This window comes from Thermobia domestica, chromosome 8 (assembly GCF_964235325.1).
Source record: "Thermobia domestica chromosome 8, izTheDome1.hap1.1, whole genome shotgun sequence".
In the NCBI taxonomy this organism is placed as follows: Eukaryota; Metazoa; Arthropoda; class Insecta; order Zygentoma; family Lepismatidae; genus Thermobia; species Thermobia domestica.
In genome coordinates, this window is record NC_137461.1 from 239,264,820 (window position 1) to 239,336,908 (window position 72,089).

Consider the following 72,089-nt stretch of genomic DNA (forward strand, 5'->3'; position numbering starts at 1 on the left):
ATGTATCTATTTTATGTTGGGGTTGGATTTCCAGTCGCGGAGCAGGACAGCTTCATAGAATTGAAGGACATCTGGACAATGCTCAGTACTTAGACATTATCAGTAATATCAAGGTGCCATCTGTTTCAGCCTGATGGTGTAATTCAGTTCCAGCAATACCAGTCGCCAATACATAATTCCCGTGTGGTTCAGGAATGGTTCGCAGGGCACCCTGAGATTGATTTAATCGACTGGCCGCCTCGTGGAGCAGACCTCAATCTCATGGAAAATATGTGAGCAGAAGTGAAGCGTACTCTAAGGGAAAGTTGGCCTGAGGCAGATCCACCAAGAACTCAGGATGACCTGTGGCATCTTGTTTCCGAAGCATGGCTGGAGGTAGGGGAAGGAGATAGATTTGTCACCCATGTAATAGATTCCATGCCCAGAAGAATGGAGCGTGTAATAAATTCAGAAGGGTCTTGGACACAATATTAATGACCCCGCCTTAACTCCCGAAAACAGCCCTTTTCAGGGCTACCTAAACGCTTCTGAAAATATTTCTAGAAGTAAACCACTCCTTGTATCCGATTTCTGTGCAATCCTACTAACAAAAGAATGATAATTAGCTGTAGGCTTTGAACTCAAGACCTCTTCAGTGGCAAGTCCGTACTCTACCAGTGAGCTAACATGAACACGCAAACCTAACCTGAAGAAATACGACTTTCAATTTCTGGTATTCGATGACAATGATGCTCATATACTTTGCAAATGTTGTATTCAACTTGGGATATTCTGCAACACACACACACACATAAACAAAGCGAAAGAGAGAGAGAGAGAGAGAGAGAGAGAGAGAGAGAGAGAGAGAGAGAGAGAGAGAGAGAGAGAGAGATGAATACACAAAAGCATATTCAACGTATTCGAATGAGACTCTAAGTAACGACATTCCGTTCTAAAGAGAATTTGTGTTTCTTCCCGTGACGTTAAGGGGATCGGGAAAAGCTATGTGTCTTGAAGCAGGATACGACTTTGGATACTCTGTTTATACACTTTCTATATCCGTAGGAATATACTGTATTTCACGAATATAAATAACATACTGTAATGAGAATATTGAGAAGTTAAATCTGTATGACAAATAGCTGCAAATAAATACACTACATAACTTATTTATTGCTATTAAACGATTTTCCTAACGTGTATTTAACATTCTCATATATAATAACGACCTACTGTGAAAATTATCTCAGATGTTATATTTTAAACATAATAATTACTATGTTCTGCAATTATTATGTTATATATAAACAACTTATGTATTTTAATATAATTATTTTATATAATTTTTCATGCATTGCGGAAAATATAATTTTAAAAAAGTATTGATCCAGATGGGATTCGAACTCACAACCTTATAATTTGAAATCCAACAGCTTACCAATGAGCTAACACAAGGACTTCTAGAACTAAGCTTCTAGCGATGTATAACGGATCTCAAGATAATTATGACATTCATATCCATGACAAACGCTGTTTCTGTTCTACTTTGACTTTTATTTTAGTACTCAGGCGATAATTATGTTCTATTTCTTAACTTTGAGCATTCTTTTACATATGGAAAGATTCTTTAACGTATTTAAATGCTCCATTACGTATAGAGAGCTAAATGACAAACAAGCATGTGCAAGGTTTCGAAATATTGTATCATTAAGTATTTCAATCAATGTTGCTTTTTTAAACACTTGGTAACAAGTCTTATTATATTTAAAAGAAGAAAAACACATCTGCAAACTTTTTCCCGATTGCAAAGGCTGGCTTGGAGGTTCGAACCTGGCTTACTTTTTCCCGAAGATACCCGAAGCTGGACTTAGAAAATTTTTGCCTCAAAACACCAATAAAGAATGCGCTCAACCTTTTTGAGACAAGGTGTACATTCGCGAAGTGTCCCCTCGGGATTCATGTAAAACTGATTTAAATGCAAAGTTCTCCATGGCCTAATGTGTACTGTACTAATTTTAGCAGCCCATATGGGTAATTTGCATATTTATGAGCCTTCATATACCCGGAATTCAATCACACCTACTATAACGCTCGGTCACAAAATTGCTTTTAGTTTCTTTAGATGTAACTGAACATGAATGTGGGCATATGGAAAACAAATAGGATCAAGTACTGCTTCTCTGGCACGTGTTATTCACACCGGCCGCCATCTTGGATCCGCAATATTGAGTTCAACGTTCGGTTTTTCAAATGGGAATAGGTGCATGTGATACATCAAATTCATATAAAATTTTCTCGGAAATTCATTGTTGTAGTGAGTTTTACGGTAGCTTGTACCATTTGCGAGATATTACATGTTAAATCCCTCTAGGCACTTCGCAAATAGACATTACAGAGTAATGTGAGTTACGCTTCCGTTTTTGATGTTGACAAATCAAAACAATTTCTAACTGGAAAATACTGTAGGTATAAACAAACTCTCTACAACATTGGTGTCATAATCTTACAACATTTCTGTGAGTGATTGTTATTACTTCCATGTTATTCTACGAACAAGGAAGTATTGTATTACGAACATAATGCCTAATGTAAATCTAGATACGACCAGATTTTGGTGAAGATCTACATATCCTATTTACGTCTGTGTGTCTGTATGTATGTGCGTTCAGAAGACGTTTTGTCAACAATGAATTACGTAAAAGATCACATATTTATACGAGGTCCTGCACAACATTTTAATGGTTGAATTTCTGAAGTGCCTCACACTTAACATGCAATATCTTGCAAGTGGTACAAGCTACCGTAAATCTCACTACAACAATGAATTTCCGAGAAACTTTTGTATGAATTTAGTGTATCACATGCACCTATTCCCATTTGAAAAACCGAACGTTGAACTCGATATTGCGGATCCAAGATGGCGGCCGGTGTGGATAAAACCTGTCAGAGAATCAGTACTTGATCCAATTTGTTTTGCATATGCCCACATTCATATTCAGTTAATTCTAAAGAAACTAAAAGCAATTTTGCGACCAAGCGTTATAGTAGTGTATGAATTCCAGATATATAAAGGTCCATAAATATGCAAATTACCCGTATGGGCAGCTAAAATTTGTACAATACTCTTTGGGCCGCGGAAAACTTTGCATTTAAATCAATTTTAGACGAATTCCGAGAGGACACATGGCGAATGTACCTTGTCAATATTAGGTAAGATGTGCATGTGAATGGAATTGTTAAATATGCTGCTTTCTTGCAAAAATACAGAAAAAACAACCCTCCCCCCCGAGGAGTTGACATCCCCCCCCCGGGTGAAAATGTATGAATTCAACACTGACTAAGAAGACGACAAGTTGTACCTATCTATAGAGTGTAACAAAATTGTGTCAGAATATTTTGGGAAGAATTTATTTGGAGAGTTCACGTACTACTTTCTCAGTAATGCCATGACCCGACTACGGTTGTTTTTTTTTTTTTTTTTTTTTTTTTTTTTTTTTTTTTTTTACTATTTCGACCCCTATAACTACGCCACTATACACTTCTGATCAAAGGTCCACATGAACATTTCATCTTATTTGATGTGGAGTTATATATTCCCACAATGTTGTGACAAATTCTACTAACACCCTGCATAATGCCGGTAATGGTCCATTTTGACCTCTTATTCATTCATTTATAGTTGTTACACTGTGATTGTTTCTTTACTGTCTTAGTTTTTGAATAATAATAATAATAATAATACGAAGAAGAAGAAGAAGACGAAGAAGAAGGGGGCCGCGGTGGCTCAGTGGTAGAGCGTTCACCTCTGCTGCTTGGGGTCCCGAGTTTGATCGCAGACCCCGCCAAGTGAACTTTGTGGTGGACAACCACCGTGGGCGTGGGTTTTCTCGGAGTTCTCCCGTTTCCTTCCACTTTCTTCATTCCACCGTCATTCATTACTCATTATCACCGTCTCCTTTAGCCTAACCGGCATACACGTGGGACGTAAAACTCAAAGATTTAATTTCAAAACTCAAAGAAGAAGAAGAACAAGAAGAAGAAGAAGAAATGAAATTAAGATAAAAAAAAAAACAGCGTATGAATTGAAAATTATATTACTTTTAAACTGATATTACTTTTAAACTAACATAGCAACACTTACATACTTTTCTTTTTAATTATTGATTTCTTTACCTTTAGCATTTTGTTTTAATGCTTATAATACCTTAAATACCCAGCTCTTTTCTTTTATGGAAGAAAAAAATAGCTAAATCTAAACTCTCGCAGCGGCTTTTAAATATAAACAAGAATAATAATTTCCAAATAACACAACCCGAACATGAAAACAAAATTTCATTAACAAAATGCATAATGTTTGCAGTTTACAATTGAGGGGGTGAGAGCAACAATTGTCTTACCAACATTTTTTAAAAAAATGAGAAAAATGAAGTTAAAGTGAAACACATGTGACCAAAATCAACCACAAGTGGTTGAATGTATGATACATAGTACACATATATATATATATTGTAAAAAGAACCACATGTGTTTAAGTTTAAATTATTTTTCTCAATTTTTAAAAACGTTGCACTTAGCACTGTGGCGCTGAGCCCCCTCATTTATTTGCTTGTAATATTAAAGGGGTGCACCGACATTGCGCAAATTTTCCCACGCTTATCTGTTGACACAGATAAAGCCTTAATGAGCAGGCAACAAAATTGGAAATTGCGAAAAAAATCTTGTGCAACGTTGCCATCATTACCATAAGTATATCGACTAATAAAAACAGTCACCAAAATGCAAGTCGTTTTAACAAAAAAAAAAAAAAAATACAAAGTAATGGATAACAATAGCATTTTCAGTCATCTATATTATATGTGTGCAATGGCGTCGTTAGAGAGGGTGACTGGGGAATGTGTCCCAGTCATTCATTTTCCGTATCATATCTAACTGTAAGATTAAAACTGTAAGAATATAGTTATTGAAAGCAAATAGTTTTGAAATACTGTAAGGAAAACAAACATATATAAAATAAACAATATATATAAATATTTCTAGAAGTTCTCTTGAAATATCGTGAACAGACGTTCGACCAATCAGAAATAAAGATTTGTCTATATCTTCCAGTTTTGGCCAATCAGAAACAAGCACTTGTATACATATTTCAGGTGTGTCTACCACATATCTTAATAACTATCCTTTCACCTTTCTATAAATGATACTTAGATTTGCATTTGCGTCTTAGTTGTTCTTAGGTGCTGTGAGAAACATTTGTTATATATTACCTAGGTATTATCGTATAAATTGTTACAAGAATGAGTGGTCAGTGTATTAGAGATAAATAGGGCCCCTTGGCAAGAAAGCTCGCCCCCTTGAGTGATGCAGCAACTTATATCTACGTGTACCTCCTACATGCAGTTAGAATTCTAAAGCAGCATGTCGAATGTTGTGTCTCGCCGCGGTTTTCAACGAACTTAAAGAGTTCTGGTTTGGCCAATGGCCACCAATTAATATTGCTACCAAAGTGTTTACCATCCTCTTAGGTATTGATTAAGACCAATATCGTCTCTCTATGAATTACCGTTCCCATGATATTGGCCAAAAATGGCCGATTTCCAGAGATTTAAGGAGCATTATTTGAGGAACCGTAAGTCATAGAGAGGTCATATTGGTGTTGGTCAATATCTAAAAGGGTGGTAAATATTTTGGTAGCAAATAGTAACCGGTGGCCACTGTGCAACTGGCCATCAATTAATATCAGTACGAAAATGTTTAATGTTCTATTAGGGATTAACACTGATATCATCTCTCTATGACTTACCGTTCCCGTGATACTGACTAAAAAAGTTCGAATTTCTAGATATTTAAGCAGTCATATCTCGAGAACTATAAGTCATAAAGAGATGATATTTTGTTAATTTTTGCGAGAAAGAGAAGAGGGTGCGGATAAAAAGATTTACCTTTACATCTAGGAACAATTACAGCTATCCTTCCCGCTAGATCTCTCCATTCTTTTAAAGTTCGTTCTGGCAATGCTCTTAGAGCATTCTCAACTGTTTTATCCTGAAGATATTTACCGGACAGTGTACATTAGAAAGGTTTTGGACCTGAAATTGGTTTGTGGGCCTGAAAAGGGCCTCAGTTCTTTAATTACTGTGTATTTGCTTCACTCCCAGAGAGATAACAAAGCGTTTCCGTTAGCCGACTGTCGGCAAAGCGTGTTCAACGTATATGGCCAGAGCAAATGTTGAAAACATTCTCAAGATGGGTGCTGGTCCCTCCTTTGTTTGGACACGAATGAGGTTCGTGAACTGTACGTTTTGCTGTTTTAATGCATCTCTGATGTTATCTATGTTGGTTGTGGTTGGAACACCTTCTTCAGGAAAGCAATGCATCTCAGCAATTCTTCTCTGCAAAGCTTATTCTTCTCCGTTGTGCACTCTCCCAAATGTCACCAGCAACTGTATGTCAGACCTCCTCAGGTTCTGTTAAAACCCCGAACGAATTGCGGATATAATAAACCAATAATAGAACAAGCCAATGAGGAACGAGAATCACAACGAGCCAATCAGGATCGAGAATTAATCGCAAGTTTTAGTGAGGAGGGTAATATAAACAGGAAGCAATAAACTGGAGAAACATAAGTGAAACTTTCAGAATGGAGTTTACATTGACGAAAACAGAAAAAGGTGTACCTTGTGTATTAATGGGAGGCTTTAAGTATCGTTTCTTTCGCCAAGGAAAAAAAGGCTCAAATTGGAGGTAAGTTAATGTAGTACATAATTTTTGCATGTATATAAGCCTATAGCTTGCTAAGTTATGCAAAGCCTACATTAGTATTTTCAGTAGTCAGCTTGACCTATATTTTAGTAAGTTCTGTAAGCCTATATTAGTATTTATGCTAGTCAATAGGATCCATATATACTTTGTTAAAAGATGTAACACACTATTAGTATTAATGTCGGGAAGTTGGACCTATATTTTGTTAAGTGATGTAACCTATATTAATATTTATGCCATTCAGTTGCTTCTATACTTTGTTAAGTAATGGAAAGTTACATTAATATCCATGTCAGTCAGTTGGGTCTATATTTTGTTAAAATATGTGTCTAGTCCCTATTTTAATATTTATGCCAGGCAATTTGTCCTATACTTTCGTAAGTGAATAAGTAAGCCTGCATTAGTATTTATGTCAGTCAATTGGACCTATACTTTGTTAAAAGGTGATGGAAGATATAACATTTTTGCCAGTGAAATAGTGAATACATTTTTCTTTAAATAGTAAGTTTAGAACACGTGATACGATTTAATTATTATTTCCTTTCTTTCAGATGTACTAAGAAAAGCTGTAATGCTAGTATAACAATGGATGAAAATACAAGTGAAGTTTTAGAAAGGAAAGATATTCATAATCATTGTGAAGATGAAGATGGTGTTCAACGGCATTTTCTTAGAGAGAATTGTAAGCGACGAGTCACTGAACAATTGAACGAGAAGCCAAATAAAATTATAAGGCAGGAAGTTTCAAAATTGGAACATCATGACACACTTGATCATAAAGAAATTAAAAGATGCCGAGACGTTATTTATAAAAATCGAAGAAAGGTGACTCCTCGTCTACCCAGAAACACCGTAGAGGCTATACAGCAAATGGTTCAGAAGCAGGATGATATAGCAATTGACGGAGAAAGATTCATCTTTGTTGATGATGAAGCTAATATAATTCTTTTCACGTGTAAGAAAAATATCGAGTAAGTATAATTTCATTTATAACCATTAACTTTGAAATGAGTTTCATTTACAGCATCAAGAAGTAGAATAGGAAGTAGTTGCTTGAACAGAAAAGTTCCTTTTTCCGTCTTATTTCCAAATTATAGTAAAATAGTTTTTTTTTTTTTTTTTGATTCTCACAAAATATATCGTAACATAGCATTTCACCTAACGATATGACACTACAGTCTTGTTTACTATTTTCTTTTCTGACACTAATCTTATTTTCTTTTCAGTTTTCTGTGTGAGTTCAGCGGGTTAGAAGTATTTGCAGATGGAACTTTCACTTATGCTCCTAAGCATTTCACACAGTTATATACAATACATGCATATAAAAATGGATATTATCTACCTCTATGTTTTGCATTTTTGCCGAAGAAAGACAAGAATACGTATGTGGCCATGTGGAAGATGATAAGAAACTTAGACAGTAGATTCGACTTGAAAATCATTTACGTTGATTTTGAAACAGCTGCTCACGAAGCCATCAAGAATGTGTTTCCAAATTGTGACATTCGTGGCTGCAGATTCCATTTGGGACAAACATGGTGGCGGAGGATTCAAGCCGACAATGATCTGCGACAAGCATATATGGATCCAAAATCTGAACTAGGTATTATTGATATTATTATGGTCTATTATTCTTTATTATTAATTTAATAATACCATGTGGACTTTGTTTTGTTATATATTAATACAGAATACAGTTGAAAATAGAATCTTATTCTGTTTGACTGAAGAATCTTAATTCAGTCACCATTCTTAAAAGCAAATAAACTGCTGTTCTAATAATGTACGAAATGAAGAAATTATAAAGCCAACAGTAAGATCCATCTCATAAAGGAATAGCTTTATACATTTCATTTCGATGCAAAATTTCACACAATTCCTTAAATCCTGTTGTTGGCAACGTCGCGGCGGAAATTTGCGCAATTTCAGCACTTTCTGCTCCTCGTTAATAAGACATAAATTACTTAGATTATCAACGATCTAATCTTTAGAAAAATTTGCGCAATGTCGTTGCACCGTATTAAAGCACACAGCATTTTTGTTTCCGCACACAAGAAACTGCATTGAACATTTTTTACAAGTAAATATTTTTTGAGTAATTGCAAAATGGTGACAATTTGTTACTATACTTTGCTGTAATCTGGTGGTTTCTTTTATTTTGTTTTGTTTTGTTTCGTTTTACAAAGAAACTTTACTTTTAGGTTTGAGGGATATTACAATGATTTATCATCACGTATTGTATTTATAATTTCATATCGTTAGTCCAGTGTTAACTTTTCTGCTAATGCACTTTTCTTGCCTTTAATTATCATATAGAAAATGCAAGATTGTTTGCCTTCCAGATTTAATATATTATGAAAACGTGAATTCATCACTTTCTGGTTTCTGCAAGGCCATGCACGCAGTTGTAAAAGCATTTCTGGTTGTCGTGTGAGTGTGTGTGTGTGCTTTTCTTTTCATATGTATTTGAGCATGAGCATGGAGGGAGCTAGAAATCAATAGACTTATATTTTTCTTCCACTGATACTGTAAGCTTATTGACACATTGATTTTGATATACCGTAGTTTCCAGAATCATCACTGTGTTCTGAAGTTCAACTATGATTTCTTCACTGCATTAAACTTAGGAATAATTTTGCTATAGGTTATCAACTTCACACTCGTTTCATGATAATTAGAAAATATACAACGACAGCTCACTGAATGTAGTAAAAGGCACTACCATAAATGTTTCTGGTTTACTTAAATGTATTAGTGAAATTGTTACAGAAAGATGAAAAGCAGGAAAGAAAAACTACCGAAAATTTATGTCATCGAGAATTTAGAGCAATTTTGTAAGCAAAATGTTTATTTTAAAAAACAAATCTATTTACTATGTTTTATACTGTCATCTATAATAGAACAGATAAATTTAACTGATCAATTTTTCGAGTCTGTCATGCTGAGCTAAGAACTCGCGGAGGTAAGAAGTAATATGTATCTAATACCAGGACATATGGAGAAATGTCTTTCAGAAGGATTCGAAACGTTTGATCGAAATTAAAGGAAAGATTATCACTTATATAATTTGTAAAATCACAAATAAAAAGTACTAAAGTTACCGAAAAGTTTTAATTTCAGTGGGGGTCGGGCCACAGAACCCAACTATTATATACGCCTCTCCTTAATGTGACTATATATAATATATTGCCATTTTTAGTGTTGCAGCAAAGACACAAGTTTAGTCTCTCTTGTCTCGAAAATCTGGTATTAAGGTAACAAAGGAAATTGCGACACAAATGGCATAGTATTTCCAGTAGAAAATAAGGGATGGGTCAATTTCACCCACCCCCTCTTAAAGGGGCAGACTACTAAATATATATATATATATATATATATATATATATATATATATATATATATATATATATATATATTTTAAAGCTAACAAATTTCTTTTGTCCGTTCTTCGTAAGTGAAAAGAGATATTGAAGTGTAGCTTGCCCCAATAGTAGATAATGTTATTCTACACCCCAAAATGCGAATCGGTAGAATTTTTCGGTGTTTCCATCCATAGAAATTACTATATAAACAGAATTTGAATTACCCAAGAATCTAAGTTAAGGACTAGAAAAATGAACTCAACGGTAATTGATGACTTATAATGCTGTCTTTGTTTTTTGTTAACTACTTTTTAAATAATATTTGCATTTATTTTGTAATAATTTATGTAAGTTATTGTAAGTTGTTATAACGCGGTGGCTCAGTGGTAGGGCGTTCATCTCCGGTGCTTGGGGTCCCTGGTTTGATTCCAGCTCACGCCGTGTGGACTTTGTGGTGGACAAACACCGTGCTCGTGGGTTTTCTCGGTGTTCTCCCGTTCCCTCCTATTTCCTTCATTCCACCATTTCATTCATTTCTTATAATCACCGTCTCCATTAGCCTAACCGGCATAATCGCGGGAGGTAAAACTTAAGATTTCATTTCATTTCATTTTATATTAAATTAAACTATAATTGTATACTAAACTTGGGTCTATAACTAATGACAGAACTATTATTCAATCAATTACTAACGATGAAATAATTGCTGAGTCGATAACTAATATGGAATCAATAACTAATGACGCAATAATCACTGGGTCAATAACTAATGACGCTATTGTTGAATCAATTACTGATGAAGCAATACTTTTTGAATCAATAACTTATTGGTATTGACTCAATATTTTCATTGATTAACACCAATATCATGTCTCTAGGACTATCCCTTCCCGACATATGTTGAAACTGGAACTTTTGTAGCCAATATCTCAGGAACAGTAAGATTGACGCGAAAAATTCCATCACTACTTGCAGATAGTTTTTGATGCTCCATCAAATGGAGGATTCAAAATTGAAAAACTCACACATAACACACTTACAAAAAGAGGATGAGAGTGAGAGAGAAAGAAAGAAAGAGAGAGAGAGAGAGAGAGAGAGGGAGAGAGAGAATTCAGTAACGAACTTAAAAGTTCGTTGAAAATGGGAACTGGTTTCGATGTACACTAAGTTTTGTTTCCCATTGATAAAGTACTCAATGATTAAAACAAGTTGTTAGTATGCTGTGCAGTAGTATACAAAAAGCAAGTATTAGTTTGATAATAACACATTGACTGCCATATGAGTTTAATTTAGCTAAAACTAAATTTAAACCCTTTGCTTCATGAGTCAAATATAACTGAAATGTATACCTTGGAAGCCGCGTGGCGCGTAGAAGATCCATTAGGACAGGCGAAATGCTGCCATGGCGTTACATTTATGTAATCTAATGGGTGATCTTAAAGGCGAAATCCTGCAATTGGGTAAGTCATAGACATACACCAGTAAAGGAACTCTTTATTTTATCTAGTAGAGAGGTTGTTTTATGCTATTTTTGTACTAATACACACTGATCCGTAGGATTTGTGTTTCCTACTGAATCAATCAATGTAAAAATGTAAGAATTCATCTTTGTATTAACGTAAAAATTCGTCTTTATTTGATTTGAATATTAATGACATTCTTTCTGAAATTTGAATATTAATGCCGAAATCATTCATGCATTTATTGTTACATATTCTAGAGGAGTTTAAATTTTCAGTTCATTGAAGCTTCAATCTAATATTTAGATTTTTAACTTTTAGCATTGACATTCAACAACGTGAAAAAACATACTCAGTGGCGTATTAAAGTTGGACTTCCGGGCTTAACCCCCCCACGAAATGCAATAACCTATTTTAAAGTTAATGAAATATCTTGCAGAATTTTCACATTTCCAAGAGTAAAGTTAACAAAGCCCAAACCCCCAAATAAAATCGCAAATACGCAATTGAACACACTCATTGACAACCTATTGATGAGTAATAGGTTTCCCGCTCCTGTCATGTTTATGTGATATTATTGGGGGAAAGAGGTATTCGGAGGGGTAATGGAGACCTGCAGTGATGATGAAGGGTGGAGATACACTTGCTTCCCTCTGGATTTTCGAAATATATCAAGAGAAAATAACTTGCCTACTCGCATATTATGTACTTCATATATTTATATTAATTACTATAGTAGAAAAATTGGTTTACTGTATTTAGTAAGGATATATGAGTAAATCTTTGTTTTATGATGTATAATGTGTACGCGAGAATTAATTAGGTATGTACATTCCCGACTGCGCTTGTGTGTAGGTAGTTTACCCTCCTTACAAAAAATAAAAAAAAAATGACGTATACTTGGGAGGGAAAATATGAGTGATTTTCTATGAAGTTTTTCCCAATGACTAGAATATAAGAGCAATTATTAGACATTTTCATATGTTTTCTGTATATTATTGGTGATATCATTTGATGATGAAAACAGAAACGCCAACAAGATGAGAATGCTAAGTAAAATAAAAATGAAGGGAAATCCTTCAGTTTTACGTCCCACACTTATGCCGGCAAGGTTAAAGGAGACGGTGATGATGAGAAATTAATGTATTGGTGCAATGAATAGACAACGAAGGACAACTGGAAGACCCCGAGAAGACCCACGCACACGGTGTTTGTTACCATAAAGTCCACTTGGCGCAAGCTGGGGTCGAACCAGGACCAAGCCTCACAAGAGGTGAACGCTATACCACTGGCCCATACGACCACAACATACAAAATAATTATATTTGATACTAGAAGATCAATTCTGGGGTTAAAATTTTGTATAGAAAACATTGCATTGTAGAGTCATTTTTTAAATATTCTTTTTAAGTAATTGTTAAATGTTTAAAGTGTCTTTTTAAATATAAAGCAGTTAAATTAGCAATCATCTGGTAGCTTAATTGTTGCTTAGGTAGATTAGTTTACATATGAAATACGAAACTACTTAAAGTATGCACAAGACAGCTCTTACACGAATGAATTCAACTTCAACCTATAGTATTTGTTTTCATGAAAAAACTCCACATCAAAAAAATTATGTAAAAACAGTATCTCTAACAACACCTGTCTGGGCTACCCGGACAGCTTTGACGTAAGTTGCAAAAAAAATCGCAATCTTATAATCTGCAAAATATTTCAAATGAATGAGGCTTTTCCTTTTTGACGTAAGACAAAAAAGAAAAAAAAAGAAATTAAAGAAAAGGAAAAATATAGTAATTGTTAATAAATAAAAGATACTAGCATAAAAAAAGTAAAAAATAGAATAGCGTATTTCCCCACAAGAACATTTAATAAATGGATGGGCAAGCCCTCACCAAAAACAGGTTTTAAAAAATGTTGCTCCAAAGACCTTGAAACATCATGGGTTTCTTTCTAATTTTCCATTCGTACACTGTCTTGTCTTTTTTTTTTGTGTGTGTGTGTGTGTATGATTACTCTAATCAACCCCTCCTATCTGTACTGCACACATACATGTAAAAACACACATGATTATAAAAGTGACCACCTTTGCTTCAAACTAGTCAAAACATTTTTTCCTAGTGATAGAAGAGAATCTACGAACGTTGTAAAGATGCAATTGTTTTGGTTCATTTTCACTACAACATGTTTCACCATTCAATTGACAAATTCACAGCACATCCGTAAGTAACTAGTTTATAGTTTATCCTACATTGTTATGCCTTAAAACATTATGCGTGTTAGTTTGATATAATTTCGTTTATGAAATTTCCTTTATCTAAAACAGAGCAAAAACTTGATTATGCTAATTGTTGAGTTTAACGTCCAGTTCAGCACCGAGGCTATACAAATCGTGGATTTACTGATTAATGTGGAATGCGAACCACATGAATTGTCACCGGGATTTGAACCCGGGTCTCCCAACAGCCAAAGGTGCATACGTAAACCGCTTAGCCATGAAAGAGATTTTGATCATGGAAAATATCACACTAAGAAGTTCATTTTTCATCTTCAGGAAACCATTTTTTAAACAAACTAAGCTTAGAATGTTGATGTTCAGACTATAATACGATCCGTATTTAAACACATAAATCAGTCAAGGTTAAGCAAATAAATGAAAAGATAAATAAACGAAATTAATTTCCATATTAGCGATCCAATTTTATGCGCAGGGGTTAAGTTGTAATAATAAATGAAATGGTAAAATGAAGAAAGTGGGCGGAAACGAAAGAGCTCGAGAAACCCACGCATGTTATGTTTGTTCTCAAAAAACGACAGGTAGTGCGAGCTGGAACTGAACCGGGGATCCCACTGACTACAGCTGGACAATCTGACATTAAGCCAACCACTGTCCCAATAATAATAATAATAATAATAATAATAATAATAATAATAATAATAATAATAATAATAATAATAATAATAATAATAATAATAATAATAATAATAATAACAATACTACTAATAATAATTGTACATTTAGAATTTGTCTGCAAATTGTTTCCGAAATTAATTAAGATAATTTTGAGATATTTTGAAAAACGTCGATTAATGTTGCATGGAAGGACGGAAAGTAAAATATAAGGAAAAACAAAGAAGAAATGAGAGGGAGAGAAAGAAATTGGAGATTGCATTTCTTTGCATTTTCCATATGAAATTGAAAACACCTAACAGTGTTTCCGAAACTCCTTTACCCAAAGCTTTATTTTATTCACCATATTTAATATGCCATTAAAAAAATAAATGATGCCATACTTCATAAGGAAAAGTGGACATTTCCACGAAAGTACCATAATCACTTATAATGAATAAGATAAGGTGTTGTTTTAGATGCGTCTCTAGTTGAAAGGTGAAAATAACTTACCATGAAAAATAGATATTGTGTATTATAGTCCAAAATCTATTATCTTCTTGTTACCTGATGATAATATCAACATCACTATAACTGTTTGGGGAAAAATTGAGTTGAGTTGAATTTAAGTTTAGCGTCCCTTTCAGCAGCGAGGCTATATGAGACGTGGACCTACTGATTAACGTGGAATCCGAACCACATGAGCTCCCGCCGGGAATCGAACCCGGGTGTCCCGCGCCAAAGGCGCGTACGCTAACCGCTTAGCCACGGAGGAGCTCAGGGGAAAAATTGAAATACTTGTCCGGACTCGAAATAAAACTTCCAATGTAACCCAACCAATTATGGATTTTAAATGTGAAGTGTTATATTGTATGTCAGTATATGGACACACATGAATATGTTTATTAGCTTTCCTTCTTTGTTATTTGTGTTGTGTTGGAGTTGAGCGTCCTTTCTAAGACCAGGAACACATGGGACATGAACTTTGAATCTAAAGGCGATTCCACTAAGAATTTAACTCGAGAGCTAAAGGTAAGTGCGCTATCAACTAGCAAGGGAGAAGGATATTATTTTCTTTCATATTATCTTAGAAGTTAATATTGAATCTGTTCTGCATTTCTTCTTAAATCTCACATAATTGGAAATAATGAAAGTCGTTATGTTTTTGACCCCATACCTCTTGAACCAGCAAACCGATTTCGATCAAGTTTTCAATATACACGAGGTTTTTGCCTGTGTTGATTTTTATCATTTCACTTTGTATTTACAATGTGGGAAGGGAGAGGCGGAAATGTTTAAAAATGATTGAGAATAACTGATATTAGTGTCGAATCCATAGTTTTCTGGGTTACTGAGATGAACAGTGACACTTCCGATCGTGTATAAATCCAAATTCAGACCCAAACTTGAGAGAGGAATATATATATGATCGAAAGTGAGAGATATTAGAGTCAAATCCACAGTTTTCGGGACGCTGAGACGAACAGCGATAATTTCGAGGCAGTTTAAATCTAAATCCAGCTCTTTATTTCCAAAATGAAACGTATTTTCCACGTGTGAAGAAAGCATTCTGCTAGTTATTTATATTAGTTATGTATACATTTTAGTGGTATATTAACCCTAGGAATACCAAAGTATTTTTGGATTACATGGAACACCAACGAGGGGGCCTCAGAGGCCTACAGCCTAAAGGTCATTATTTCTCACGAAAAATAATTTATCTTGTCTGATATGAACTTAAGATGTCAAAGACATCATATATATTTTTTCATTCTGTATTATTACTAGGTTTCTAAGTACAGTGTTGCCAACTATATGTGTGTAATTGCTAAAGTCATCATTTTTATTTCTGTCAGTAACTATGGCCTACTTATTTTATCCTTCTGTGTAGAAAAACTATCTAACAAATCAATAGCAAATTAGTACAGTGTATTATGTGTATAAAAGCTGCTTATAAAAGCATTTTGGTAGTGGTGCAGCAAAATTGGGTAGAGTGGGGAAGAGTGGGGTATACTTCAGTATTCCAATGATTTCAGGATTAAACTTTTATACTTCCATCCGGACTATTCTTGGAATGGCGAAATTCTTTCAATTTTTGTTTCCTAGAAAAAGCAGACAGTGTGAGGGACACTCATAGGACACTATAGGGAATGCCACGAGAGAGGCAGTGTTGCCAACACACCATAGGTTACAATTTTTTTAGTAGCACAATATCAGTTTTTTCCACTACGGGATGAACATCTAAAAAGTAAGCAAACAAGCTACGACTTGTCTCTCAGTTTTCTAAATTAATTCAACTACAACATCATGAATATTACAAGGGATTCATTGCAAGAAACGTCCCACTGCTTCCATTTGTTTCATTTGCATTATCAAATAAAATGTTCAAAGCACTGTCTTTTGCATCAAAATGAGACAGGGTTATTTCCACCTTGCTATTTTCGGGCTAACTACCTTTCATGTCAGATTCAGTTAAAACTTCTTTAAGTTCTTTCTCAATTTAACTTTCTGAAGTGCACGATTTGCAATTGTTCCAATGTTGCTGCAGATTCCCACATATAGTCACAGTCACAGAATAACCAACTGACAATTTCCTGTGAAATATGCATCTTCAGTCAGTGTTACAGGCTGCTGCTTGTAAATTCTTGTAATAAAAAATACTTGATAACTTCACAGAGGTGCAGCAGCATAGTTCTTTTCAATCACTATTGAAACATGATTCTCTCCCTTGCTTTATATATACATACATACATACATACATACATACATACATATATATATATATATATATATATATATATATATATATATATATATATATATATATATATATATATATATATATATATATATATAGATAGATAGATAGATAGATAGATAGATAGATAGATAGATAGATAAATAGATATAATATAACCTTTGCCATAACCGCAACTCGGTAACAATTGAAGATATGAAAAAAGAGCATTTTGATTGCCAAGTCTGGGTTGTCAATCTAAAATGGTTAAATTTTCGTAATCGGACCAACCGTTTAAGCTCCACACTGGTATAGCATCCAATAATAAAGAAAAATTAACACGTCAGTGGAGGACAAGATGGAATGAAATAATCTCTAGCGTGAAATGCCCTGGGTCAGGGAGTATAGGAAGGGGGGCAAATTAAAGAACAAACGAGCAGACCTATTTGCATGGCCCACGACAGTGGGGTCAGAATTACAAGGGTGAGGGGCAGGAGAGGGGAGGTATGCGAGGAAGACAAACAAATGAAAATAAGTCGTGTAGTTTTCTGACTGGTTTGCTGTACATATTAGCGAGGAGAAATGTACATACCTCACACACTCATGGCACTTGCTTCCAGACGCAACAGTCCTGGGCATTATGCCAGTAGGTGCTCAAATTTGTGTCCCTCCTGCTGGTGGCACAAACGGATACGGCGTCGCACACTACTACGCACACACCGGAGTGGTTGGGTTGTTATTGCTCTACACACGTTCCGAATATTCTCCTGCAGGTGTTCCATGGTTCTGGGTCTATTCCGATTCACAACGAACTTTAGATACCCCCACAAGTAGAAGTCTGATGGTGTGAGGGCAGGTGATCTGGACCGCCATTTCACAGGACCCCTTCGAACCAATTCATCGACCAGAAAGCATCTCCTTGAGCTATTGTCCCACTGTGCGACTGTAATGTGGCGGTGCGCCATCGTGCTAGAAATAAAATACATGCTGCGATACCAAAGTCATTTCATCCATATACGGTTGTAATGTGGTGTGCAGACGAAGTAGACACTGGTCTGATGTTAACCTATCGGGCAAAAACACGGGCCCTAATATGACGTTGCCGTATATTCCACAACACACATTCACTCACGTATCGGCTTGATTGTGCGCTTCAACAACTATATGGGTGTTCTCGCGAGAACAATACATAGCAATACAATACATTTCACGTCCTCAAAACACATGTGTTACAGGTGAAATCGATAACACAGAGCTACTCTCAATTCATCCAGAGCGGTCGCATTAGACATCCCACGAACATATAGCCACGTGGCACAGAGAGCTCCGATTGCTGTGTACTAATTCCATCACTGCACTCTGGTGACAACGATCAAATTCACTCAGACAAATGATCTGTGTACCTACAGGTTGCGACCTTGCCAACTCTGTACAAGTGTATCATAGACCACCAGATAATTGGATTTTCTGACCTTTTGTGTCTTGTTGAGTAAACAACACCGGTATACTGCTCTGACAGAGTTTAGTGCGTAGAGTCAATACCAGTAACGCATAAACCAATGGCTAGACCAGAATCACAATTTACATAATAATACCTCTACCATTACTACTACTACTACTACTACTACTACTACTACTACTTCTACTACTACTACTACTTCTACTACTACTACTTCTACTACTACTACTACTTCTACTACTACTACTACTACTACTACTACTACTACTACTACTAATAATAATAATAATAATAATAATAATAATAATAATAATAAAATTAATAATAGTCATAATAATAACCATACAGGAAAGAAATATACACAAGCAATCACTAGTGATAGACAATTACATGGACACAAGGAATGACACGATTCAGTCATTGCGACTGAGGTTTTCCAAGCTCACCAGGCGAATGACGGAATGCTACGGGCTCCACAATGCCCAGGGCTGCTGCCTTCCCCACTCCTTATCTTACCTAACAGGGCCGCTGTGGCCTCGGCGTTTTCGGCCCGAACCATTCTCTTAGCCCTTTCCTTACACACATACCAAATCAAGAAATGAAGGGTAGGACCCGGTCATAGAAACAGGCGACTTCAGTTGGGATATTGGCTTCCGCAAGCTTACTTCTCACAGTAAATGTCAGAAAACGACACGACTTATTTTCAATTGTTTGTCTTGCTGGTATACCTCCTCTCTCCTATCCCTCCCCTCATGTGGTGCACACGCCACTGTCGTGGACCTTACAAATAGGTCTGCTCCTTTGTTCTTTAATTTGCTCCCCTTTCTATTTTCCTTGCCCCAGGGTATTTCACGCTCCAGATTATTTCATTCCATCTTGTCCTTTACTGACGTGGCAACGTTGCATTTTTCGGTATTATTGGGTGCTATACCAATTTGGAGCTTACACGGTTGGTCCGATTACGAAAATTTCAACATTTTAGATTGACAACCCACACTTGGCAATCAGAATGATCCCTTATCATTTTTTCATATATTCAATAGTTACCGAGTTGAATCTTGCAAAGGACTTTTGAGTTGCTCAGTATATATATACTTGTTTGTGTGATTATAATATAAAGTGACATTTTGGTGTTAGCAGGTTTGAAGGAATAAACTAATAGAAAATAAAATATTTAGGTGCCCAAAGAAATAATCAGAAAAAATATATACCTATTTTTTATAATGTGCAGTTGGCAAAATTGCATCAGAATAATAGCTCAGAGAGCCCCTGCATGTTGTAATACCAAAATTGTTTCAAATGAAAATAAAATAAATAACAAAAACACTGGAATATAACAGTTAGCATATGCGGTGAATAGCCCCTTAGTACTACCAAGGGGAAGGGGGCTCTGAGGCCCATAGAGAATAAATAAAACACTGCAAACTACGCAAATGTGTTTTATGTTGAATGGGGTCAAGCTTGACAATATTTTTTTTTATTTTTATGCAATTAGAAATGTTACAAAATGTAACAAAAATATTTGTGTGCCTCCGAGCCTCCCCTTTTGGTGTTCCGAGGGTTAAGTCTCTGTGTAGTACGTAAAATTACTAAAAATAATATTATTAATATGCATACACCTCCAAAGCCATGGAGGAATACCTAAAATATTAGCCCCAAACGGCTCTTTGAATTTATAGCATTTCTTTATAAAAGATCATCTGGGTCAAATTGACCCAATCTTGGTACTCGAAGGGTTAATACACTTTAACTAAAGTCAGAATGAATACTTAGAGTAATACGCGAAACAAACACAAGAAGAAACGAGCATTAAGGGATTACTGAAGTTTAAATTAACTACTTTGTGAGGGATTAGGAACTATATTATATCTATGTATATATAATGTTTTCATACGGAAAGAAGTGGCATGGACCTAATTAAAGTTACCTATTAATAAGATATAAGAAATACACACATATCGGGGGGATATATCCGAGGTGTTCGAGAAGTACCGAACCTTTGACTGACAAAAATGTGTTTATTGATTTGAAAATCCGAAACTCTAATCCCCTTCAGAGTAGTATCCTTGGTAATGCTCAAATTTCTTCCAGCGCTCACAACGTTGTTAGAAACTCTTCTGGACTGTAGTTTATGTAGCGGTGAGCAACCGTACGTCACATTCCGCATGATCTCTTTTCTCACTCAAGTCGGATTTGTTTTAGTTGCATTGTCAGCTTCGGAAATAACTGAAAGTCACATGGAGCCATGTCCGGTGAGTAGGGAGCCTGAAGACACACTGGAATGTTGCATTTGTTGATGAAAGCCTGCAAAAAAAAAAAAAAATAAATAAATAAAAAAATAAAAATAAATTCGCGGACACTGCCTTTATGCCGAAATTCTTCGTTCAAAATTGAATGTACCGATTCGATTGAATGGTTTCCGATTGCTTATCATTAAGCTTTTGTTAAAATTTAATGGAATATTGCTGCTCAAATTTTCGCCATTTTACAAAAACTGAAATCCGACAACCGCTCACCACACGTCTTCACTCGTTGTCTGACTGACAAGTACTGACGCTTTCTGCGGGCGAGAAAAATATTCACGACTGTTCATGTGTGTTCCTTCTACATCTTTACTTAAGAAAGTATCTCGTACTTCATTGGTTTACGTGGGAAAAAAATAACGTTTCATACTTTTTGAACACCCATCATATATATATATATATATATATATATATATATATATACACGTAGATAGATAGATAGATATAGATATAGGTTTTTCAAAACAACTCCGACAACGTTTGGGGAGTGCACCTCGTTTGCGCACAGTTTTCTCCCAAAGATCTACGATAATCTGTAGTTGATTGACAGCTAATCGAAAAGTATAAAATCGTGGTTTTGCGCACAGTTTTTAAATGCGACGTTGCCAAATCTCAATATAATCATGCTTACGCAAATCATGCAGTTGCGCACAGTTTCAATACTTTAGAGAATAAGGGTAAATATGAAAGATACGAAAGAAATATTCAATTCTGCTGTTCAATGTTTATTATATTCAATTCTGCTGTATGGTACATTTTTTACAACTTTAGTCCTTGAAATTAGTGTCCTACAACTTTAAGATATTTTAATTCTCGAAACTTCGTGGCAAAATGTCGTGGAGAATATGCAAATGTCCCGTCAGCAAACAATTCCATGTCCTGGAAATCACACCAGAACCTGAAATGAAAAAAGAATAAAGGAATAATAATACCGAATAAGAATAAAGAACACATAGAAGCGAAACATTTTCTTCACTAGGCCTATATAGAAACAACTATATAAAAACAACATCAAAATCATCAAACAAAATATCAAAATCAACAACAACTAAAATGGAACACATACCTGATGTTTTCATTGCATGTAAGAAGGACTACTTGCGCTGCTTCATTAACATACAGAAACCTTTCTCCAGCCATAGTTATATCGTTCGTTCTTTCTTTCAATTGTTGAATAGCTTCGGAGATATCTTTTGGTTTACTGGGCATTTTCTTCCTCCGAGATCGATACATTGCATCTCTGCATGTTTTCATAACCTTATGATCAAGCTTGTTCAAGCTTGTCATTTTTGAAATCTCCTTTCTTATGACTTTATTTGGCAGTTCGTCAAGGCATTCTACAACACGACGTTTACAGTTTTCCCTCAACAAATGCCTGTTAACATTTTCAATACTCCCTTGATGATTATGCTCCACTCCCTTCTGTAATACCCTGCTTTCAGTAGCATCAACTCCAATTGTAGCCGAGGATGTTTTCAAGTTACACCTGCAAAATTAATGGTTTGGTGTGAGTAATCAATCATTAGTAGATGGAGCAATAGTGAGCAGGTGCCTCACCAAAAGGTCTATAGATTAACTCTGCTACTTTTGTATGAAAATTTATTCAAAACCGAAAATATTCGAAATCTTAGAGTATTAAGTTAGTTTACATTCACTGCTTCATTACCTTACTTTAGCCAGTGGAGAGGCACAGTAAGGTACGTTTAAACTCAAGGATTATAAAGGTCAACATAGTCTGTAGAAATTAAAATTGTTCACAAAGCAATCTGAGAAGAACAAAAGTTTCTGCTCTCACCAATTTTGTAAGTCTATTTTAACTTACCTCCATATTGATCCTTCTCTTCACGGAAACGACGATATTTATAACCTCCCATTAATATGCATGGTGCTCCTTTCTTCGTAGTTGCTCAGTTTCAACAGATTACAATTATTCTCAGTAACCTCCAGTATATATATTCATATCTGGTAGTTAACAAGTTCGAGAGACACAGCAAGTGGTTTCTGATTGGTTACCGCCAGCCAATCCCGTGACAGCTACCCACAGAGAACTACAAAAACGAACTTTTAATTAACGAGCTACTTCCAAGTGAAAGTCGTTAATTAAAAGTTCATTTTTGTAGTTCTCTTTTGGAAGCTGTCACGGGATTGGCTGCCGCCAGCTGGCGGTAACCAATCAGGAACCACTTGCTGTCTCGCTATGTATTCTGCTAGATAAGTGAGTTAGTGTGTTTGAAGAAGCCAAGAAAGTAAGGTAGTTCGAGTTACTTAGGTAATTTAATAAATTATTTTATTTTATTTAATCAAATGAGTCATGTCTTGTTTTGCCAAAAAAAAAAAAAACTACAAAATATATTGTATGTTAAGATCAAAGAATGAATTGGCAACGTTGCATACCATTTTGTGCGCAAAAGCATTAAAATGATTATTTGTTTTGCTTCTTATCTGCATGTAATGATAAGCTGGAAGAAAGTGCGCGCAAAAGCATTGCACCCACGTTTGGGAGGTGATTCCTGACAGCAAGATGAGACAAAAAGTATATACCATCCTGCGTGCACAAATGCTTCCTTTCGGAGTTATAGCGTGCCTAAAACATAAAAAAATGAACTTTAAAAGTCCGTAGCTCCAAAACTATGGGACCTATCGTGGTCGGATCAAGACTTCGCTTAGAAACTAATATGTGTCCTATCCAAAAATACATGTTTCACAATCCTAAGATACTGAACTATCAATGTTTATAGAGTTTGGCTACGATAATATAATTTTAAGTACTCTCTCACTATAAAAATTTTTGAGGAAGTACCGCAGGATTCTGAAAGATGGATATTTGGATAGGATACATACTAGTTTCTAAGTGAAGTCTTGACGTGACTACGGTAGGTCCCATAGTATTAGAGCTATGGACTTTTAAAGTTCATTGTTTTCATGTTTTCGGTAGTCTATAACTCCGAAAGGAAACATTTGTGTACCTAGGATGGTCTATACATTTTGTCTTATCTTGGTGTCAGGAATCACCTCCCAAATGTCGGTGTTGTTTTGAAACATCCTATATATATAAACGTTATAGAACACTGTATACACACTTGGTGAGAGTATATAGAACAAATTCTCTGCTCATTCTACTGCTGCTGAGTGTTCTACAAAATCTACACGAGTTCACACATGACAGTTAATGTAAAATATTATTTAAAGTTACTTACATACAAACAAACAACATAAAAGCAAAATAAATTGATCAATGACAGAGTGGATGTTTCGCTATCTAATGATAATGTTCGTTCTCCTGTGTTTCTCTTGGTCTCTTATTTGGTGTAAATAAACAAACCGGAATGAATAATGACCTATTTCTTATCATATTAAAAATAGAATATAGAATATGTTAGGTTAGAGCTCACATTTCTAGATATACAAGTGGAATTTTAGCTTGTAAGTTCGATGCTTCCTTTGGCTGTTTCTTAGAGTTTGTGAACAGTAACAGTCTTCATGATTATTTAGTGAATATTTATTTTAATCTCCTTTTGTATATTTTTTCTTAAAATATACAGTTTTCATTAACATAATGAAGAGGTAATTTAATTAACATTTTTGATTCCCTATTATGGTTTAGTTTGAATTTAACTCTTATTTCATCTCCAATGACATAAAAGACGTAATATGAACCTGCAGTATAAAGTCGTATGGAAACCACATACACATTTGCCGTGAATAGAATCCGTATCTCTACGCCATTACCATAAGTAACATTTCAATCAAGACCAAGTTCTGTGATTCAGATTTGTTTTCATGCAGTTCAACATGCCTTCGTACAACCAAGAAGAGTGACCAAAAAGTTCCAGCTTTGTAAACCAGTGATAAACAAAAAGCATAACAGTGGACGGTACGTACCTTTAGGTTTCGAAGTCATCTCCATTAGCATTTAACACGTTATGCCAATATTCCTGAAGCTCGTACACAATACATGGTGATAAAACTCGCCGTCGTATTTGCAAAGAAATGGTTGTATTTCTCAGATGTACTTGATTGGCGAAGGGTCTCGCACATAGGTTTTATTAATGAAGAAGGTGGTAATCTATTGGCTCAAGGTCCGGTGAATATAGTAAATGTCACAGTGCCTCCTAGCTAAGTTACTGAAGAGTCTCCCAAGTCCTCTTTGCCAGAAGTAGTTTTGCACTCGCTTCCAAGAACAGCTCATCCTTTGATTCACCAACGCCAGGTCCTTGAGCCGCAATGCACGGTGGACCCTTTGCAACTGCTGATAGTAGTTTCAGCAGGATAGTCTGAATAGGTGGAAGAAGCTCGTTATACACCCCTTGCCGACATTTCCAATATACAGGGAGCATAACATTTTATGATCTTGAGGTGTGAGAAACAGAATCATGAGCGATAACAAAAGTCTTGTACGCTTGGGAGCGTCATGGAGGTCCCACGTTTTGTCATCAGTGAGCACACGATCAAACATGGGTGTGTTCAGGTGCCGAATGAGCAAAAAACAGGATGACACTTGTTGTTTCTTGTTGGTTGCCAACAATGTGTGGGGGACTTACTTGCTCCCCCCCCCCCGAATGACTTCGTTGTCCCATGTAAGTGTAGTCTGAATGTTTCAGCGAAACCATACACCCCTTTTGCAAATTCGTCACACGTTAGACTACTCTTCTCTTTGATGGCAGCATTCAAATTCTCCTTATTCAACACATGTATTCACCAATGGTAGATTCATCCAAAAGGCTCACATATCCCGAACAAATGCCCGGCAGTTCATTCGTTCAAAGCATTCTCCCTAATATCTGGTATCGACGTGTTGATGCGCCAGATGACAGGTCTACTTTAAAATCATACAAGAAACATAAGGGAAGAAAGTGATTTGATACCTCAATTTCTCTTCGACACTGGGCGATTTATGATTGTTGTACGTATACACAACGTGTTTCCATTACTGAAGGTCGTTGGTCGTACTAACACCTGATCGCTTGGTAGACATGTTCGGCATTTCATTCCTCTCTGTGAGAGCATGGTTAATGAGACGTCAAAAGTAGCAGGAACTGTTTTGGTTAACTTGTATTTGTACATCCTTTGCAAGCATGATCACAAATCTTAATATTGGTGAAAGATCGTTATTTTTCTCCTCTCGCGCATTGTTAATTTCTAACAGTTTCAGTTTTGTTCGTTACAAAATTATTGAATTCATTCTTACATTATATAATATTTCATTAAGCCTGGGACAATTAGATTGCGATTTATTATGTTGTATTGCACTAATACAGTGGCAATGATTTTAATAAAACAAAAAGAAACTAACTGACTTATCTTGGGTCATTATTGTGTTTTTCAGCTGCTTGGCTTACACCCTGTTACAGAGATGATCGTCAATTTGACCAATGTGTGAGACATATGGCTTTAACAATATTAGAACACACTGTAGATGGTACGTATTTTTATGTTATATCACATACTGTATGTCACCTGGTATAGCTTATTGACGAAGGTAATTTTGTAAGTTAACAGAAAAGATGTATGCGCCATTTCCTTCTGTTGAACTGATCTTTTGTCTTTTCTTTAGTCTTTTCTCCATGTAATCTAGGTACAAAATTATAATGTAGTTTTATTATATTCTGAAATTCAGTGAAAAAAATTGAATGTATTTTTGAATGCCAATAGAAATTTTCAAGAAAACGGAATAAGTGTGCGTTTTTTCAATATCATTTATTCACTTAATAGCATGTTCCATTTTTATCTTTTCTCTATCTTAGGAACAGAATTTGCCGATTTTTATAGTTAATTTCTACAGTTTATAACTCTGACGAAATCACACAATACGAAACGGTACTCACTTGTAATGGTTGATTTCGGATTAACTTTGCGGCGTTCGCGTGTAGTAAAGTTGCGTCTGCGTACGAGTGGCTACATTTTCCCCGCCCTTGCGGTTTACTCATTGTTGGAAATCAATATTCGAAAATAATGAGTCCCTAAAACTGTCTCTATGTTTATGTTTAACTAGAGAAAATTGATGGCCCCGACAATCCATCCCAGTACATTGGGACCATGGACTACTTTTTTCAGATTTTCTGTGAATGTGGTGTAAATTCCACTCATATGCGCGCTCAAAAGATAACATTCTTTTTAAGCATCATAGCTGAGTGATACATGACCTACTGTTTTGATTAACATTGGAGCCAGTATTCAGGTTTATATTCAGTACAGCAATTCCACTTGGAATCAAACTAGAGTCCACGTGCTATGAAAACACGTGCGTTATAGCCAAGTGTCCATCGGCAGGAATCATAACCTAATTTCATTGAATGTTAAGATCTCGCTAGAATAAGAAAAACAGAGGAAAATAATGTGCACGTATTCGCTTTAATAATCTCTCCTAATCTCATTCTATAACTATCAATGTAGGTAAACGCATATAACTACTGTTTTCCGCTTAATATTAGTGATATTTAAGAAACATTAACAAGAATACCCCGTCTTATATCGTATTGATGCTCATAAACAACATAAATCAAACAAACAAGAAGAAATCAAGTAATGAAGTGAATAAAACAACCTAATCGGTAATTTCTTAACAAACATTAATTTAAAGTTTACAACAAGATAAAATTAAACATTTCTTGCGTATGAGATAACATATACTGCAATGTTACGTTTAAATATAACGCTAGTTGGTTTGCTTCCTGGGGGAAGAGATCATAGTAGATTATAAAGTGAAGGTAAAATACGTTTCACTTTAACTGCAAAAGTTTGCTGAAATTCTATCACTACAAAATATGATTCCATGAGAAAGGAAGATACTAGCTTCTTTCCACGTGAGATTCGATACACACACACATATATATACACTATATATATCATACAAAGAATGTTAATAATTTAAACTAATATATTATATTTGGAATTTAAAATACCAATGAATTAATTTAGTATATCGATATCATTATTTAATTTATTCGTGTAATATTTATATCATTAACCAAAAAAGTAATACTACCAGGTGAAAAGTTGGCATCCTTAAAGGACCTTTCCTTGTAAGACGAAGAAACCGGCCTTGGGTCCAAATTGGGTCGTTATTCACTCAGAATGTTAGTTTTGTCCTAAAAGCACCCCAGAAAGGTTTCGACCCCCTACCCCACCCCTTACCGAATTATCATATGAACATTAGTACTTTTTATGCAGATACCGGTACTATGTTGGGACAAATGTGAACTTTTTTTTCAGCAAAGGGTGATGCATATTTTCTTGTTCCTTTGGATGTTGATTTTTCTTTACAAAAATCGTAAAAAAAATTGCAGTCGACAGGTCACTGGTGTTTCGTTCAAAATGTTGTAATATACTTAGACGCAACATATATGTTTTCGGAGTCTGAAAGTGATGGCTGAATTTTTAAAAGAATGAAAACTGAAAAAAATATGTATTTTTTCATAATATTTTGACAATTTTAGAACCCCCAATGTCAAATTTTCAACTCAACTTAATATTTAAAACAAGTACTTTGAAACGTTTCTTGTAACATACTTTTGGGTACAGAACGTCGTTTCGCAACTTGGTGTTTGCTTATATATTAACATGCTTCTTTTACAAAATATCAATTTCAAATCTGTTTTATAAATAATTGCAGTCGCGTTTTCCCAATTGACAATTTTGGATGCAATTCATTCTTACAACTTCAAGAATCACGACATTGGAAGCAATACTAGACAAAAATAAAATTTTGGATTTGGTAGAACAAAAAAGGTACCTTTAATGTACGAGGAAAACAAGAGAAAACATTTGGTTAAGCTATAGCAATGTATTTTCATTCATATACATGGTATGCATTTATGTACATATATATGTTTGAGTAAACTTATTTTCTACACACATTCATTTATTTTAACATACAAAGCAATAAAGTACACATAAATGATAATGAGAACACATCAAAAATCAAACATTATTCATTCAATCTTAGTCGCTGTCTTCGTTGTTTGGAATATTTTAAACTTTAGAGCCTATTTGAAATAAATCAATAACGAAGGAGAAAGGAAAATCGTGAACTCTGTCAAGGAAATGTTCGAAGTTGACACTAATAAAAATAATTTTACAAAAATCGTAAAAATAATTTTGAAGGGGACACGTTGCTATTTTTTTAAACTGTTGTAATACCCTTAGATGTAACATATATTTTTTTGAGGTTCTGAAACTGATGACAATGCCAAAAAAATAATAAAATAAATAAATAAATAAATAAAATAAAATAAAATAAAATTAACTAAAGTCTTTCTTCACATTTTAAAATTATTTTATTTGACCCAAAGTTTAAACCATTTCATTACCTTGAGGGTAATAAAATGGTTTAAAAATGTGAAGGAACACTTTGTTTTAGTTTTATTTATTTATTTATTTATTTTTGACAACATTGCCATTAGTTTCTGAACCTCAAAAATATAAGTTGCACCTAAGGGTATTACAACAGTTTGAACAAACATTCAGCGACGTGTTCCCTTCAAAATTATTTTTAAGATTTTTTAAATATTCAACACACACACACACAAAAAACAACAAAATGTGCACCAATTTTCTTTAAATGTTCAGATTTAGGTACTTCTACATAGTATCAAAAATCTGTGAAACGTCCAGATTATTTGGTCCACCCCACCAGAATTTAAAAATATTAAATTTTCAGCATATATAATACGACAATTCCGTAAAGTTGGGGCAGAATTTTCTTAATTGGTTATAGATTCAATTCGGATTAAGGGTCGATTTCACTTTCTTACTAGAAAAGCCTTTACTTTATATCCACGCTCTTGACACGACTTTCTAACTTTTAAGCTAACTGGTGAAATTTGATTCAAATTTATACAGTACAAGAATAGACATAGAACATCGTTGAATATATTATGCATTTTCTAATATAAGTACATACTGCGTTTTAAAAAAGAAGAGTGGTATCTTATATTTGGATTTCAAATATACCTATACCTTGTGAGTCCTGGTTGGAGGTACCAGTATAAGAAATAATAGAACCAACCTATACTTAATATTGTTTCTGGTTGTACGATATTCATATCCTCCAAACATTGTTATTCCCAAACAACCGTGGCTCCCTGAAAACCATGCTCCTAAACGATTGCTTCCTAAACCTGACTGCCAAAGACAATGACTCCTGAAAAAACACTTATCCTGAAAAACAACGAATCACGAAGAAACACGACTCCTAAACAATAATCGATCATTTCTGGTGAGACATTACTCACTTGTTCATCCAAGAAAATTCGTCTCACTCGCGAGCAACAGATTTATTAATTAAACTTTAAATTGGTTTCACAGTTTGACTCCTTGCGTTTTAGTAACATAATACAATCGAATAAAATGAAACGAGTTCCAAAAAAAAATATTATATGAATGTCTCATGTCTCAAAATTAATATAGAAAATAAATCACATTTCACACTTATCAGATGGTACTGCTCTAATTACCAAAAGTATCTTAACCATATAATCTGGTACAAACGCAGTACAAACAATTCAAAAAATCTTCAGATTTATAGAAATTTGTATTCTGGTTCTGCTATGTTCACATGAACTTAGCAGGGCCACTATATTTTTCGATTTTCTCAAATTTGAGACTGGTATAAACGAAAAGGTTTACGGCACAATCCGATACAAACGCAGTACAAACGATTTGTGCAGAAAAATCTTCAGATTTGGAGATATTTTTATTGTGGTAATGGTATGTTCACGTGAACTTAACAGGATCATTTTATGTTTCGTTTTTTTTTTTTTTTTTTTTTTTTTTTTGAATTTGAGACCGGTACAACCAACAAAACTTTTTACACTTCAACCCGCACAAACGCAAGTACAAGCGATTCGTACAGAAAAATCTTCAGATTTGTAGAAATTTTTATTGAGGTTTTGCTATGTTCACGTGAGCTTAGCACGAGCACTTAATTTTTCCATTTCTTCGAATTTGAGACCGGTATAAACGAAACGTTTTACGTTACAATTCGGTACAAACGCAGTACAAAAGATTCGTACACAAAAGTATTCAGATTTGTAGAAATGTGTATTGTGGTCCTGCTATGTTCACGTGAACTTAGCAGGACCAATTTATTTTTCGATTTGAGACCGATACAAACGAACATTTTTACGGTAAAAACACAGTACAAGCGTATGGTATGTAGATGTTTATGAATTTCAAAAGTGGTCCTGCTAAGTTCATAATCGTCTTTTATCAACGGATTATATTCTTAAGAAATGCTTAGATCAATATTGTGTTAGATCATATAGGTCATTTTTTATATAGCCTATATAAAAATCTTGATGACCTTTACAGCAAGATTATATCTCAAACCGTTCCAGTGGCATGATAAACATTCTTGAAGTTTGCAACATTGCTTAAAAATATGTTGTTTGTTTTGCAAGAACTTGTTGCAATTATTATTAACAAAAATGTTGTTCCAATGTTATAGATGGAGAAGAAAGTAACAGTTATTTTTATAATTTTAGCGGAAATAACTCAAAAAATGTCGCTCTCTCAACATTTGCACTGCATGCAACTGAATCATTTAAGATCAGTGTTTCAGCTTAGTTTCATTCTCATTAGTCTTTTCCACACTTGAGTTACTCACAAGCAGGTATTATATAAAACGCATGCACATTTTATTGTTCTTTACATGCGGAAGTCAGTTCATATTTCATAATATAAATGGAAATAAAACCAGGGGTACCGATGAACAAAGGCACATCTGGAAACCGTATGATTGCATTGAAGAATTGAAGTTTACTTTTCAAATCAGTCTAGGTTCTAACTAGAGCTCATGTGCTTATGATTGAAGTTTGGTAAGGAAAGTGCGATTCTTATGCGTACTACAAACGGACCTTAGCCTGTTAAACTGAAACTAAATTGTATGTGTACATTTACCTCACGGCAACTTACTTGGATTTTTAAATACGTTGTAGGTGATGAGGAGCTTGGTCTTGAACCACTTGACCCATTGTTCGTCCCCGAGGTTATTATAACTTATCGAAGAGGACCTATTACAGCTAAAATCAACGCCAGGAGTATTACAGTTCGTGGTTTCAAAGATGTACAAATAGAGAATCCCAGGTAAGAATTATCATGTTTAATTGCATTGATTTCGTCAAAATTTATTTTCGTGTTTCCTACATAGAAGTGTATATCACCTTCGAAATGAAACCAATCATTTACAAATGAAGCTTTTATCAAGATGAAATATTAAAATTTTATACTCATGAATGGAAGAAATACGTCCTGACAGCTGGGTGGCAATGCCTTTGGAATATAAATGTGCTTACCAAATCAGTATAATTTTGTTGATAGTAAACCATCCTTGAAGAGACTTAATTGTAGATTTGACCAGAACAAAATGTATAAATGTGATGTGTTCAAACAAAGTTAAAACGCCCGTGTGGTGAACAATTTGATGCCAAAAATATTTTATTTAGTATTTGATTTAAAATACGATTCTTATTGAGGGAAGATCAGTAAAATGCCAGTGTCACAGAGACTAAGGAGAAACGTGAATAATCGTATACACTTTTATAATTACGTTCAAAATAGTGATACTTCTATACAGTACTTTTAGATAAATTTTTAATGTGAATTGGATTTCTCGTTTGTTGCACAGAAATAGCTACGTTTCTATTTCACATAATCAATTCGTTCGTATTACCAGTGCTTATTGATTGAATTATTGTTATTTTTATAATTTAATGAGACAGTGTTTACAGTGTTTACGTATTACTGTGTTGCTGAATTTGAACTATACAAATCGTAGCCAAATCGTAGCCACACTTAACAACAAATATATTTACCATTTAAATGTTTATTAATTACAGGATAAGATTTGTCATTCACTACACACTTTCATGCGTAGCTTGATAAAAAAGGTCAAATTGTCTGTATATCCAGTTGCAAATATATGTAAAAAAAGTTTTATTTTGCATTAAAATACCTTAGATATAAAGGGTTGGACAAAAAATCTAAAACGTTTGCAAAAGTGTGAAAATCATACCTAGTATCGTTTGGGCCTCCCTTTGCGTCTAAAACAGCTTGGATCCAACGTGGAATGGACGTATACAGCTCCTGAATCGTTGTGGGTAGAATTTTGTACCATTGTTCCTCCAAAACATGCTCCAGTTCCTTAAGGGATGTCGGTGATGGGTAATGAGACCGAACAAGCCTTTCTAACTCAGACCTCAATGCCTCAATGATGTTCAGATCTGGTGATTGTGGGAACCATGGGAGGTGTAATCGCTCATGGCCATGCTCCTCAAACCATGATATCACAGTTTTTTGCAGCCTGACAGGGTGCCAAATTATCTTGGTAGATGCCATCACCATCAGGGAAAAATATCTGGGCATGGGTAGAACCTGGTCTCCCAAAATGGCCTCATACGCCTTATCATTCATCATTCCATGCAGGGCTATGATGGCATTCGCGGAAAAACACGATATCACTGCCCATATTGTAACAGAACCACCCCCATGCTTTACAGTTTGGAGCAGATAGTCTGTATCATATGTCTGCGATGGTATTCTTCATACATAAACACGACTGGTTGTTGGAAACAAGGTGAAGGTCGATTAATCGGACCACATTACGCGTTTCTACTCCTCATGAGTCCACGCCTTGTGGTCCTTGCATCACTGGATATGCCTCTTCACATTTAGTGATATGACCAGGGGTTTGGTGATAGCGGCCCTGCCATGAATTTTCATTTTATGGAGTTCCCGTCGCAATGTTTTTGATGAAACTTGGTTCTGTAGGCCGGAATTGAGTTCAGACGTAATTTTCATTGCAGTTGTCTTCTTTGTAGCTGCTTCAATCTGTTTTAGTGCCCTCCGGTCCCTATCTGACAGCATTGTCTTTCAACCACTGTTGTGCTTTCCAGACATAGTTTGCCCATAAAGGTAACCAAGAAAGTTCTGTCAATTTTTGAGGAGGTTTGTGTTCCACTGGTCGAAAGATATGCCAGGCCTTTTGTGAGGGTGTCCTGACTACGTGGACAGTGCAGAGATGGTTTAACAAGTTTACGGACAGTGAGGGCACACTCAAAGGTGCACCGCGTGAGGAAGATCATCACATTAAGATTTTCAGGCAACAATTCAGGCGAACAGTGGCAAGACATGTGAGAAACTGCGACCACAATTCAGTGTAAGTAAAAAACCATTTGGCTTCATCTCCATCAATTTCGTAAGCTCTACAAGTTGGGTCGATGGGCTCCACTGACTTGACTCCAGGCCAGAAGAAATAGCGAGCAGACATCTGTGTTTTATTGCTGTCTCATCTGAGGAAGAAGCCATATCTGGACATGGTGTTGACATGTTATGAAAAGTGGGTCTTGAACAAAGCTCTATGGTGGTATCATAATCGGTTAGCATCCCATGAACCGATTCCAAAACAGCCGAAACCAGCATTGCACCAGACGAAAGTCTTTCCGTGTGTTTGATGGACTTCCTCGCGGCATCGTGCATCAGAAACTGCTACCAGCTGGTCAGGAGATCAACGCAACTGTGTAGTGTCAGTAGTTGAGCCGTGTTCAAGAAAAACTCAAAACTCTGGAGCCAGTACTTCTGAATCGCAAAGTGGTCCTTCTTTTACAGGACAACGCTAAGCCCTATATAGTTAGGATGACCCGGGACAGCACTGTACACCTTGGATGGGAAACCCAATTACATCCGCCATACTCCCCGCACATTGTATCGTCCGATTATCACCTGTTTCATTCTTTGGAAAATCACCTTAGAGGACGCCTGTTCAAATAGCTAGTAGAGGTGCAGATTGCACTTGATATTTTTTTTTCGTTTCACGGCCCACCAACCGCGATGGAATCTTTGGTCTTCCAGAATGTTGGCAGAGGATCATCAATGCTGATGGGAACTATTTTTAATCTTCCAGGTAAGTCTTAGGTGACACATCAATGTTCGAAGGTGGTGGGTGAAAAAGCGACAGAACGTTCTTGTTTACCTTTATAATTCCAGAGGTTTGCCCATCAGTGTATATACAAGGTACTTATACCTCAAAAGGTATTTTTTATAGAACTTTTGCTTTTTCTGTCTGGCAAACTACCTAATACATTTAATTATGTGCAGCAGTTAATAAGTTCCCTTTTAATATTTCCGTCATAGCGATATAAAATAATAATAATAATAATAATAATAATAATAATAATAATAATAATAATAATAATAATAATAATAATAATAATAATAATAATAATAATATTTATTATTATTATTATTATTATTATTATTATTATTATTATTATTATTATTATTATTATTATTATTATTCCTTGTATTGTGTTCTTTAACGCTGATATGAAATACTAGAAAACATGATTTGTTGTGCATCAGAAACAAGTAGGCTATCGTCAACTAGACAAAAATAATGGAAATTCAAGTTTTAATTTTTAAAAGCGGATATGTGAGTTGTATTTCAAGTAGAATATTTTTAACTGTAACAAATCGATTAATAACAATTTTAAAGATATTAATTTTGATACCCAACAGTTTGTGTAAGTTAATATTTGTTTCAAATATGTATGTCTACATTTAAATTTTTCGAAGTGGTAAATTTGAAATTCTGTCAAGAAATGGAGATTGGAAGTTACTCAGTATATTAAGCATTTACCTTGAAAGCTCATTGAGACACATTTTACAGACGAAATACAATATCAAATTCGATATGAGTTTGTTGTGGTCATTTCTTTTTGGCCAGCATCCAGTGATTTGTAGTCTACAGTAGATTGTACTTTTCATGACCTAAGAGAACCCAAAGGGAGAAAGTAGAATTTTTCGAGGGAACATTAAATACAGTGGTTTCTATCTATATATGATATTGAAAGGGAATCATTATGTAACTTTGATGAAGTGCTGATTTAGTGAACATGAGGTTTACATTATAAGAGTTTGAATGTTTGAACGTGCTTCTTTTAATCTTTGAGACTAATGCAGAAAAGAAAATAATATATTGTGCTGTGTTGCAACTATAGATTATTTTGCAACAAATTATGATTATAGATGAATCATATTTTGCTATCCAATTTTCCATTGGTATTATATTTACATCTTGTGTACTGCCACGGAATGTAATGGAATGCCACGTACATAAAACAATAATATACATATAATATAATTGTTATATGTTATCAATTACGAAAGGTCATATTCATTATTGAATGGTATATTATCAGGAATACTGCAAGAATACGTTATCTTTTATATATTCAGTGTTAAAATTGAAGGTGAATTTCTCCTTCGTAGAATCACGTTCTTTCGCACAGGAAAAGACTTCCATTACGCAGACGTCATTCTAATTTCCTCAAAGTGTGAAAAATGAAATGAAATCTTTGAGTTTTACGTCCCACGCTTATCTCGGTTAGGTTAAAGGAGACGGTGATGATGAGTAATGAATGAAATGGTGGAATGAAGAAAGTGGGAGGAAACGAGAGAACCCCGAGAAAACCCACGCACACGGTGTTTGTCCACCACAAAGTTCACTTGGCTCTTCAAAGTGTGTAAGTGATGCTTTTCTGATAGTCTTCCAGGACAAAAGAACAGTATGAGTACAGATATGAATATTCAGCTTTCGTATCACAATGGAATCTAATCGAATTACCAATAGATATGATATTGGCACGGTAAGTGCATGAAAAAGTGAACATCGTTTCTACATTATAGGAGATACTTAGAATATTTGTAGCTTTTAGGTTTTTAGACCAGTTTCAGCCAAAGTTCTTACAGAATCATCATCATTAATACCCGTAGGCATTCTGCCATTATAACCAGGTCACTTGCCGCAACTGAGAAGCTTCCATGTCCCACGATCTTCCGGTAATATTTCAATTTCGTACGATTTCTCCGTTTTGTTATCGTCCATCAATTGTAGCCGACATTGCCTCTTCCTCGCTTAACTGCATTCATACCCTCGGGCACGTTCCTCATGTTACAGTTCCTGCTTAGTCAATGTCCCATCCAGTTTATTTTCCACTTCTCAATAATATCTAAAATTATTTCTTGTTCAGACACCACTTATGACACCCTGCAATTTGTTTTCCGCAGGATCCAACTAATTTTCTCCATTCTCCTCCACATTCACATTTTTAAAGCTTCCACATCATTTTAATAACTTTTGGGTAATATCCATGTTTCTGCTCCACACAGTGCAATGCTCTAAAAGAAATGCTTCACGAGCGTTTTTCTCAACTCTTTATTCAAGATCTTTCAAAACACACTTATTTTCCTCCTAAAGTCTTCCTTTACAATTATTGTTCTTACTTTTATTCCACGTTCACAGTTCATATCATCACTGATAATATTACAAAGGGATCGAAAAATAATCCATTGTACTATTTGTCCTCTCCTATTTGTATATTTGACACTGACAATTTCGTTCCAATCACCATAGTTTTCAACTTTGTATCATTTACTTTTATCCAATATTCTTCAGAGACCTTCCTCATGTTTTCTAACATTCTATTTATTTTCATTTTCATATTCACCCACAAGTGTCATGCCATCTGAAAACCGTACAAATCTTACTACAGAAATGCATCCTACCGCAATGCCGTCTTAATTATCTACTTTCTCTTTCATTATCTCTCCTAGGGAGATATTAAATAATATTGACGGAAGACAGCAACTCCATATACTATCTAACTCTCATCTATAATTTCCTCTCTTATTCTAACACTTAGTTGCTGGTTCGTATGTAAGTTTCTTATGAGTCTTCGGTCTTTCATTTCAACCCAAAGTAGATACGTACGAGAAACTTGAGTCCCTTGCGCAATGAACACGACATGTAAGAGAATATTGCGTTGTACCATTTCAGAGAAGATTGCACTTAAGTTGTTAATTAAATATAAAGTTGTTTTTACAGATTTGATATATGGGAAAAATATACACATTTTAGGTGGCCATTGCACGTGTACATCGCAAGTTACTATGGTACATTGGTTTTAATAAGTCGTAGAGATCAACAAGAACTTTAGGAATAATCTAAACAATGGATCAGTCTATTGCGATCTTGACCATTAATTAGTTTTTGGATCAGGAGCCAAAAAAAGGTTTGAACGGCCTTAAAATCTAGTTTTTGTATTTTCTACGGAATAAACACATCATAGTGTTAAATGATAGTTTTGGTTAGACTACATTGTATGTAGTTCTCCAGATATAAGGCGTACAAGAAAACTTTTGATTGACTGAAATATATCGGATCTTCGATCAGGTTACTAAAAATTTTTGAACGGTTCCTAATTCGAGTTTTAGTATTTTCTAAAGAATATGCACATCATAATGATTTAAGTGATATTTTGGGTTTGACTACACTATATGTAGCTCTCATGATACGAGGACTACAAGAAAATTTTTGGTTGAAATAAATTTGAATCTTTTGATAAAAAAATACATATTAAATATGCTCACGTCACTGCAGTAGGATAAAGTGAAAGAACAGAAAGATAGCGAGGTAATTGTAACAGGTGTTAGGTAAAGCACTTGAAGCCAAACTTGCCAAATACTTTGAATGCATTTTCTGTAAAATTGAAATAACATATTCGAGTTTACAGACTATTATGTCCTTTAGGCAAAGTGAGACGATGATTAAAGCAAGTGAATGATGGTGGAAAATTGGTGGATGGAGAACGTGAGGAACGGAAGTACCTCGTGAAAAAGGTGCATATGATGCTATCCATCACAAACTTACTTGGCAGGGATCGAACAAGGAATCCCACACACAAGAGCTAAGTCTTGTACTACTGAGCACTGTGTCCACTATATTTTATAAAAATTATTTATTTTAACCTAGATTCATTACACAATTTGAAAGCTTATATTACTATTATCGATATTTTAACAAACTGCTTAATAAATAAATATATTGTTTAATCACTTATCATATTATGATGGTCCATTCACACGTAGTGTTGATCTAAATATCATAGTATTTCCCTGGCGTGGAAATCCTGAAAATGAAAAGTAACCACCCAACTATACTATACCACAATGTGACAGTGATGTGTAAATCATTATGACCGTTATAATCTTATGATGAGAACCCTTTAACTATATTAGTCTATTTTATACTTTATTAGGGTGACTGTAGATGACGCATTCAACACTAGAGGAGAAGGAGTGGTCAAGTTTCCAACTCTTTATATGGAAGGCACTTATAAAACAGACAGTCGAATTGCTCTCTTTCCTATTACAGGGAAAGGACGCTTCAACATCACAGTCAGTAAGTGTTGGCAATTAAAGTTATAAGTAATATTTTTAACTAGAAATTAAATAAAATTTAATTTGCTTTCTAAATCTTGAGAACTTTAACTTGACTTGTCCTTACTATATAACAAACTTCTAACATAGCTATATGCAATTTGTTTTCTGATATTTGTCCGATTTTAGAAGATTACTGATGCAACAGATGTGTGATATGACATGCGATAAAAAAAAAATCGACATAAACAAGATTTAAGTTCCAAATCTATTATTTACTCGTGAACATTTTTAGAAAGCTCACCACTATTCTTATTATTATACTTTTAATCTATGCTATGACTAAGTATGAAACATTTTATGAAAAACATTCATACACCAGTGTGCGTTCATTTATCGGAACAAAAAGGAAAAACGATATCGAGAAGAGATTTTTGGAATATTCTCCGCCTTATAAAATATGTACTGTATCTACATCTGTATTTGTATATGTATCTACTGTATGTTATGCTAAAATTTTACGTGTTAAACCTTTGCATATTCATCTTCTTTAAATATTGATTCTCATAGACCAAGAAAAGTGTCGCATCGAGAAACAGTTTTTGTCAACAGTTCAGCGTTCCAAGAATATGTTACCTCAACTCTCTATTCAAACCGAAAGTGGTGGAACTAGACCACTTGTGTTTTCACAAAGAACCAGAAAAACAAGCATTACTTGGATTCATAATAGAGTAATCCGTCTTCTTGTGCATATCTATACATAGTAGTAAACTTTTATTATTTCCACTTTATATATTGATCTTCATAAAGTAAAAATACATACTGAGAACATTTATTGGAAACTAATTGTGTTTTCAACAAAATGTTTTTGTTTCGACCTTAATTCATGCTTCTATGATTTCTGCTCAGAAGATTGGTCAGAATAGTGAAAATGTATATATACAGAGAGGGAACTTCTTAATACGGATATATCCGTCAGAGTACTTTTCATTTCCACTTTTATCACTCTATTGAAACCGGAAATAGTATAAATATATTACTACTTCCAGTTTAACAAAATGATCACAATATACCAAAAACAGCAACAGATAACAAGAAGCAAGTTTTTGATATAGATTCAGTACCACATGATACAATCTGTAATTTCCATTTTCGATTTCACTTCTCTATTGCAACCCGAAATGGTAGATATTTTCTTAACTCCCGGTCTTAATATTGATATCCAAATGGCGAAAATTTTAATAGTAGGTGACAGACAATGTTATATACAGATTTCAAATCCGAAAAATATGTTTCACATCAGCTCTCATCTTAAACTTAAGAGTTCCTTGAGCTTCATGTTTAGCGTTTTTGACTTCGTTGCTGGAGAACCGAATTCGACTTCCGATGGGAGTTCATGTGGTTTGGATCCCACGTTAAGCTGTAGGTTCACGTGTTGCTGAAAAGGACACTAAAAATCAAAATAATCAACGATTGTTTAATGAAATCTGAGGTAGTAAAATAATAGAATTTACGGCTGCAATATTGATTCCTAAACAGTAATAACTTTATGAGAAATGAATAAACTGTTTGTAAGACAGATCACTGCAGTCATCTTCATGTGAACACGTTTTCCCTCACACATTATTCCACTATTGCAACTACAAGTTCTCAATCCGTTTCAGTATTGACTTAGCGTGGTTTGCTGTAGACCGTAGTTTTATAACCGAGAAACAAATTTAACTTGTGCTGATGTGGATTTCTTATTAATATACAATATATTAATATATTAATATGCTGTGGATTTCTTATTAATTTTTTTCTTATTAATATACAATTCATATACAGTATCTATTTCTCAAATTCAGGAGGACATTTTCCTTCACCCCTACGCTAACAGCATCCTTGGTTTGGCATTTTCATTAATTTCAGTTGAAAACTACGAACAACGCAAGTAGCAAAGTTGGTTGGCTCATAGTTGGGGATTGAGTAGGATTTGGTCAAAACTTTATGCGTTGGACGTTGCAACCCTATAAAAGAGAAACTTATTTCGGCCCAACGTTGGCTAAATGTATGGTTAGCCAAACAACTATTCGTCCGATCTTGACGTAGTGATATTAGAATTGACTATTTTTCCAACCAAGAAATAAGATACTTTAGGTTTGGCTAAATTGTCTAGGAACCGGTCGATAAGAAGCAATTTATTCACCACTCGACCACTTTGTTTTACCATTAGCTAATGGTCGGTAATTCAATCACATTTGATGGTGGTATAGTGTTTCACTGCTCATGTGCAGTTCTTCACCGCCATCTTGTGGTGTTCCAATTACGAAAACGAAAAGAAGATTTCGTCTTGTATGTAGTAAATCACTTACATGAATATCTGTACTGCCCTTTGTTGTTCTTATGTTTGAGCATATAAGAACAACAGATACCAGCACTGCTTTCATGTAACTGTTCTGAGAATATTCATAGGCTCACAAAACTGTTTTCGTGAATGAGTACAGAACACATACTATGCTATTCGTTACTTGGTATACATGACAAATGTATATCGCAAACCTTTGCTCATAACGAAAAATAAAATCCATTGGAATTCTCCCAACCAGTTATAGTTATTTATGTTATGCTGGGAAGGCTATGACATTGGTGTTGAATCAATGCACAAGGAAAACGCTAAAGTTGAAGTCAAATTGTGTTATTTTAACACCTCATATTTTGCTGTGTATTTATATAGTAATGGCCCAGATACATCGATCGACTGTATCTGCGTCATTACTATATACAAACAACAACTGTCTAAATAAATACCAGATCGGAATATTTCAGGAATATCATATAAAAATCAAGTTAGCAAACCGAGTTCATCACATACCCTGCCCCACCCACCGCGAGGACATGTTGCGGAACGTGAGGGAATTTTGCTACATTTGGTTAGGTAAACGTCAGTATTTGGATGATGAACCATCACTCAACGTCGAGGTATGGCTGGACTAACGTAGAAGGACTGGCGGGATTTAGTTGGGTGAACGAAAGCCAACATTCTCAATGTCGTTGGGATTTGGCTGTCCGAAGGTTGGGAGATGGTTTTGAATTGGTTGGGTAAACGAAGACCCAACATTTTTTTTTTTTTTTGGCTAGGAAATAGTTTAAGAGGGAAAGTGGTCAAAACTGCCAAACCTTAAGTTAAGTCACTGTTGGTATGTCGCATCGCCACCATTTTCCCAATGTTGGCCAATTGATTTTACTAGAGAACCTTGCATAGCTCAATTATGAAAACGCGAGTATTGCTTTAATGTAACTTTTGCTATTAATGCTTTTAGCGAATTGGTAATAATAAATTCGCTAATTCAATTTTGTAAAAATAACTAAATAGAAAGAGCCAATGGAAATATATATGCTTATATGAAAACACTGCATAAATATGTTTGATATGACTGCTGGTTGGTAATGTGAAGACCAATAGTTAGCTGGTGTTTATAAGTTGGAGTGGTTTGAGACGGTGTGTTAACAGTCGTGAGGCGATACGCATGCGGATTCCAATACCTTCACTGTACTATACTCGATGTTTTTGTGCAAGTATCTCCGCCGAGCAAGGTAAAAATTTAACATTGTAATCGAGTTTTTAAAGTTACAATTAATGTAGAGCTCTTACTGTTCTGTAGAAGTTCGGTGCTTTAGTTCTAGGCTATTAAAGTGTCTATAGAAAAAAAAATCCGTTTGGTCTCGAAGTTTTGACATTTTGTTATACATTCTATTGCCACCAACGTCTATTACAACCACTTTCTCTTATCTGTATTCTTAACACTACAGGACATACGAGTAAGATGTAAAAATGAAATGTTTACGACTTTTATGCTTAAATTATTTTATTTATTAAGATTTTACAGTTTTAATTTTTGAACTGTTCAGGTCCTTAATATTTGTGTTACGCATGTTAGTTTAGACCCGTCTTAAATAGACGTCGACCAACACGATTTTCCATTAGGTCGTCATTCCTTCCAACAAACTAACCCAGATGGCCCTCGTAATAAAGTATGTAACGCTATCGCCTTTCATAAGGTTGGTTCTCTTGGCCAAAAAACTGTAAGGACATTTTCTGGACATACATTCTGACTCAGATTAAGCTCGGTTTTTATCACTCACATTTGGCAAATACCGTGATGATACCTAACACCTAAATATAAGGCTGCTACTTTTCCCCTATTTCTTTCTTTCTCTTCCCTTCTCCGGTTATTATGCTTGCATAGGAACCTCATCTCTATTATTATTATTATTATTGTTGTTATCGTAGTATGCCATCTACGATAGTTCCTACTACGATATCGTTCATTCGTAACTTCATTTATTATCTGTGAAATTAGCAAACTAGTTTTCTTATTATGTTCCTGGAAGGCGGCTTCATTCACTTTTATATCGTGTTACAGTTGGATCCTGCGTTAATCTTAGAAGAAACAAGATAGTGGATTTTTTGTGTCATTTATTTATCCAATTAGTATTCTTGAATATGTAGCTCTTATAGACACTTGACTTATGTAGTATTTGTCAAATAAACTACGTTATTGTTCAATAAGTTGGCCATTCAATAAACCTTTTGTTACTTTTTGCTCATATTGACCAGATAGAAGATACTTTCAAAAGAGCCTTGGCTCGGATTATGGCGAGACTTATCGTGGTTTCGTCCCACATAGGATTAATTTCTTTTATTACGTTGTATGTAAGATAATCTCCATTGTCGAATTAGAGTAAAGTAGGGGATCCCAAAGTTAAAAATATGTCCATGAGGTTATATACCACCTTCGCAGCTGTATTTGTATAAAATGGACGAATCTTGTTAAATTTTCTTGATATGTCATAATCAATTGAAATTCTTTATGCTTTTCGACACTATGCCAATCAAATAAATCTATCTTGATTGGCACAGTGTTTGACTTGACACTGTTTACAAAAAGAAATGTAGAATGACACAACTTTGTATGTGACGTTTTTGTATTTGGTTTTAAGTTCTTTTATTATACGTGTTCTACCCCGACGTCCTATTATTTTCTGTACTTATGAGAGATAATAGAAAAAAATATAATTTCCTACAAGGTACTTAACAGTAGTATCATCTGATTTTAGGGGCGTTATCAGTTTTGAAGAGCCTCCCACACACAGCACACTTAAATGGTTTATTCGCTTGTAGTTCTGATGGTTGTTCCCTTTTGTTTTGTCTTTAATAGCAATCACTCCTACAACAAAATTGCAATATTTTCATTTGGTCAGGAAGATATTATTACTACCTATTTTACAATCCACAATGTTAATGACTTTTTTATGAAACACAATTGTCACTGTCCAAACTCATATTACATCTTTGAATGGCACAAACTACTACACAAAAAATACAGGCTGTGGACTTGAAAAATTCTCCCATTGCACTGGCATAATGCGACGTTAACACAAACAGCAACACGCTCTCATCCACCAAGGAAATAATGGGCATATAACATTGTCGAATCATTTGACGTAGGTTTGACAATGTTAAGTGCGCATTAATTAAAAGATATGCATGACCTAACTATTTCTGACAATCAGCAACTGAGGTCTGGTGATTATAACAATATTCAACGGTGAAAGCTGGCAATACAAAGTCAACTTCCAATTTTCAACAGTCCAGAATGGTGGTAATCTCATTTCCAACTTTCACAGTAACATACACATATGTCGGTATATATATGTATCTACATTTCAAAGCAAATAAGTTACAGTATATTATTATTATCAATTGATAAGTTGAACTTTCAGTTTATATTAAGCGTAATTATACACAGCAATGCAACACAGATCATTTTCTCTGAAAAATTGTGTTTACCTTATTATCTGCAGGGACCGCTGCTGCTTAATGACAGAGCACTTGCCTCTGATTGGAGGTGTTCATCGTTAGTTTCTTGCTTGCACCAAGTTGGTTTTGTGGTGAACACATACTAAGTGTGAATTTTCCTGTTGTTCTCTTTATACCACTTTCTGAATTCCAACATTTTAACTAATACGAATCGCCATCATTTCCATCAGCCTCACTGCATAATCTTTGCAAGTATAATTTAAAATAAATTTTCATCTCCTAAATATTTATATAAACTCAGCTTTCCTGTACTTAAGATCGGATAATATCTAATTTCTTTTGTTATTAACGTCTTTTTTGCGGTAACATAATCTTTGTGTGTACACAACATTGTTATTGCGTGTAGTCTGTGCTGGTAACTGTTAAAGATAATCTTTTATGAAGTTAATCAGTAAGATGAGAAGATCTTTTGGGGGTTAATCAATAACAAGGTTGTGCTCACCACACGAACTGTGTATTCAAGGATAACACTGAATTTCCTGATCACACTCTTACTTATACTTATCTTTAACCTATTAGGGTTTGTATTTAATTATTCTCTGACCACAAAAGTACAAGTAGGACAATATGTAGACACTAAATCACATAGAACTCTGACCACTATGGTCTATAGGAAATACAGTTGCACGCGACTACAACCAATCCTACAATTTACAATTCTTGTGCACTTGCCAAAATGTAAGAGAATACTTTTAGCGGAAGTTGTATGCTGTTCCGGACAATGGTTTCCAACTGTATGGCTAGTTGTCCACAACAGTAGTTTTTGGAGCAACGAATTTCCTATGTAATTCCGATATTTCAATCTACTAAGAGAACTTTCCTATTTTGCTGTATCTCTAAGAGCTAATATTATGCTCACCAATTCTGACGTCTCTTTTGCACGCACAAACGGTAGCAAATTATTGATGCTGTTAATTGGGCAAAAATATAATTGCTGCTCGTGGTCCGTATTTTGGATTTAAATTTTGATTTTCTATTCAGCAACGGATGAGAAGAAGAAACATGTGTTAGTTAACCACTTGAAAAGAACTATTCTAGAGCTGAAAATTTCTGAGTATTCATTATGCACAGACGATGTATTTGATAATATTTAAATCTGTATAATTATAATGACACATGCTTCATTAGAATCTTGACTAGTTGTTTTTTTTTTTGTTTTTTGTGGCGATACATTTATGCGAATACGGAACGTATTTCTCAATATTTGCTAAAATATGAAAAACGGACAAATACAGAAAATGTCTTCAAAACTTTTTCACTGCCTACGGTATTTATTCTTATTGCAAATATAAAAATACATTTAATTTCAAGGATATAAATGATATGAAGATGAGAGAAAATAGACGTTTTTCATTCTCCAGCAGTTTGTTTTCATATGTATCTGCTCGAACTACCTTTAATTGTCCTAATGCAGTTTATTTTGAATATTCTAGAAGCATAAAATCAACTCGTGTTTATCTTCATTCATGAAATTGGTAACATCTTTCTTAAATTGTAATTCTACATGTATATATTGTTTTCAAGATTTAATAAAATATGCAGATTGTTGCTTTATTCTTGAAACCTGTAACATTCAAACGCATAATTTATAATTAGTCAAACTATGTAAATATTAAACTAAAACTTCATTTCTTGGGTAATTCTGAACTTTTAGAGCTTAGGATATTTCGACAAGTGTACAGAGATAAACATCTTGGAGGTATAAACTACTCCTCCAAATTAATAAAATTGTATCTTGTTTTGATATAGGATTACTAGTGTATCTAATAAAATAATATAGAAAAGATTTCTAGTGCAATGGATAATATTCCATTCTCGTAATAAGATTTATGAAAAATTGCATTTTCGTATGTTTCGTATGCATTTTATTTCATGTTCATGAATCGTTCAATTTCGTGGCAAAGATTCCAGCAGTTAGCGATCAATAAAAAATATCAGTAAGCTCAAAATCTTACGTGCAGCGATCAATTTTCTTTGATGAATCTATAAGATTTCAGAGCCACGAGGGAAAATCTAGTTCGTGAGCAAAGGGGACCAAATTCTTTTTTTTTTTTTCACAACGAGCCCAGTAGGAATAATAATAATAATAATAATAATAATAATAATAATAATAATAATAATAATACTTCTGTTATAATCCAATATTATTTAAGTTTAGAAACAAAACATTTCTACTTAGTTCAAGAAGTGATTCGATTTCTAATTTTCAGTACAGAAATCAAAAACTGTCAGAAATATATTTTAGAATATTAGGATTTAGAATGTATATAATATCATATACTGCTTCTGTAAATCATTTTTTAAACAAGGAGTGAAATATTCATTGTTTGATACAACTTACAATTAGGTAAATCAACCGAAATGAAGCAGTTTTTTTTTCTTGTCTGTAAGAAATATCCTTTCTGAGTGCTCTTTACACCGTCTCAAATCAATTATTCCCGTTGGGGAAAAATCTTCTGTCCAGAATATTCTCGTAAAATACATCCAAAAGAAAGAAAAAATCATATTTTCAAATATAAAATCGAGAATTAAGAAACTTCTGTTTCGAATATGTTTTGCTTACGTTAGTGATCACTTTTCCCCATAAGGGAAAACCGCCCGACAAATGATTTAAGTTCTCTTAGTTGGCAGAAGGTTATAGAGGCATAGACCTACTATGTATAGTAGAACTTATACTATTATAGTGTGTTCGATTCTGCTCTTCCTGAAATCAAATCCGATACCCCGTACACAAAATACACCTTTGCAACTAAATTAGACAAAATTGCTTCAGATCCAACTCCACGTAAGCCCCAACTTCCGACTTGTAAATTGCTGCTAATTTTACTATCATTCAGTTTTAACGGTCGTAAAATCTAGTTAATTTGATGATGTATTTGTATAAAATTTGTTTTTTGAAAATGTATGAGAAAATGTACGCATGTTTCTCTGGTTTGTGATTGCCTGTAGAAATATATATTTCCTCTCTATTAATTAATGTTTTGATTTAGTGGCCTAAGAGTCGCCAATGATGGATGTTTACTCCTTTTGCCCCTGTTCTGAATTATAACTCGATAAGGGCGGGTAAGTTATAGATACAATGGGTAGATAGTAGAGTGTGTACACTTTCTTGAATCCTTTTACATCCGTCTCGCTGGTCCAACTGCAAGTGCATGCGACATCTATACACGTGTTCCCAGTGACAAAAATGACAGTCATTCACTTTAATTAATCTGTTTCCTTTAGTCTAAAGGGCATAACCGTGAAATACTAAATTAAAGAGAAAAACGTTTCATTTCAAATATCTTTGGGTTATTTTCTTTCGAGATAAGACCTTTAAAAAACTTTTCATTTTTTTTCTTAATATCGTTGGTAATTTAGCTGTGAGAAAATGTTTTCTGGGCTCATATCCATCTAGTCGCTATCGTTTCATGTAAACGAATGACATATTTCCTATATATAGTGTTTGTTTGTTAATCCTAAGCACGCTGGGAGTGCTACAGGTGTATAATGTGTCTTTCAGCATCGAGATAATTGAGAGGTGGTGTTACAATTTAACTTGTTCCATACCATTGGCTCCCTTTTGGAAATTCTCCCAACTGAAGTTAAGAAATGTATCTTAATTACAACATATATCGGAGACAGGGATCATGTTATTTCAATTTAATAAAAGCAATGTTCTTTCAATAATTTCTTATTCCCTTGATGGAGAATGACTATATTTAGAATACTGTCTATGCTAGCTTAATATTTTATTGATTATATATTATATCCACTTACAGGCGATGTTGTTGTGCCAGCGTCTGCTGAAGGAGTTCCAGTGACGAAGAAAGGAGTAACATATATCAAAGCTCAAAACATGCGAGTGAAACCAGAAATTGGGGATATGAAAATCTACTTCGATGGACTATTTGGAAGAGAGGGATTTTTTAGTAAGTTTGGTACATTACTTTCTAGTAGATATAGCAGAACGAGTAATACTATATCCGTCATTTAGTGCGTATGTTTATGATCGTATTTAATTTGTATACTAATCTATTTTATTTTTACTGTTATTAATGTTATGGATTATCACACTTAATGAAGTAATTCGTTGTTGATTGAGTTCTTGATGAAGAAAGCCTAGTTAACACATAATACTTAAATTCCTCATTTTGTTTCTCTGTTGCGTATTGACTTAGTTACCAACAACAAATTTATATAGTAAATATTATTATTATTATTATTATTATTATTATTATTATTATTATTATTAATAATAATAATAATAATAATAATAATAATAATAATAATAATAACGGGTTAAGTACGGAAAGATATGTTTTAGGACAAATTTTGTCTTCTAATATTGCACATTGCAATAAAATTATAATGTCTTCGTACCGCGTAATAAGAAAGATTGAAAGTTCAAGGAAGCAATGGTTCATTATTAGCTTTGATATTGAATTATTTACTCGGTCTTCTTTGAAGATTTTACATCGTTACATTTAAAACTTTAGGTGCTATGAAGCCCTTGGTATATCACAATATTACGCTCTGTACATTTAAGAATAACACTTTTAAGATGCAGTTTGATCCCAGTTTGCGCCAAGTGAGCTTGGTGGTGGACAAAACCGTGTGCGTTGGTTATCTCGGGGTTGTCCCGTTTCAGCCCACTTGCTTCCTTCCACCATTTCCTTCATTTCAAATCATAACTATCTCCTTCAGTCTAGGCGGCTTAAACATGTGACATAAAACTTAAATACCTCACTTTTAATATACAATTCATATTCACGAATTGAAAATAGAAGAAATTCGTTACAGTAAAAAAAGTTTTACTTAGCTAGAAAACTAGAATGAAGTGTTTCTCTGAATAATAATAATAATAATAATAATAATAATAATAATACTAATAATAATAATAATAATAATAATAATAATAATAATGAAATTACATGCCCAGAAAATGAAAAAGAGTTATAATATACATAAAACACAAAAATATGTAGCTCAGTGGTAGAGTGTTCACGTCTGGTGCAGGGGTTCTCTGTTTGATCCCAGCTTGCGCCGAGTAAACTTTGTAGTGGACAAACATCATGTGCGTGTATTTTCCTGGGGTTCTCTCGTTTCCTCACACTTTTTCATACCACCATTTCATTCATCTCTCATCAACACCGTCTTCTTTATCCTAACTCGCATAACCGTGGGGTGTTCAATAGGGTGATTCAAAAAACACTTCTTTCGAAAATGGCTTACGTCTAGTGCTAAGTTTTCGCGAAATTGTATTAATAAGTGTGCGAAATTTGAACTCGATCGGTGAAAGTCTTGATGTGCAACAACAGGCCTAAAGTGTAAAAAAAAATTTAAAAAAATACTTTCGATGAAAATGTTAAAAAATAGTATTTTTATCTATTGATGATATTTTGCATGTAAGTAATATCTAAATTATATAAACATTGCTGCAAATAATAATAGGTTCCATTGCCAAACCTCTTTGGCCGAATCTTATATATAAGCTTAAGTCAAAATATGAGAAGGATAGGCTAAATTGTGCATATCCGACATGCATTTTGAATTGAAATATAGAGCTTTGAAGTACGTTAAAATATATTTTGTTTTGGAAGTGGGCGTATTAGTATTCAATAATGCATTACACTACTCAGGCCAGAGGACCTAGCTGTAAACTCACAGACACTAACTTATCTGAAAAACTTTTCACTTCTAGCACAATGATATTTAACAATTACGTCACCTTGTTAATTTAAAGAAACTGTTATGCCAAGAAAACAAGAAGGGCGAATCTAATTTGCTTCGGCATTGGAACACCGCAGAAACTTATTGAAGTGCAATTGCCAACAGTTTCATCTGTCATAAAACATTTTTTGTGAGAGACAGAGATTATATGAGAGTTCAATACTCAGAAGGATCCATCTGCCAAAGAAATAGCTAAATCAATTGACAGAAAAGTAACACAGATTTGGAATAAGGATTCGAGTGACGAAGGTGCTATCTTAAGAGAACAAATTATCATAGCTCAAATATCGGATTATCATTCAAAAATTCGTCAGCTTCAAAAGTCGTTGAAAAGGACATACAATGCTTTCAAGTTGGCTGATTATCAGATGATGGCTAATAACACTTTGTTTGATATTGCTAAGTGCAAGTGTGTCATTCCACTTGTTCATTGCAATTGTGGTAAAAGAATTCGGTTCTTTTCTTGAAAAGACCCTTCTTGATTGACCAGTCGGGACTGGTCGTAATAGATGGAACGTTCATTAATACGAAACGGAGTACCATCTCAAAAAGCATCTTTGAAATACACAAATGCACACAAATGAACTTCCCTTGTGGCACATCGGTGAATGATGGAAAAATTGCTGGACATACTACATTCGCAGGACCAACTGGAGCGACGCTACAAAACTGCAACGGTTTCATCCTGTGCTAGTGTCTTTGACTGCTGCCTTACCAGAAGAGAACCTAAGTTCCAACCAATACTATTTTCTCTGCATCTGTAAAGTTGTTTCAACCTGTTCTTGCGACACTGGACTGGCTGAGAGGCATTCTGGGAAGACACATGATGCTAGATAGCTGACAACTGCTAATAGAATACTACGTCTGTACGTTGCAAGGGAGAATACGTCTGAAACGTTGCAGAGATTCGTCCAGTACATTATGAAGGTGTACGCTCATCTTTGGTTTTGCATCAAGAATAAAAAATCCTACACCTATGATTTCTTTTGTCTGCTTCCCGCTGCATTAGTGACAAGTGCAGAAAAATTAAACGAACTTGTGTTGAAGAGAAACGTCTTGTTTGCCCACCTGGAAAGCCTTCCTCTCACAGTGACTTCTGATAACGACTCAAACTTAAAAGCACAATCTTTAAGTTTTTAATTTCCAAAATTACCCGAGAAGACAGTTTCAAAAATTGTGGTTGACCCAGGCAACTATGTCGATATTATTGATTGGTCTAACTTGGAAGCGCCAATTGTCTGATCCACCATTGATACGACACTTAAGAGTGAAACTGTTAGGTTAAATTACTTAATCGGAAATCTTTATATAGTATCTAGATCACTTCGTTTGTATCAATCATACTACAACAGTAATCTACACAAAATCAATACTTATTCAATCTTCTTGAATCTTGTTTATTCTTTATCTGTACCTTTATCCTAGTTGCACATAAATCTCTTAAAACATATTACTCATCATTATCCTATCTTCTTGTAATCTTGAAATCATAAATCATATCTTACATAACATCCATAATCTATATCTTCGTAAAATCTTGTAACTTTCTATTTGCACATACTCATGCCCAAATTACCTTAGGAACGGCTAGTGCACATTTTTTAAACTCTTTTTATCTATGTATTCTTATATTCTAACATTCTCCCCTCTTTACAAAATAAGACTTATACCTTGAAACCTAATCTAACATCTTATGTAATCTTATATATCTTGTAGCCTAATCTAACAACTTACAACATAATCTAACCACTTGCAACTGAAACGTATCACAGAAACAGAAATCAAATCAAAGAAATCTAGGAATCCTCCGAATAATCTTCGTTTCCTTTCCATCTTCTAAACTTCCTTCTTCTTTGTTGCGCCTGCCATCTCTCCTGCAGAAAATCTATCTGTGCCTGCATGCACTTTTCTTTCTCCATCAGCTGAGCAAGAATTACGTCACGCTCTTGCAGCTCCTCCGTCCACGAAGTGTTCTTGCCGGCTTCCACAGAATCACAGTTCTTCTCCTTGCTATCAGACTCTTTCCGATGATCTCGTGACCTTTTCTTGTACCACCAATTGGCCCAACAATGTTTAACTCTCTTGGGAGAATTCGTGTGCTTATCCTCTAAAACTCCTATATCTGGGTAGTTCGGTACCTCTACTTCATGCAGCTCTGACATATGCCCTTGTAATCCGTCGGTTGCCACTGTTGCCAACCCAATCCTGTCTTGCTGTTGATCCGTGCATTTGGTCCTGTCACGCTGTTCATCCTTGCACTGTGAATTCTCTTGGTTCCACTGATCATACCACAATATGTCCGTCATGCCATAGTGTGGATCACAATCAGAAAGTGTGCGTTCCTCTTCCGTATCACAAAATATGTGATCTAATTTCAGCTGATTTGCCATTTCAACTAGTTCGTCCTGTTCTGACTTCCTGATGGTATTTTCAGAGGCTTCAAAAGTGTCATATTGACAGGCTAATGCAAAATGATTCCTACGTCCACATTTAAAACATTGTTTTCCCCACGCAGGACAAGCTCCTCTCTTGTGTTGTAATCTACAGAAACTACACCGAGCAGGAAATTTCGGTGACGATCTTGGAGATGAAGATGATTTTGGAGATGCTGAAGTGGAACTAGACCCATGCCGCTCGTTAACTTTTGCAAAACGATTTTTTGTCGGATGCACCATATTTATACCAGACTCTGGTTTAGGCTTATATAACCTCAACTGTTGTTCGGTGCTTTCCATAGTTAACGCAATGTCTATAGCTTGCTGGAAAGTCAAATCTTTTGTGTTTAACAGCTTACGCCGAATCGCTTCATCAGTGACTCCAAACACAAACTGGTCTCGAAGATTCTCATCCAAGCAACAAGTGTAGCCACAAAATGATGATTGCTTTTTTAGATCTAGTACAAAGCTATTAATAGACTGATAAGGCTTCTGCTTCATGCTGTGGAATTGAAATCTCTCCGAAATAACATTCACTTTTGCTGCATAATATGTTTTCATAGCTGTCTTGATTTCTTCATATGACTTTTCTGATGGTGAATTTGGCCAACACATATTACAAATTTGCTCATACACTTCGGAACCAATAATAGCAAACAAAGTTGAGACCTTTCTGTCATCTGGGATTTGTGTGGCTATACATAAATGTTCAAAACGATCCAGATATGCTTGCAGGTGATCGGTTTCACAGTTGAAAGGTGGAAAACTTGGCAATGAAGACATTGTGTATCCTAGCTCTCTCTTTTAATCCTTCAATACAATCTGTTAACTTTAATTCTTCTTGGATCAATACTGGTATCCTAGAGCTTGAATCATGTCCTACCGTAGACTGCGCCAGATTGTTAGGTTAAATTACTTAATCGGAAATCTTTATATAGTATCTAGATCACTTCGTTTGTATCAATCATACTACAACAGTAATCTACACAAAATCAATACTTATTCAATCTTCTTGAATCTTGTTTATTCTTTATCTGTACCTTTATCCTAGTTGCACATAAATCTCTTAAAACATATTACTCATCATTATCCTATCTTCTTGTAATCTTGAAATCATAAATCATATCTTACATAACATCCATAATCTATATCTTCGTAAAATCTTGTAACTTTCTATTTGCACATACGCATGCCCAAATTACCTTAGGAACGGCTAGTGCACATTTTTTAAACACTTTTTATCTATGTATTCTTATATTCTAACAGAAACAAGTACAAGATAACATATACTCAGCATCTTATCCGGGAGAAGATATCACTTGTTTTCCTGTTTATACACAAGGAGTCAAAGACATGTGAAAATTGTGACGGAGGCAGTAGAGTCAGTGGGTAGCAAAGAAGAGCGGCATAGATTTATTTTGTCAACTCTTAAATCTTCTTACCACATTCCCGATTTTCCACTAAGATAGAGTACAAAACTACTACATAGAAACATAGCAACTGGTTGAACATTGCATAGTAAACCAATATATGTAATTAACTTTATGTAAGGGTGTATGAGAGGGCAGAACTCAACCTGTAGCCACCTCCTCGTGGTAAGTTATGGGTAATTCTCCAAAATAAAAATGTTTTTTGTTTCTTTTTGAAAATAAGAGAAGAGATGCAGACGAAGCATTATAAGCCTTACGAGTTGTCAAAATGAATGCGCTTTAAGTTCATCGGAACAAGAAACGTAATAAAGACATATATACACATTTCATTTATGTTAGGCAAATTTCGGCAAAACCTTCGAGCTCATTAATATTATTTGTAGCATTCTTTATAACATTAAGATATGACCTACATGCGAAATACCATCAGAAAAGAAATGTTTTTTTTTCTTTTACAGAATTACTGTTTTTAAATGTTTCTTAAACTTTAGGTCCCATGCGACACCTCAAGACTTTCACCGGTCGAGCTCAAATTTGCACACTTCTTATTTATCCAATTTCGCCAAAACTTAGCACTAGCTCTAAGCCAATTTTCCAAAAAAAGTGTCTTTTCGAAACACCCTAATATGCCCAACTTAAAGATTTCGTTTCATTTTTCCCGTAAATGCGTCCAGTTCAAATCATTATTTCATCTGTCCATCCTAAAGAAGAAGGAAATTTTACATTAACACGTATTTAATCTCAACAGTTTGACCCTTCATATACAAAAATGTGCATGTTCTAATTATAATATAATCATAACTCAGTATATTATAGTCATAAGCAGATTTGAAAAATTGCTTCAAATTCAACAATGCGGAGTCAGAAAAAGTATAATTTCGTTGCTTTTGGTTGATTTTATGGCACGGCATATTCTGGGACACGAATTAATATTTAGACGTATCAATAATTTCCTGGAACATGAATATAATGTTTTGTATCAATATTTTCAATTCAGCTTTATTGAATTGATTAAATTATTTTTTAATTTTTCCACCAGACAAAGAAATTTCACTTCAACTAACCAGAGATTAAACAGAAAAAATAAATATGAACACTTATTGTTTCTTATTCCAGATGAGTTAGCTGTTACCTTTGCCAACACCTTCTGGGATATCTACTATCGAGAATTTTCGAAGTCTCTCGAAGAGAATTTCAATAGAATATTGGTCGATGTTGCAAACAGATATGGTCTGATATTCCCTGCAGAAGAACTGTTTCCAAAATGAGATATCTTCGTGCAGTGGAAGAAAACTGAATTACGCGGTATACTACTAGTAGGTACTAAAGAATAAATTTAAATCGTGTGATTTAACAGTTATGAAACTGATCTTGTATACCTCAAATTTGCATTTTAGTTTCAAATAAACAACTTTTAAAAATATTATATCTTAATTTATTGTACATATCTTATCCAGAATATTACCTACCAGGCAACAATTGACCTTGTCTAATTTTGAGAAGACGTCCCAGAAATCATGTATTATCTGAAACAGTGTATCAGAACAGTTTCTACTTGAAAAACTGCAATTCTGTGTTATAACTTGTCACGAAAATATTGTCTTAGCTTGTTTCGCTTGCTACCGAACTGCAAACTTTATACACACTATAATAACTATCTATAAACTTGTTTGTTTATTACAGCAATTTAAAAAACTACTTTAAGTGAAATTATTACTCCCGTTTGCAACCCCGAATAAAAATTGGCCTTTTTGTACAATTCCCGGACTTCCCATTCAATCAATATAGACCCAAACTCTAAAATATTTATGCAACGTATATTGCAATTAATGATATATGATGAAGTGTACAACTTCCTGTGTCTTCAGTGCAATACGCAATGAGACCTATGAAATTCTAGTTATAGATTAAAAACATCTGTTTTACAGGACGATGCCATATATATATATATATATATATATATATATATATATATATATATATAGATAGATAGATAGATAGATAGATAGATAGATAGATATAGATAGATAGATAGATAGATAAATAGATAGATAGGTAGAAAGATAGATAGAGAAATATTCTAAAACACTCAGGGAAAGTGAGAAATGGATATGGACGCAGTATCTATTGCTGTCTTAAGATTACGTTACGTTCCATCCTTTAACTCTCTTTGAACACACACCACCAAAGATCAAAAACTATATTTAAGAGTCATTGAGGACATGTTTCTGAATCGCAGTGGATCAGTGATAGAGAGTTCAACTCTGGTACATGGGATCCCTGGTTCGATCCTAAATTGCGCTAATTGAACTTTCTGGTTGAGAAACACCGTGTGTGTGGGTTTCCTCGGGGTTCTTCCGTTTTCTCCCACTCTCTTCATTCCACCGTTTCATTCATTTCTCATTCTCACCGTCTCCTTTAGCCTAACCGGCATAAACGTGGGACGTAAAGCTCAAAGGTTTCATTTCGTTTGTTTCTGAATATTCAGGGCCTCGAAAAAGGTTCTATTTCCTCATTGATCTCTGTACTAGAAAAGGACGTGGAAGTATTCTACTGGAATTCCTTGTTTCAATATTTATTTTCGTAGACAGGAAGAGTAAGATATATTTAGAACTTCTTTTAAATATGGATCGGAGTTGAAGGGGTGAGTACCATTTTCACTCTATTCGTTTATTAACCGAAAGTAACAGAAATCAAAGATTTCCAGTTTAATACCGATCTTCGCAGATAGGAGAAACAAATCAACAACATAATGTACAAGAAGAATCGATTTTTTAATAAGGAAAGAGTGTTTCAATATCAGGTTTCATCTTAGTCCCTATCTTTGATTTTGCAGATTTCGTTTTACAAATTTGACAACATCTAGAATATCAAAAGACCAAAATTTGCTTTTCTACCATATTTTATTGTTTTAATTCAGGAAACGGAAGAACGCGCGACAAGCCTGCGTACAATCCTACACGAACGTCAGTGCAGACGCTGGTTCACGGAATTACGTGCTGGTGATTTTGATCTGAACGACATCCCTTGGGCAGGATGGCCAACAAAGGTTGAGGGTGATCAAAAACACCCAAATTTAGTGGACGTATCATTCAACTAATCACTATTGTCTGAAGAAACCAGAATATATGTTCAAGCTCAATGTGTGGGTTGTTCATGACCCCAAGGAAGTGCATATGACTTCACAGATGAACCTGTGCTACTTGCTCATTAAACGCGAGGAAAACGATCCTGTTTGAAGCTATTCATAAATGATTGTGAGAAGTGGAACCTGTACAATAATGTGATGAGCAAACGTTTTTGGTACCAAAGGGGTGATCTGCCTCAAACGACATCGAAAACTAACACTCCTCAAGGAAAGATTATCGTCTTAGTATGATGGGATTTTAAAGGTTTCCTGTGTAATATCTACAAATCAAAAAAACAATTATGAACCATAATATTGGCAGTTGAATAGATTGGAGGAAAGCATAATCCAGAAACGGGAAGAATCGTAAAGTATCCATGTTCAATCAAAAACAAGCGAAGAAACATACAAGTTCGGTCACCTGTCAAGGCCATTGGAGCTTGGATGAGATATGGTGTTACATTCATCATAGTCGTCCAATTTTGCACCATCATACTTTCATTTGTTTCGTTCTCTCCAACAGCCCTTCTTTGGCATAACATTTAATAACAATGAGTATAGTAAATCAGCATCTTTTGTTCTTCATGGAAAGAGAGAGGTCCTTCTGTGAATGAAAAATCTGCTGTTTGCTGAAAGATGGAGCATGGTTTTTGAGCGAAATGGGCAATATATCATACATTAAAATGCATTTTTGTGTCATTCAATAAATGTTATAAAACAAACAAATGCATCATGACTTATCCTACAAATTGATACGTACATGGTGGCCCAAGGTACGTATACATACCCTTACAGACATTTTATTTCATTTACTTATAATTATCCGCACAGGTATTGACTTAGTTTCTTCCTTATTTCACCTTCATTTATTTTCACTTAGGTATATATCTTAGCCTCGGAACAAACCAAAGCATCATCAGTATTAAGTACATTATCTTAATAAGTTCAAATACTATACTTGATCGATGCTGGTCTGTATACGTACTTTTGGCCCACTCTGTACATTTATATACATGCGTAATAAATTTTACATTTCAACTTTATAAACTAATATAAGAAACAAAAGACATGAACTGGGAATCAAAGTGTGTGTGGGACACCGAGATTCGAAGCTAATTCGTTTGGGCCGGACCGTGCACAGTAAAGATGAGTGTCATAGCAATTATATCAGAGACTGTTCTTTAATGTAATCACAAAACCAATTAACACAAAATAACAATTAACCCTTTCTGACCTGAATTATTATTATTATTATTATTATTATTATTATTGGAAATGAAGAAGTCATTCGTTTCAATGGATTATGTCTTTAAGACAGTAAGAAAATCTATTCTTTCCCCTGAAAATTGTATATTGCCAGGGCGCTATAACTACAACGTATGAAACAACTTGGAAGCATTCGGCAGGATATATGCGCCATGAAAGAAACAGAAGCTTGTTATTCCAAATAGAATCACATGGTCAGAAAGAGTTAATAAAACAATTATGAACATTTATTTCTGTGCAGGAATAAGAAGTTAACGAAAAATGTTTCTAGTTAGTATAATATTTGAAAAACTTATCGATGTTCATGGACTATTTGACAAACTAGCCTAAGTCAAATAATAGCTCATGTTACATTCTGTTCAAGTATTCTAGCTTGCTCCTTTGTCGCTTAGCCTGAACTTAAGAGTAGCTCTTTAAACATCTTACCTTAAGTACAACCTAATTATAATTTTAGCGTGCCTATAAAAGAATCGTTTCCTAGTGGCCAGCGGGCAAAGATAAGAGGTAAGGAAGGAAGATAAAGAAGGTTTGCGGAAGGTCTTTTTCTTTAGCTCTGTGATAGTTTGGTGCTTCCACAATGTACACGATGAAAATATGAGCAGAGAGAAAAAGAGCTGGTAGTCACGGTAGGAAGACTTACCCATATTGTTTCAAGGAAGTAGTTTCCGAGTAGGTTTCTCCGTGCTGTAAGCATCTGTGGACCTGCGGTGGACAACTACCGACATTTAGCCAAAAATCTAAGGCACGCAAGTGACTATCCATGTTTGTCCCACTTCCGATTTGTAAATTATATCACCAGTGGCTCACCAGCTGCAGAGACAAGACGAAACGCAAGTGAATCACAAAAGTACTCCTCCAAAGTATGTTACATCGCCTATATGCGTTTGTGTACATTAAGGTGAGTCTAAAAAAACATAAAATATTGCCACGGGGTGGGCGCGAACCAACAAGCCTATGATTAATTGGCTCGTTTTCTTTCGACGTCGCCAAGACGGTGAAGGAAACATGTAGAGGCATAAATCATTGAGTAATTTTTAATTTGACCAATCAGAGTGCTCCTTTAATCGTTTATATTCGACGATGACTGTTTGGGATAAGATAAAATGCGTTCGCCACGTAATTTTATAACAAAGTGTGGTGCATCTATTTGCTTTATTTGATAGTTCTCCCATATTACATTTCTGATGATTAATGGCAGTTGCTATCTACATTCAAATAGTTATACGCACTTATCTCAAGTATTTTCACTTCTTGATGTAGAGGTAGGGGTTTCTCTTGACCTCCACGGCTCATTTTAGAAGCAATTCTTTAAGAAACATGCTATATAATAATAACCGCATCCACATGACTGGCTGTAATTCTTGTTGGTCGCTTCGCGATCTTCCGCGACGAATTGAAGGAGCGCGGACTAAAATGAAGTACTCACTGGTACTCCGAATATAGATATATGTTCTGACTCGACGAAACTTTGCTGCCAGTGGTATACTAGCGGTAATCTTTCGACACGTCCCTATATCGACAATTGACATTTACCGACAAGTGCGCCACTTGGTGCAGGCGACGTTTACGGCATGGGATTTTGATTTATGGTTGTCTGATTTAAGTTTCAGCTTACCGTCCCATTCAGCATTAGGATATATGAAACACGGATCTAGTACCTCATATTGGATCTCAGTTACATGAATTCTTCCGGGTATCGATACCATGTCTGTAACACTAAAGGCGCTTACGCTAAGCACTTGGCTATGAGGTAACTCTACGAATAATTCACTCGTCTTTGAGATTCTTATACATTAATACTATTATGAATAAAAATAAAGTACTCTTTTAATTCACATTCGGATTTCAGAAATCAATAATAGTTATGATGTATGTTAACTTTTCCTTGCAAGCATTTGTTAACTATTACACAATGGAGAAGTAGTTTGTAAGTAAACGATACATTGAGTGATTTTTCGAGAGAAACAAAGTACCTTCCATTGAACGTTATTTTTTATCTCCTTTTAATTTCATTCAATCCCTGCGTTTTTCGCACAAAATAGGAATTTACTGGCGAAATAATATGGAGCAATATGTATTACTTTATTTTCATATCTTGGATAGTAGCCGACGGCGGACGATACAATCCCGATAAAAACATGGATTTGATTGTATGACAGATAGTCATATTACTTTGAACATAATGTCGTATGTTGTCGTATTAGCATAGATGGTATCATATGTTGCCGTATTAGCATAGATAGTAATAAGTCTACAAATGATTAGTAGCGGAACTCGGAGTATAATAAAGTTTAGTATTTCCTCTTATCAATAAATAGAACACTATCGGAAAGGATGAATATTTTTGTTTCGAAATACGATTGAAGATACATGATTCATTTACGTTGCTCATATAATATACTTACCTGACATTGTTCAGAGAAGTCTGTCAGAGTTGTGTGTGACCTGTGAAAAAGGTATTTGTGTATCCTCACTGGGCTGTACATTACGCCCAAACTGAGTCGCGTACAGGAGGACTGCGAGAAATTTGTCTCCAAAAGGTTTGTATTTTTTCATAGATCAAAAGTGCCACTAAAACATGATTACTTTTGGTATGTTTATAATGTTGTCCATTACGATGCAAAGTTTAGCAATTCAATGATCAGAAATCAGTGTAAGAGCAAGTCTTGTGACATTTCCTGCTGTAATCAAGATTATGGGCGTAAAGAATGAGAATTAGTTGACAATAGAGTTTAATTCTAAAAAAAAAAAGAAAGAAAATTGAACAAAAACCCCGAGAAACTTTCTAAATACAAACCACCATATACTTTGTAGTATGCGAAATGGGAAAATGTGGTCAATTTTGACGAAATTGACATTTTCCTTTATTTAATCAGAAAGAAGTCGTATTAACCCGTAACAACACACGCCCGTCTCCGGGACTGCTTAAGGTACCACTCACTAACTTTATTCTTTTCTAGTGTTGTAAAATTAAGTGGCATTACCTCCTAATCGTTCCTTGTAGTTCTGCCGTTGCTACCTCACTGTAGTGAATTTGTAGCTCTTATAGGGGTTACATGATTAATTGTTCATTATGGCTTGCCATCTGAGAGACGGGAGAGTTCTGTAACGTAATGGATGTTGTCCCTGGTCCTTCGCTTTCTGTGAGCTTAAACAGTCCATCTTTTCGGAATGTTGTTACCCAGTGGTTCGAGGAAAAAGACGTGATGAAGATTTGTCAGTTGCTGAAAACTTTGTATTAGAATCGGACCATGATGCAAATACAATGATCAGATCATGAATCGGACCATTAGTATTCTCTTAAGATTTGCCGCCATTGTAAAAAGTAAAAAAAAACAACAAAAAACAAGCAAAGCAGCTTGATATTTGTTTTAAGAACATAAATTAATCATGATCACAATGGAAATGGAAAAGATATTGGCCTTTGGTACGGTTTATAATAATAGCCCAGGCATCGGGACTTAAAAATTGAGTTCTAAGGGCAAATCATGTAAGAATTTGAACTTGATATTTTTTTTGAATATGAACTCATCACTGATCACAAAAATGCCGGATGCCAGAAGAAAACACCTTACGGAAGGGGTTTGGGAGGGGAAGAAATTCGAAATTTTAGCCGTGTTTGTTATACACTATAACTTCTTACACATTGGAGCTAGACCACCCAAACTTACTAAATTTTCTTTGTCTAATTCTCTTCTATAATTTAATTCCAATAGATTTTAAAGTTCAATATAATGTTTTTTTTCTTATTATCATCTTTCCTCAATATTGGTTGCCCGTGACGTCAGTTTTTTAGTCAAAGATTCTTTACAAGATCGAATTCGGAAAAATGTTTTTTCTAAAGGTTTTTTCGTCATGTTATGCTGTTTTAAAAATGTACACTTATATTTGTGTAGGACTAATAGTGACTGAGTTATAAGCGACTTTATTCTGTCGAGTGCGAAACTGATTACGACGTGCCCCAAGAGTTACTTTCCCAGAAACGGTAGATATTAGCGGCTGATGATGATTAATATATATAATATATATATATATATATATATATATATATATATATATATATATATATATATATATATATAATCTTGTCTGTTTGCAAGTATATAATCCTGATGATTAAGTGTGTCTATAATTTAATTAGAAATATCCTTTTTAATATAAATTGACGGTTTTCCAAAAATAACCCTTGTCAAAACTCAAAATTTCTCTGAAGAGTGAAAAGAGAGTTTTCCAACTATGATCATTACCTGTAAAGAGTTTTAAATGTTGCTAGTCTGATTTCAATGTTGTAAAGAAATAATAATTTCGTCATATTTTATGTAACCTGTGGGGTACGCCAGGACTGACACGGCTAGTACTCATTATGAGAAAATTTGCAACTGTGTCTTCATATGTGTCTCTAACACCTTCTAAAACATGGACAAACATACAGCTTTGTATTCATTTTTCAGAGAAAAATCTTGTTTCGACAAGGGTTGTTTTTCATAGAAGTCCTTCGATTTATATACTGCTATGGTATTCAGCGAAATACAGCAAGTACCTAATTTCAAGATTGCCTTCAATAGAAAATCATGAAGAATTTGCCATCCAAGTTATATATATAACTACCTTAACTTCTTAATACTTATTGTAACGGTAAAGAAGAAGCTAAGCGCCTTTCTTGTGGCAGACCTGGGTTAGGTTCCCAGTGGTAGCCCATGTGGTTCGGATTCCTAAGCTTGAGCAGTAGGACCACGTGTCACATACCCTTGTTGCTTCGGGGGACTTTAAACTGAAAATCAAATCCAAATCAAGTAAGGAAAAAGCAAAAAATAAGATATGCCTTACACATTTTAAATGACCAATTTTTAAAGTATTAAGTAGTATTTACAGTAGAAGTACTTGCCTATTATGAAGATTGTGTACAGTTAATATATTATACAATAAATCTATAACAAGGAACGTAATAGAAGGAAACCGTATGCTTAAGAATTCTCTACACATGGAAACAAATTATTTGATTTCTAAAATTAGTTTTCATAACATTATGATACTCTTATATAAAGGTAACCAAGAAAATTCTGTCGCCTGTTTAACCACGACTTTCGAACATTGATATGTCACCTAACACGTACCTGGAAGATCGTATATAGTCCCCATCAATATCGACAAACTTCTCCCACCGTTTTGGAAGGCCATCAATCCATCGCGGAGGAACTTAGTGGGAAGTGAAGCGAAGAATGTAAATGCATTTTGCATTTCTAGTAGGCATTTGAACTGGTGTCCTGTTGCAATTTAGAAGTGCTGGCTCCAGAGTTTTGAGTTTTTCAAGAACATGTCTCTACTGCTGACAGTACGTAGTCGCATTCATGCTTTGAGCAGCTAGTAGCAATTCCCGATGCGCGATGCAGCGAGCAGTCCACCAAACACATACAGTAGAACCTTCTTCCGGTGCGGTGCTGGTTTCGGCTGTTTTGGAACCGATCCAAGGGATGCCAGCCAATGATGATAGTGCCGTGGAGCTTTTTGCACGATTCCCTTCTCATCACATGTTAACAACCTGTCCAGAAATGGTTCCTTCCTCAGACGAGACAGCAAAGGAACACAGGTGTCTGTTCGCGTTGCCTTCTGGCCTGGAGTAAAATCATATTGGACCCATCGACCCAACTTGTAGTGCTTTCCAAGCTGGTGGGGGTGCTGACGAAAGGCTTTTCCAGTCACATTGAATTATAGTCCCAGTTCCTCAAATATCTGGCAACTGTTCGCCTCAATTGCTGTTTAAAGATCTTCACTTTGAGTATGTGTTGGCCCTCCGGTAAGTAGTGAGTCTTCCACTGTTCCGTCAACGCCCTTAAACTTCTTGAACCACTCCTGCATTGTCCGTGTAGTTACGCACCCTCACCAAAGGTCTGGAATATCTTCCGCCCCGCTGGAACGGCGTTTGATCCCAGTTTGAACTGGTACACCATACACGCCCTTATGACGCTTTGTGGAGGTCTCATGTTCACTCTGTCCTTACGCAAGTTCACGGTGTAAATGAACTGCCACAACTGGGTAGTATGTTGGATATACCCACACCAACAATTGACCTTCGGCTTATCTCGAATTGCATTCAACTCACTGTGTGATTGCCAATTGAACACAGACCTTCACAAAAATGACGGAAGTTTCTTGATTACCTTTATATCTCCAAAAAGATAAAGAAATTTGTTGTCTTTAATGCATCATCCAGTCTGCTTCGTCGCTCACATCATTAACTAGTAATGAATTTTTACAGTCGCTCGGACTTCTACACATTGGTGCTCAAAATTCCGCGATTCTTATACTTGCATTTAAAACTTACACACTTAAGATTATGACAGCTACACATGGTAATATCTAAATAAGCTTAGGGAATATCTTGAAAGTTTCAAAACTGGCTTAAGAATTTTTTCCCCCAAGTACCATCCGGAGGCCTTGGTAGATCAATCTCACCCTTATCAGCATTTCCCAAATTGCTGTTTGGTAATGTGATCTCTTTATATGTTCTTTCAGAGCATAACTAGTAAGAGTCTTTTCAGGCATCGTTTACCAGAAAGTATGAGCCTAGCTTCATTACAGATCTTCGCATTAACTTTGAGGAGCTTTCTGTGAAGCAGTTCTGCAGACGCAATTGTGCTTGCTCATAGAGAAATCTGTCCTAAGAAAAAAATTAAAAGATCACAGTTTTCTGACATGAGTGAGTAGACAGTACTTGATTTTTCATGTTTCAGCTGGTTATGATTTTATGCTCATCCAAGTGGAGAGCCACAAGCCATTAGCTCTCTTCTCACTCTCAGACAAGTGGTGGCATAGGTGGTGAACTGGAATAAACATTCTTGTCTTTGAAATCTCGCTTTCATATACAGGTCTTTAGATGGAATTTTGTCATAATAATGTATCAACAGCAGGAATACATCGTTGTGTCTACTCACCACAACAATTCTTTCTGAATTGTGATTCATAGCATGAAGTGTCATTGTAAAATCTGCTTCTTCATGCTTCCCTTCAAGATTTTGAACATCGATCACGAAGTTTGAACAGTCTTCTGATCTTTAAAACTAAAGGAAACAAGAACAAAGAATTCTGAAGGTGATAATTCCAGCAATGCATTATCTAGTTATGATCCACATATTCAGAGAACTTTGACTGTAGCTCCTAGGGAAAGGGTTATTTTCGCTACAGATTCCTTTATGAGCAAACGCTTTTAATCTGCAGAACTTTATCACAAAGTTCCTCAAAGTTAATGTGAAGATCTGTGATGGAGCTAAGCTCCCACGATTAGGAAAATGCAGCCTGGGGAAATTACCTCCAACTAGTGATGCTCTGAAGCAATATATAAAGAGATCACATTCCAAAACAGCTATCTGGGGAACGCTGACAAGTGTGAGATCGGTCTACAGGCACCATTACACTCTGGATGGTACTTGGAGGACGAAATAGGGAGACCAGTTTTGAAAACGCTCGAAGATATTCCCAAGAATTTTTAGAGACTAACATGTGTAGCTGTCAGACACTTGAGCTTCTGCGAGTATCTGCAAATGAATGCAAGAGTTCGAAATGCAAATGTAAGAAACGTGGTTATGTTCACTCCAATGTGCAGTTCACCGAGCGAGTATAGAAATTCAATATCACTTAATGAACAGAACGATGAAGAATGAATGATGCATTAAAGACATCAAAAATTCCTTTATCTATTTAGGATATACGAGTGGCATAACATTATTGAGAAATAATTCTAGAAATCAAATAATTTGTTCTCTTGCGTAGAGATTTCTTAAGCATATGGTTTTATTATAGTATATGTCTTATTGTAGATTTATTGTATTTTAGCAACTATACACAATCTTAATAATAGGCAAGTACTTCTTTTGTAAATAATATTTAAATGTTTGAAATTGATCATTTTTAAAATGTACTAGGCATATCTTATGTTTTGTTTCTTTTTCTTACCGTTACAGTAAATATTAAGAGGAAAAGGTAATGTGTATTAAAATACGTGGATGGCAAATTATTCATGATTTTCTATTGAAGGCAATTTTGAAATTACGTTCCTGTTCTCTCGGTTCGCTCAGTACTATTCTAATATATTAATCGAAGGACTTGTAGCAAAAACAACCCTTGTAGAAACCAGTTTTTTCGGAAAAATTAATAGAAAGTTGTGTGCCTTTGCAAGTTTTTGAAGATATCAGAGAAACTTACGAAGGAACAGATTTACAATGTTTCTTATGATGTGTACTAGAGAAAGCTCTTTTTTCATACTTCAGAGAAATTGTGTGTTTTGACTGGTATTAAAATACATATTTTAAATTAAATTATAGAGAGACTTAATCATCTGCATTATATATGTGCAGGCAGGCAAGATTAATCATCGTCAGCTGCTAATATCTACCGAATGTGGGAAGGTAACTCTTGGGCCGTGCCGTAATCAGTTTCGCACACGACAGAATAAAGTCGCTTATACCTCAGTCACTATTAGTCCTACATTACTATAAGTACACATTTTTTAAAAGAGCATAAAATGACAAAAACACTTGTAGAGGAAACATTTTTCCGAATTCGATCTTGTAAAGTATCTGTGGTTATAAGACTGACGTCACACACAACCAATACTGAGTAAAAATTAAAATAACAAGAGCACCATTATATTGAGCTAAATAAATGCACTGGAATGGAATTATAGAAGACAATTAGACAAACAAAATGGAAAACGTTCGGATGATCTAGCTCCAATGGTTACGGAGTTATAGTGAATAATATAAAGGGCTAAAATTTTGGTTTTCTTCCCCTCCCCCTCCCCTCCCGTAAGATGCTTTTTTCTAACATCTAGCATTTTTGTGATCAGTAATGGTTATATATTCAAAAAAATATCGGATGCCAATTGTTACATAATTTGAAAACTCGAAAGGGATAGAACTTTTGTTAAGTTGATGCCTAGACTTTAACTCAAATATTGGAATGTATAACACAGTTTAATTTTCCACTTAAAAGCATGACTTTTTAGACACCCTCTATTGTTTCTTAATATATTTGCATTTTTATAAGTTAGTATATTTTTCATGAAAAGGATCCTTTGATTTTTTTTCGTGTGCATCATGTTTCTGTGGACTATAGTAAAAGTGTTTCTCAATAGTAATATAGTACTACCAAAATAGGTAAAAGTTTTCGTCAATGTATCTTATATTTGTAATAGTTATCATGTAGGAAATTTTCTGACAGCTATTTGCGTTTATTTTGTTAAGTAAACGTTGACAGAAAAAAAAATGTACAATTCTTATTGTTCAGTACAAACATTGATTAATAGCGACTGTAAATTCCAGAGGGAGTCTCACAGACCGGCCTATGTTCTTATGTCAAAAATTCTGGCGTGTGTTCTTAGGGTTAATTTAAGTTTGAGATTTCAATTAGTTGGATACATTTATGGATACATCTAAGGCTATGCTTGTTTTGCGTTTTAGAAAATTTCGCAATTAAGTTGGAAAGGTGTAAAATTCAATAATATTGAAATTTTCATTTATATGCTTATAAGGAGCTGAAAGTCGAAATTCGCTAAAACTGGAGGTGTGATATTTCGTTTATAAACTATTAAATAAAAATATGAGAATACATGTTACTTCATTTTCCAAAAATATATTTCTCAGGGGCTACAGAGGCCAGCTGCTTTAATATTGTAATTTCCCTTTAATTATTCTTAAAATTCTGAATATGGGATAATACAACAACAACAACAACAACAACAACAACTACTACTACTACTACTACTACTACTACTACTACTACTAATAATAATAATAATAATAATATTATTATTATTATTATTATTATTATTATTATTATTATTATTATTATTATTATTATTATTATTATTATTATAAAGAGCAGATGATGGAAGCCAGCATATCACTAACGGTGAAGATAATACAAAGGTAATTGAAGAAGTAGAGAAACGTCGAACATTATATAAAAATTACTAGAAACAACATTCTGATTTATATTTGAAGAAAAGGTTGTGGGAAGAAATGTGTTTCTCTTTCCTGAGCTTAAGACAGTAAGAATCTGATCAAGTAGCACGAACCACATCTAGATTAGTGATCCAAAGTCTAATTGAGAATACTGAGAAGATCGAGTAAGGTTCAATTTCAATATAGTCACGTTTGGTTGTGAGTAGCCGAACGCTTGCGCTTACTGCTCGAATGTTGGTACCATAAGTAAGAAATGCGTGATAGTTCGCGTTTCCTCTTCACCACACACCGTCTTCATTCCACCCCTTCCCATCCATGTAATAATTTCCAAGGGTCAAATATTTCTGCGATGTTGCCACGCTGCTTTCTGAGAACAGTAAAGGATTTTGGACTACCCACCTTACTTCACAACCGGGCCTATAACGCAGCAACGGTGCTGAGTTATGAGTTGTGCATTACAACATGACTTGCATAGGTACGTGGGATTACACATGTAAAATTTCATCGTTGTACGATAAGTGAAAGGGGGTCAGCGTGAATTATCTTCGCTCAATTCTCGTTAGCCTGCAAATTTCAAAGAAATCACAAATGTGGAAATTACTTTGAAACTATTGATTTGCAACCCCTGGTTCATTTAGGTGAAATTGTTGCAAAGTACTTGTATAATATCACTTTGCAAAGAATGCATCGAATTATCAGTCCATCGTCATAAAATGACCAACCACAAAGTATTAAGACTTTATATATCCCATTTAGCCAAAGTATGATGACTTTATATAGGAATATTTTTGTGGTTTAACCAAAAATATATTTACCTAAAGGTAGCACTTTTTAATCTCGAAACAGTTATAACCTCAGCACGAATTTCAGTGTTTAATTTATGGGATATCCGTAGCCACACTTTGCTATCGTTACCCCTGATGGTGTTAATGGATTAACTAAATTAGCGAACTCGTTCTCAATAATTTCTGTAGCTGGCTGTTGCAGAAAAGACACACAATTTAAAAAACACATTCGTTCAGGACTTATCGTGTGCAGTGACGGACAGACACAAAGACGCATTACCATTACAATCTTGAAAGCCCTACTAGGTTGAACCTTAAAAAATTCTCGAATTGAAAGAAGCAATTGCAAGGGTTACATCCCTAGGTCATAATAACAATATCATTGCCCATTTCATTACCATTAACTCAAAATAGAAATAGTTGGATTCATTTACAAGTATCACACATTTGAAGTCTTTTTCTTGAACTTGGTGATATAACTAAGTTTTAGAACATTTAACAGTTTAGCCCTTGTTTTTACTGCACGTCATTCCGGGTTTAATTTCCAGTGGAATGTATTGAATGCATTACTGTAGTTTGGAATTAAACTGCATATGCAATTCTCAAATAGCATTGATGTTAAAGGGGACACCAAACGTCAAAAAACAAAACAGTAGTCAGGGCCGTGCCCTGGGGAGGGGCATCGGGGCGGGGGGCCCGGGCGCCTAAGTAATTGGGGCGAAAAATTTGGGAGAAAAAAGGAAAAAAGATAGGAAAGAATGCTTGGAATATATGTATGGGGGCGCCGTCGTATACTCTCGCCCCAAGTGCTGATTTTCCACGGCACGGCCCTGCAAGTAGTTATGATAGAGCTAAAAGTATTGCAGAGAATATTAGCACTGTTAGGACGGATGTCCACTTAGAAAATCTTTAAACAAAATGTAATAGGCAGCATTATATGGCGGGTCAACGTATAAACGAAGACTCTCAGTCCGTTTTAATCAAGCAGAAGAAAAAGTGAAACAGTGTTTCCATTATCAGCTTTAGTTATCAGTTTGTCTGATGTTATTTTATGAATTAGTTTTCCAATGATTATTGATTTTAAGAAAGTTTTTGTAAAATAAATAGAAAATAAACTACGAAATATCGTATTTAACCAAAACTTATAACATTGTCTTATGACATTAGACGGAAGTGATATTCGTTTCATATGTAAAAGAAGTACTCGACAGATGTTCCGTTTTAGTCTTCTTAGGTACTCATAATCAACCATACAACGAACACACGATCTTCAAGATAGAGTAACTGTTACTCAGTGATAGAGCTTTTACCTTTTCTGCGATTGGGTTCCTGGTTTGATTCCATTTCGTTCCAAATAGGTCTTGTGCTGGACGAGCACAATGCGTGGCTATTTTTTCAGGGCTTTCCCATTTCGTTCTGTGTTACTTTTTCTTCATTCCACCATTTAGTACATTATCATCATCATCACTGCCTTTCTCACCCTCGGAGCATAATTGTTAAAAATTAAACTTAAAAAAAGAATAAACGACCTTGATCAAAAGGTTGGATGAAGTTTAGGACTTGCTGGGGTAACAATCGAACAGGTTACAGATTGCATTTAAGGTGTTGCTAATGGTAATGGTATTTAAAAGTGTTATTTAAGCGAGCGGACTTCAACTTAATTTTTGTTCTTATTTCAAAGTATGGCATAGGAACAGCATTCAAATTCCTTTCCGATATAAGCTAGCAATGGAAAAATGATGATGGTGATTATTATTATTATTATTATTATTATTATTATTATTATTAGTATTATTATTATTATTATTATTATTATTATTATTATTATTCATAAAGAATGGTATACCTCAAGGATCTCCTTTAGGACCACTTCTGTTTTCATTATTTATTAATGATCTGACGGAAAAGGTTAAATTCTCAAATATATTATTATATGCGGACGATTTGAAGTTATTTAGAATAGTGAATAGCGAATACGATAACTACTTACTCCAAAAAGACTTGGATAGTATTAGTATATGGTGTAAAAATAATCAACTGAAAATAAACTGTGATAAAACTAAGTTTATTTCATATACCAATAAGACGCAATACTATGTTAGCAAATATGTCATAAATGGAATATCGCTGCAGAAAGTTGAAAAGATTAAAGATTTAGGCATACCATTTGACATGAATATGAAATTCAATTATCATATTAATGACATAGTACACAGAATACGAAAGACTATAGGGTTTGTTTTTAGACAGTGGCCTGAGTTTAAAAATGCAAACACATATGTCTATCTATTTAAGGTACTTGTAATACCCAGATTAGAATTTGGTGCAATTATATGCAATAATATAT

General features: G+C 34.7%; 1 protein-coding gene across 1 annotated transcript; it reads left to right on the plus strand.

Annotated features, from left to right (window-relative positions):
• The first annotated feature begins 13,624 nt into the window (after positions 1 to 13,624).
• LOC145691969 (protein takeout-like) lies at positions 13,625 to 56,021 on the plus strand. Its single transcript, XM_081767267.1, has 6 exons — positions 13,625 to 13,782; positions 26,276 to 26,368; positions 31,887 to 32,034; positions 39,045 to 39,187; positions 48,790 to 48,939; positions 55,722 to 56,021. The coding sequence occupies exons 1-6, from the start codon at positions 13,713 to 13,715 to the stop codon at positions 55,871 to 55,873; spliced, it is 756 nt and encodes a 251-aa protein (XP_081623393.1). The 5' UTR covers positions 13,625 to 13,712; the 3' UTR covers positions 55,874 to 56,021.
• Positions 56,022 to 72,089: the final 16,068 nt, after the last annotated feature.

Excerpts from the sequence above, each read along its gene's own strand:
- LOC145691969 (XM_081767267.1), top strand. The coding sequence starts at position 13,713 with ATGCAATTGTTTTGGTTCATTTTCACTACAACATGTTTCACCATTCAA. Across the intron at positions 26,369-31,886 it reads ATTAGAACACACTGTAGATG|GTGATGAGGAGCTTGGTCTT; the intron begins GTACGTATTTTT and ends AATACGTTGTAG. Across the intron at positions 48,940-55,721 it reads TGGAAGAGAGGGATTTTTTA|ATGAGTTAGCTGTTACCTTT; the intron begins GTAAGTTTGGTA and ends TTCTTATTCCAG.